Source organism: Protopterus annectens, chromosome 1.part0, assembly GCF_019279795.1.
Source record: "Protopterus annectens isolate FY-2018-M chromosome 1.part0, PAN1.0, whole genome shotgun sequence".
Lineage (NCBI taxonomy): Eukaryota > Metazoa > Chordata > Ceratodontiformes > Protopteridae > Protopterus > Protopterus annectens.
In genome coordinates, this window is record NC_056725.1 from 1,470,069,136 (window position 1) to 1,470,141,224 (window position 72,089).

Here is a 72,089-nt window from a genome sequence, read left to right on the forward strand (position 1 = left end):
GGATTCTAGCGCCCGACAGGCAGCTTACTGTGACCTTCTCCTTACTCAGTCTGGTGAGCGGGACATCAGTGTGTCTGACTATGGAGTCACCAATGACTAGTGTGTCTGGCATTGTGTTTGGCCTTAAAGGCTGTGACTGTTTGACACTCTGACTGTGAGGTCTATGTGTTGCGGGTGTTGTGTTCTGAGGTGGTGGTTGTTTGGGTGTCTGCTTTGGTGGCCTCTGCTGTTTTGGTAGATTTTTGATCAGAGCCTCCGAGTATGTCTTTGTGTGTTTATGTGTATGATTTGAGGTTGTAATGGTACTATGTGAGACTGGGTCTATAGTGTGTGTGGTAACCTTCTCCTCCTGACTGGTCTTGCCAGTCCTATGTTGAGAGAGCTCAGCCTCCAGTTTGGCCGTATAGTTGCATCTCTCGCATGTATTTGTGTTTTGTGGGAGGAGGAAAGGGTTGTCTGTGTACATGAGGCAATTGAAACATTGCCTCAATATTCCCAGGTTCACCAGCTGAGCAGGAGAGGACACTAGCAACTGATCCCTCGACATGCTAGAAGGGTAGACGAAAAACTTTAAAAAAGATTCCGGGGACGTGGGTGACCGAGAAATGGGGGTTGCCTTTTGGGGTACTATCTATGACAAGAGTGCCGTATCAAGGTAATAAGTACTGTAGGAGCAAGTGCTAGGTTTAATAGATAGAGAATAGTCTACTTGGAGTCAAGTAGAGTTGATCTTTTAGTTATAGGATACGCTGATTTGATCAGTAGTATAGTTCGAGGAAGGTAGTTTTAAGGGAAAATTTGAAGAGTGGACTTTAGGTAGCCCGAATAGTTTAAACCTGCTTAACCGGCGCTGCCCTAGTGTGCAACAGTGGCAGCTCAGCTAAATTGCTCTAAATCGCTAGCAGCGTTTAGCTGCGTTTTATACCAGGGGGCTGTAAAAGCTAGAAACTGGCCCAAAACGACCAATAAACTACTAGTTACTGGCTGAAACCTCACAAAACTGGACAGAAGGCAGCTCAATGCTTCCCACTCCCACTGGTAAGCAAGGTAGCTTCCCTTCCCCCAAATAAGGCAAGGAAACAGTACACAGGAACTACAACCAAAGCCCAGGAATCAGCAACTCTGAAACTGGACTAAGCTAGTAAAGCAGGAAAGCAAGGTAGCTTCCCTTCCCCCAAATAAGGCAAGGAAACAGTACACAGGAACTACAACCAAAGCCCAGGAATCAGCAACTCTGAAACTGGACTAAACTAGTAAAGCAGGAAAAACAAGAGATATTTTTTTTCTTTTTTTTCTTTTTTTTCACAAAACAGGCAGAAACAGGTACAGCAAACACTTATAAATGCTATGAATCAGCTACTACAGCTTACACAGAAGAATTTGCTACAAATACAGTCAAATAGTAACAAACAAGGATTCCAAGTGCAATATTAAGTTAAATGCAGTAAAAACAGCTTCAATGTAACAGAAAGGCAGGCGAAATACAGTTGCTAGGTATTCAGATGTGGAAAGCAACAAAAAATATACTTAGTATCAAGAAAAGTCGCTTATTCAGCTCTCTGCAGCCTGGATTACTCTGCTGGCCCACGTGGAGTCTGTGCTGAGTAGGTACAAGCTGAAAGTTTTATACCAGGGGGCTGGAAAAAGCTAGAAACTGGCCCAAAACGACCAATAAACTACTAGTTACTGGCTGAAACCTCACAAAACTGGACAAAGGCAGCTCAATGCTTCCCACTCCCACTGGTAAGCAAGGTAGCTTCCCTTCCCCCAAATAAGGCAAGGAAACAGTACACAGGAACTACAACCAAAGCCCAGGAATCAGCAACTCTGAAACTGGACTAAGCTAGTAAAGCAGGAAAGCAAGGTAGCTTCCTTCCCTCAAATAAGGCAAGGAAACAGTACACAGGAACTACAACCAAAGCCCAGGAATCAGCAACTCTGAAACTGGACTAAACTAGTAAAGCAGGAAAAACAAGAGATATTTTTTCTTTTTTTTTCTTTTTTTCACAAAACAGGCAGAAACAGGTACAGCAAACACTTATAAATGCTATGAATCAGCTACTACAGCTTACACAGAAGAATTTGCTACAAATATAGTCAAATAGTAACAAACAAGGATTCCAAGTGCAATATTAAGTTAAATGCAGTAAAAACAGCTTCAATGTAACAGAAAGGCAGGCGAAATACAGTTGCTAGGTATTCAGATGTGGAAAGCAACAAAAATATACTTAGTATCAAGAAAAGTCGCTTATTCAGCTCTCTGCAGCCTGGATTACTCTGCTGGCCCACGTGGAGTCTGTGCTGAGTAGGTACAAGCTGAAAGTTTTATACCGGGGCTGGAAAAAGCTAGAAACTGGCCCAAAACGACCAATAAACTACTAGTTACTGGCTGAAACCTCACAAAACTGGACAAAAGGCAGCTCAATGCTTCCCACTCCCACTGGTAAGCAAGGTAGCTTCCTTCCCCAAATAAGGCAAGGAAACAGTACACAGGAACTACAACCAAAGCCCAGGAATCAGCAACTCTGAAACTGGACTAAACTAGTAAAGCAGGAAAAACAAGAGATATTTTTTCTTCCTTTTTCTTTTGTTTCACAAAACAGGCAGAAACAGGTACAGCAAACACTTATAAATGCTATGAATCAGCTACTACAGCTTACACAGAAGAATTTGCTACAAATACAGTCAAATAGTAACAAACAAGGATTCCAAGTGCAATATTAAGTTAAATGCAGTAAAAACAGCTTCAATGTAACAGAAAGGCAGGCGAAATACAGCTGCTAGGTATTCAGATGTGGAAAGCAACAAAAATATACTTAGTATCAAGAAAAGTCGCTTATTCAGCTCTCTGCAGCCTGGATTACTCTGCTGGCCCACGTGGAGTCTGTGCTGAGTAGGTACAAGCTGAAAGTTTTATACCAGGGGCTGGAAAAGCTAGAAACTGGCCCAAAACGACCAATAAACTACTAGTTACTGGCTGAAACCTCACAAAACTGGACAAAGGCAGCTCAATGCTTCCCACTCCCACTGGTAAGCAAGGTAGCTTCCCTTCCCCAAATAAGGCAAGGAAACAGTACACAGGAACTACAACCAAAGCCCAGGAATCAGCAACTCTGAAACTGGACTAAACTAGTAAAGCAGGAAAGCAAGGTAGCTTCCCTTCCCCAAATAAGGCAAGGAAACAGTACACAGGAACTACAACCAAAGCCCAGGAATCAGCAACTCTGAAACTGGACTAAACTAGTAAAGCAGGAAAAACAAGAGATATTTTTCTTTTTTTTTCTTTTTTCACAAAACAGGCAGAAACAGGTACAGCAAACACTTATAAATGCTATGAATCAGCTACTACAGCTTACACAGAAGAATTTGCTACAAATACAGTCAAATAGTAACAAACAAGGATTCCAAGTGCAATATTAAGTTAAATGCAGTAAAAACAGCTTCAATGTAACAGAAAGGCAGGCGAAATACAGTTGCTAGGTATTCAGATGTGGAAAGCAACAAAAAATATACTTAGTATCAAGAAAAGTCGCTTATTCAGCTCTCTGCAGCCTGGATTACTCTGCTGGCCCACGTGGAGTCTGTATATATTATACATACACACACACACACACACACACACACGCATATATATATATATATATATATATATATATATATATATATATATATATATACAAATAGGCATTTATTTCAGAATATTGTAAAAATGTACATATGTAAGTAGATATTTCTATATTTATTATATATGACTGAAACTTGATAATTAATACTGCACCTATGCAAATGAAAGTAAATGTTCTTTTAAATGCATAAACAGTCACAGTCTTCATATTTGTAAAAACCCACTAATAGACAAATAAATGTAAGTACATTGCTGCATGTTCTATTATTACTGCATTTGTAGCGCTGAAAGTGTGTAATAGAATGTAACTATTAATGCCTAGATAGCTGCTAATTTCTCATACAGTTTTACATTTATTTAGCACAACTGTCAGAACCTTGATGATAAATAGTACGCTATACAGTGTAAATATTTTCTATTTGTTTAAATACAGCTGTTAAACTTTTTTTTTACGAAAGCTCACACTACTGCTCTGTGAAACTCACACCCATGCAAATGAACATAATTGCATTGTTACACTGATGTATCTCTCAGTAAAGAAATACTAAATGCGATGCTCTTTTGCAGTACCCGAATCTATGGCTGAAAGTGATTCAAGGACTACACCATCTATCCAGTTATCTAATAAACAAAATAAAATAAAATACGCACACACACACACACACACACACACACACACACACACACACACACACACACACACACACACACACACACACACACACATATATATATATATATATAATGTGTGTGTGCGTGTGTGTGTGTGTGTGTGTGTGTGTGTGTGTGTGTGTGTGTGGGGGTGTGTGGGGGGGTGTGCGCGCGCACGCCAATAATTTAGGTAACGACTCTAACATGTAAATACATAAAGCACTTTTACATGTAACTTCCTTTCAGCTGCTACACTATTTTTCTTGAACAATCTGCCCCAAGAGAAATGAATCAGGCTGAGATTAACAAGGTATAGATTGTTTAAAGATGCTCAAAAAGGACAGTATGTTATTTGCAAATATTAATGCTTGCAGACTTTCATAACTGCCCCCATGGCCATGTGCATACTAAAACATATATATTTTTCTTGCCTTGTGCGAATTTACACAAAAATGAATAGGACTGCAGAAAGCAAGAGTCACTGAATAATTATTCCAGTCTGAATTGCCATAATATCCTACAAACAATAAAAAATTGCTGGAGTCTTATGAGATTTAAGCTGATTGTTTATTTATAAAGCAAGATATAGTTCTCAGGCATTGTATGTTGCATAATTATCTGGAAAAGTTGGGAAGGAAGAAATGTACATGATATAGGTTCAGCCGCAGCATGCCAACATCAAACAGATCATGTGTGAACAAGAAGGGGAGAGGCTATGCTTACCTTATTGCACACTGTACAAGCTCTGCCAGATCTTGTATGAAAGGTGGCCATCATTAAAAAGAAGCAGGAGTAATCAGATATTCAGAAAGTACATTGCCATAAGAATACTGCAGATCGTCAGGCATGGATTTACTGAAGGCAGATAACTGAAGAAAACTATAAGTTATAGGTTGCTACTAGTTAATGAAAATGATCATCTGGGGACATGAAAAGATTGAATATAGCTGACAAAAATTAATATGGTGACTGATAGCTCTGTGTGCAACTGCAATAAATTTGAGATTAGAGATACATGAACTATTTAGTCAAAGCAACATTTTAAAAGATCATCTGACTTTAACTAGTGTTTGTGAAATTCATGAAGTACATAGCATGTAATTTGTACATTCAGTTAATGAGATAGTTTTTGGAGTTTAGTATAGACACAGTGTTGTTTATAGTGCAGTCTCTGCTTTTACAGAATGTATTAAACAGTGAAATAGTCAACCTAGAGAAGTATGTCCAAGTAAGTAACTTTCTATCTAACAATAAGCTTGCAAAGCATTTCAATCAGTACATCATTGCTTAAGGCAAATGCAGACAGACAGGCCTTCATCAGACCAGTTCTCATTTTTCATTCTTGCAGTTCTGACCTTCAAAGTTTTGTTACTTTTAGATAATGCTGCATGATAATGTTGGCTTCAGTTTTAATCAAATTCACAAGCAGTGCAGTTTGTTTAGAATGACTCCTTTATTTCATGCAGGACCTGAAACATTTATTATTTGTTTTAAATAAAGGCACCATATAAATGATGAAATAATACATATATAAAGAAATTTAAACTATAGCATATATTAAACACCTGAAAGAAAAAAGTAAAGTTTCTGATTTTTTTTAGACCAAAGTCCATTAAGGACAGGTTCTCTGATACAGAAACTATTATGCATCATAGTTAAACCACTGTTATTTTCTACACTCATGAACACAGTTAAAAGTGTTGCATTAATCTGGTAATTGTTTTACATTTAAATTATATTCTTTATCTTTACATTCTTTGAAATATTGTATATACATTGGTGTTTGCTCAAGTGTTAACAGATTGCCAATCAATAAAACAGCATAGACTCTTAAAATAGATTTGTGGTACCAGGTTTTAGCTGTGCAAATCCATTTTCCATGTTTCCCTACTGATTATAAGACTGAATGATAAAATCTTTTAGTATGAATGCAATTTCATATTCTATTTGCTGCCTGCACCAAGAAAGTAGTTATACAAAAGAATACATTCTAAAATCATATATGAATATACCACAGGAATAGCTGTAGTGGAAAATATGAATGTAACCAGCTGAGCTAATAACTACTGAATATAAAAATGAATACAGCTTTAATCATGATATACCATCTAAATTTTGTAACCATAGGCTGCCAGAATGCTGCATCTTTATCAAATGTTACGAAAATCTCAAAACTGAAAATGCAGCCATCTGTAGCATAAACCATAAAGTCAGAGTTCATTCTGTTAAGGTATTATTTCTGTATGCAGGATACATGCTTATTAATTAAGTACCAGTCAGTATTAGAATAGATTAGTACTTTCCTACATTAAATGCAACTTTCACTATTTACTTAAAAAATGTTAATATGAAGAATGCAGACAGGGATTCAAAAAAGTAAATATTGAACTGTGGGCTACATAGCCAGATATAATAAGAAAAACACACAAGCATTTAGGAATTGTTTAAGAAACTGAATAATGAATCAAGAAAAAGTACTGTACTGTCTACTTTTACCTACCCGTGTATGTTTAACCTGGAAAGAGAGAACATTTACATAAATGTGCTTTACTGTTGCATATATTTCAGTGTTTGATTTAAAAAAAAAAATCACCTAAGCAACTGTCAGTTTATATTGGAAAGACACTGCTGCATTCCGGGTCTTGGACTTAATTGGCTCACTTACATAAACGCTTTCTAAATAAATAAATAAGTCACTGCAATGCTTCTGTAAAAAGGTATGTATGCAAGTATTTGTCTCTAGCTGCCGAAGAGAAAGCTGCTCTAAATATAAGAATGCACTGCCATCTTGTGTGCTTTACATCGACTGCATGAAGTTAAGGCCAAGATTATCAGAAGTGTTTTCCCTTTGATGGTGCCACCTGGCAGAGCACATCAGGCATTCAGCACAATGGCTACAATGAAAGAATGTGTATAACTATTGTCACGCAGTCAGTTATACAGTAGGGGCTCCTACTGACAGACGGAGTTTGAAATATCAGCAATAATAGGAAGCGTGATTTAAAGTAAAATGTGAGACAGAAAAGCTACAGTTTAGATGTCAAACAGGGGTGAAAGAAACTGCAGCAGTCTTTATAAGACAGCTTCAAAATACATCTAAATCTATCCTCAGCTGAAGCGCTCATCATGTTTGCTAATTGGAATTACTGTAATGAGCTGTTTCAATTTCATTTTCCAAACAATGCAACCTGTAATATTCAAAATTATCCTCCTGCTCTTGTTCCTGTCTGTTCTTATTAGATTAAATATTTTAGCATTTTGTAGCACATATAACTAATATTTAGATGAAAACATTTTATTATTAATTGCTGTATTATTCATTTAGTATTTTTGAACCATAAAACGCACTGTGATATACAAACAACTTGTAGTTAAGACAGGCACTAAGTAGTTTATTTCAGTGTACTCATTCATTCTCCAATAACCATTTTATTTTATTTGGATATGGGGATCTGAGTCCTATTCCAGCAAATACCGGGCATAATACAAAGAACCAATCCAAAACTGAATGTCATTCCACCACAAGATGCACAAATACACACACACACACACACACACACACACACACACACACACACACACACACACACACACACACACACACACACACAGATAATACTCAAGTATGCACACATCAGAAACACACACACACATACCAGGTATGTACACACACACACACACACACACACACACACACACACACACACACACACACACACACACACACACACACACACACACACACACACATATCAGATACATACACACTCTCTACACGGACATTTACAGGCAGTTTAGGAGCATAATGGACTAGCTGCACATCTTTTGAGTATGGGAAAAATAGGAGACTCTAGAGAAAATGCAACTCATGTTGACACAGAGGTGATATGCTGACTGCACAGAAAGCATCCCCCACATAGGGAACTGCCCCATCTAAACTAACCTTCAAATCCCTCTACTGCACAACCCCTTTCTCAATGATTAACATGTACACAGTTAATTTCTTCTGATGGAAATGACACCAGTTATTACTGTTACTGAAGTAATAGTTTTCTGTATTTGGTAGTGTTTACAGAGAACATTCCATGCATATGTAACATGACTTCACTTAGATGAGTACAGTTCTTTTTATGTATGAGGATCTCTTTGTTATTAGTTCGCTGTCTTTTACTGCAAAACGTATTTCCAACACTTTAAGACTTCATTAATGTTTACAGAAAACAATCACAATATCTGTTTTAGACATTATATGTTGCCAGATTACTTTGGCAGAACTCTTTTTGCACAAGGTTTTACCATATTCAATGCATATAATGTATTTGCACTCTTTTTGATATTTAGGACATTTCAAACTAAGCAGAAGGTTTAACTCCTGAATTGTATTCCAGAGCTGTATTCTATGCTTTTGGACCCAGGCTATGCACGGAATGCATTTACTACAGCAGAAACCTAGTCTCAAACAGAATACATAGTTTTAGCAGGTTTTTCCATCTACAGCAGGATATATTTTTATCTGCCTCAGAACTCATTCTCAGTGTGACTTACCTAGATACCATTTAAACCAGGGTGTTGCACTCTGTGCACCTGCATCAACTGATATGGACTAAGCTGAAAGTGTGAGACATGACATTTTGTATCAGATTTATGATTATCCATCAAATGTTTTTTGCCCAAAGGACAAACTACCAAAAATAAAATAATCAAAAGCCACTCTCCATAAATGACATTTTAAGCTTTCTTTGCAGATGGGGAAGCCCCCCACCGCCATCACCACCATCATTGCACACCCTGTGTATGGGGTAGAATGCACCCCCTAAGTGGACGAAGACCCCCTACCCCACCTAAAATATATACCATCTCCACAGTTACTCAACAGTGGAAAAAGGACAACACTTTACATTCACTCAAAGTGGATTTCAGTGATAAGTCTATCATGCTGGTATCAACTGGACAAACCACATTTTAAATCTCTTTGTATTCCCTCTCTCTGATATCCTGGAATTGTTAACTAGACTTAGATTCTGGAATTCTGAGTCATTTGGTTTTCATGCTTGCCTCAGAAAAACAAAGTTTATGTTTCTGCATGCCATCTCATGCCTCTGGAGTGTAGCAAATTATGAGGAACCTACCTCATTTGGTGTCTTAAAAAGTTAATGTTCTTCAAAGTTCCACATCAAAAGGTTCTGTCACACATTCACAGTGTTAGGAATTTTTTTAACTGATATCCATGATAAATAGAAATAAATCATATTAATTAATTAAAATATTGTAATTATAAGTAAAGCCATCATATTTTAACTATCTTATGACCTTTCTAGTTGAAGTTGTTAGTAAGCCATTAGTATATGTTCCACATTTTGCCCATGTTTCACATTAAGGGGGCTAGTGTTCCTCATTTGGGAAATGGAAGGTTGAGAGCTAAGACTTCATCACAACTTGCCATGAGAATTATTTAATTAGAAGTGTACCTTTTTATTATTTCAAGAGAAAAAGAGAAATAAATCATGAAAGATCAACGAGTCAAAAAGCTTATTTTTTATGAAAATCTTACAGTGACACAAACCAGCAAATGTCAATGGGCTGCCTTTTGCCTTACAAATCTATATAATCCTCCATTTTTTTTCTATTTTTTAGTTTGTTATGGCTCTTGCTGTCAGTATTGTAGGTATAGATTTTATAGTACTCTCCATGACAGTAACAATAGATTGCCCTGCATTCCCTGCGCGTAACTACAGTTTTTGCAGATTCCAGACAGAGGGCTGCTACTCCATCCAGGATTGCCTTTTGCCTTTCACTGATCCATGTCTTTCTGCACAAAGTCACCCCTGCAGATTTTTAACATCTATGTCCATGATTTGATCAATCATGTGTCCAAGTAAAAACTGAAAGCAGACAAAAAAGAAGTACACCTGACTGGATCAAGATGTCCGTCTGTCCATCACATAAACAAAAATTTCCACTGCTAAAAATTTTGGAGAGTAAGAGTGGTATTTATAGTCATTACATGAATGCTTTAAGGTCATCTGCACAATTCTCGCATAAGCATAGCTCTAGCATGAGTCATACACCCTAACATGCAATGGCTACAAATAAACATAAGTAATGAAGTCATAATGAGATGGTAATAAAAATTATGGAAAACTTCTTATGCTAATAAGTCTGTTTACAATTCACAGTCATATTTTCATACATTTCTGCACTGTCCACAGATACATTTTCCATGCTTATCTACTACCTTTTCCATACTCAGCAACCCCTCTGCCTGCCCTGCTCTCACCTACAATGTTACTCCCTACTCTCCCCCCGGCATGCTGATCAGCATCTTCTCTCAGTTTATTAACCCAAAAGAAATATTGGAAAACTACTTTACAAACACTCTGTCTCACTAAATTGGAACAGACTCCCTCTCCATATTAGATCCAACCTTTCCTTTCCCTGTTTTAAAAAGGAGGTTAAATCCCACCTACTAAACTTGAAATTATGCCGTTGCCTTGACCACACGTCATCTTAGTCTCTCCCGCTGTATAACCTGTTGCATCTCCTAACTTTCTTTCGTTGTTAGTAACCTCTGTTTAAACTCATCTCCTAAACCCTCAGCTCAACTACTATAGCCCCTCCCTTTCTCCACACTACCCCCCCAACTTCCTGTCAATGTCTTTACATTGTCCTCCTTTTGAACGATTATCTTTTTGTTTTTACTCTCATATGTAGTGAATTGTAGTCCACTACTATCAGTGAACCCCTTAATATTCATACTTTTTTCTTTTGTTTTTCTCTTTATAATTATTTTTGTATTTGAAGTGTTGTTTTTAATGCTTTTTATCCTGTATGTTTATCTTTGCTTATATTTGCTTGGGCTCTTTCCCCTTGGGTCTCCACTGAAAATGGGTTGATTACTATCAATGCAATGTAAATAGTTAATAATCTTTTCTTTTTACAATTATTATGTATTGTGATTGCTGCTTAATATTTGTATAGTGCCACTTTATTTTTACTTATGTTTGCTGGGGCTTTTCCCCTCGAGTCTCCACTGAAAATGGGTCTGTTTGCAAACACTAACCCGGCTAACAAATGTTAAATAAATAAATAAATAATTATAAAAGGTGGAATCCCAGCTTTTATATCAATGCAATTGGTGAAGATGCCCTCCCTTAATGCTAGCATTGTTATGTCCTGGTTCCAAGCTCATGTTGTCATTAAGAGATAATTTAATATGCTAAAAGCCTAATTTCAGATGCCTGGATGAGTCTGGGAGTGCCCCTCAGTATGTCCTAGCTACTGCATGCAAGATGTTTATTGCATGTTATATTTTGCACAACCTGATCATGTGCCAGGCTGGTAGTGAAGTGATCTATGTTGTCACTGCAGCTCCCACTTAAAAGTCCTATTATAACTAATGGTGAATAGCCAGCAACCTTAATAAGGGACCTTGTGTAGCAGGTTCATGTATAGCATACGGCTGTGCAGGTAGAGAGGTAGCATCTATCACAGCACTATGTACCATAACATTCAGCTTAGTGTTTCCTTTTTTATAAACAAACACACAAAGTATAATCGATGCATGCAGTGGTATGTGTGGGCTATGTTGTGAGTTACATGGTGTAGTGCCACTGTTCTTCAGACATTCCTTTTCATATTTTAATACAGATATTCATGTTACTGTATATAAAAGTCATGCCTGTGTACTCACTGAAACCTGTTCAGTGATGTTGTAAAGCTCAGATTTTCCTATGCACAGAATAGGGGAAATGGAGTCAACATTTAGTGTACATAATCGTGAAGCCTAATCCATATTTACAATTTAACTGTTTTGAAGAAGAAGAAATTTGGCTTAGGAACTGTAATCAAGAATGCATGTGGTGAATCTGCTGAAAGGATACATTTATTAAAATGTGTTATTTCAGTAGTTGACTGCTTGCATTTCACCAAATTGTAAACATTACAGTCTGTATGCTTGCATTTAACATAAAATCATACCGGAGAGGCCGGGGGGGAGAGTAGGGAGTAACATGGGAGGTGAGAGCAGGGCAGGCAGAGGGGTTGTTGAGTATGGAAAAGGTAGTGGATAAGTATGGATAATGTATCTGTGGACAGTGCAGAAATGTGTGAAAATATGACTGAATTGTAAATAGACGTATTAGCATAAGAAGTTTTCCATAATTTTTATTACCATCTCATTATGACTTCATTTCTTAAGTTTATTTGTAGCCATTGCATGTTAGGGTGTATGACTCATGCTAGAGCTATGCTTATGTGAGAATTGTGCAGATGGCCTTACTGGAATTGAAAATATATCACATTTTTATTATGCAGTGTTTCCTTAGTTTTAACTGTGACATACTAGAAATGATTTACTGGTCTCTTTTAAGATGCTGCATGTCAGATTAATTCAATATGTTATACAAACCAAGATTTGATATCATAAATCAAAATCTTAATTTGTGCAGTGCTAAGGGTGAAGTGGCAACATTGCTAGTGTTGATGAAAGGATACTTTGGAATCTATTTTTTGAGGTGTGTGTTATCCTCTTAAAAGTGTGTATTATTTGTTTTATGTTCTGTGTAATTGTCAGCTTTACCATTAATCAATTGAAATTCCTGATAATGAATCGGCCCTTAATGGTGTTAAATATTGCAACTTGCATGTTATGGTCTCCACCTTTATTTCCAGATTATTTTATTTTATTGTAATCATTCCCAGTCTTGAAATGAAATACATGCACATACAAAGTCTCAATGCTGGATTACATTGCATATGCACAGTCTCAATGTTATAAATTTATGTTATTGATTTTTTTACAAATTGCCTTTGAAGTTAAACATTGACATTAATGTATTAGAAGGCATGGCCATAATTTAAGTATCTGAAATGTCTAGCTTCAGTCACAGTAGTTCAAGGTCAAATGTGTCATAAACCTCCTATAGATAGGGTAGATGAAGATAGGTACATGTGATCTCAAGGAGAGGCTGTCAAGTGATCTGGATGGCGACTTGCTGAGCTGACATAACCTACTTGATGCAGGTGATCCCACAGAAATTGATCAAACAGTGCTGCAGAAATGAGACCTCAAATGAGAGATTCTGCTACATGTAGATAAATACTAACATGGCCTGCGTGAATTCTGTTTGTTGCCCCCTACTATTTCTACTACCTTCTTGAGAAGAACTTGTAGTACAATGTGATATGCCCCCATGTGTCTGGACATTACCTTGTCCTCTTCCCCATCCAGCACTGACTTCTATTTGAGTCTGGTAAGTCCTCAGTAGTGTACAAATGGAGGTGTCCATAAATGCTTGGTGTGCCACCATACTAAGGATCAATGTGATCATGACATTTATCCCTACTCTGTGCCATTTCCATATAGTGCAGAAAATCCTTGCCCACACCCTGCAGTACTCTGACCATTTCTAGCTAAGTCTCTGTGGCAGAGCACTGAGCCTTATCAATGTCATGGCACATTTGGTGCTGGGTGGCCCATGCTTTGTGTTTCTTGAGGCAGCTGTGACTTGTTCCTGCATCTTGCACCCCTTTGTAAAAGTGTCACAGCAGATACTGTTACTTCTGAATTTCTGCCATCATCCTGAAGGTGATCCTGTGAGTTTGCAGACACTGGTGTCATATGGGTTTTCTCCATTTATAGCCTGTTGTATAAAGCCACTGTGTACTGGACTTTATGATCAAGTGTTACCTTCTGCAGAGTTGTTAACATGTTGTGGGATGTGTGATCCTGCCATTAAACTTGGCAACTGTATGCCACATTCTTCAGGCTGTCTCATAAATAAAGCTATATTACCAGCAACAGCAGCAGCCATTCTACTGTTGATATCTCCTAAATTTACTGGTATAATAGGACCACTCATTTCTGTTGCTGGCCCTGTAAACAATTAATTGATTACATTCCTGCTCAGATAGATGAGTGCACTGCTGTATGTTGTGTAATGCGGTGTGTAGGACACTTACCATGTACACCTGTTCAATGTCATTATGTTCAGAAGTGGAAGGCTCACCCTTTACACATTACATGTAATCATTTCACCTGAGCAGTCATTTCTCTATGTAGATATGTTACAGTAGTCAGGATGTATGTTGGTGCTCCAGATGTGGGTAACAGCCAGAATCCACATCACTTCTGATTATGCTGGTGCCATTGTCATCTCCTTTGCACTCACCCACCCCCAAATTGGAAGGGGGCTAGTCCTCATCAGGTGTTAAAGGAATAAGTGTTTGAGGTCCCCCAGTAGTGTCTAGCCTTTGATCTGGCATGTCCCACCATATAAATCGCCCTCTTCTTGCACTGTGCTAATGTGCAGTTCCTTCCACCAACACTATTTATATCCATAACTACTTGGTTCCAGGGCTTTGCCCTCTCAACCTGTTTGGGTCCCCTTTTCCAAACAGGGGTTTGCTATATCTCCTAAAGGCTGCCATGATGATGCGGTTCTCCTGATGACTAAAATGTTTTTTTCTTCATCTGTATCCCTGCATCATTCATTTCCTTAAAATAACATGTAAAAGTAATAGACTGAAGCTCAATCCAGATGAACAACACAGCAATGCAAGCATGCCTGCTTTCATTCAAATCAAAGATCCGAGTACAAAAACATTCATATACATATACTGCAAGTCCAACTTCACCCAGTTAAAGTTGTGTTGTTTTAACCTGTGCAGCATCATTCACAAATACATAATAGTATTGCCATCTCTTGTCATTGTTGATAACAGAACTGACCCCCTTCCCTTACCATTTTTCGGTATTTATCCTGCCATGATTTTTCATTCATAAGTGATAATCACAAATTCCACAGTAAAGCAACATGTATTTTGAAAACACAATACATTGATGAACATGCAATACAACAGATTTCAGTAAATTTAAATTATGTACTAATTAGCATAATTAACAAAAGCAAAAAAAATAGAATATTGCAGTCATTTATCTTTTACATTGGCATCAGTAGTACTTCCTCATACATTTCTAGTACTACTGTCATGAATTTCCTTTTAGAAATGACACGTCATCACTTTTAACATAAATCAACTGCATCTGATATTCACAGCAATGAAAAACAAAATTCTCCTAGTAATAAGTGCTCCATGAATTCAGTATGTACTGCCTCCCAATAATTTATCTCCTTACTGTTATCTTTATTTTATTTGATAAACTGTGCTCTTTCCCTAATCAGTTATCACCAATCTCAAATGATTTCAACTAAATATGTCAGTATTAAACATATTCACATCAGACTCATTTACCTGTTCTGGCTGACTTAACCTTATATCCTGGGATCACAGTAGTACATGAGTGGGTACAGGACATTTGGACCCCGCCGATTCACCCCCCCCCCCAGGCAATTTGCCCCCAACCAGTTTGACGGTTGGACCTGAATAAAAAAAATACTGTAAGTGAAGCCAAAGCACATCAAAGCATAAATAGAAAAGAAAGACTGTTTAAGCATTCTTAAAATTGGTTTAGACAATCTTTTTCTTTTCTATTTATGTGCTTTGTCTACACTTACTTTACAAAAAATGCAATTAGTTAGTTGAATTATATAAAAAAAAAACAATAACTGCAAAATCAAGAAGGAAATAAGCAGTAGCAATAACATCTGGAAGTTCGCAACACTAACCAGTCCGGACTTACCGTATAACGATAAAATTAACATTGTATAAAATTAAATAAAATTAACAATAAAAATACAATGAAAGCATTAAAAAAATAAAGTACCCCACAAATATAACCTAAAATAAAAATGTAAAAACACATATATGCAATAAATCAATGAACAGAAACTCCAGACTAGATAATGCTGCGAACATCCGGATTAGTTCGCAAACCGTTGTTAAACAGAAATATTCTATAAATTCTTGTAGCTGTGACTTCTTTACTGACCAGAAAATGAAAAGTCATCAACAAAACAACACTACACATGTCTGTACTTACTTGAAGGAGAATTAGAAAATGTTCTCTAACACCACACATTTAAATAATAATTGCATATCGGTCTTTGAACAAAAAAAAAAGTGAGGTACAAGATCTATAATTACACATACACTGCCAATCATTTTTCTATTAACATCATATATATATATATATATATATATATATATATATATATATATACGTGTGTGTGTGTGTGTGTGTGTGCAAAATCTTTCTTAAAATATCCAACCCATCATTATATTGATTTTATTTAATTTTAAACAATTTATTCATAATACATAATAGATTGATTAAAATATCAATATAATATGTTATAAAGTAGCACTAATATGCTAAAACACAACACTAGTTATTATATGTTAAAAGTTTGTGTTATATTTATATTAACCAATGCAATAATTAAATTAAATAAAAATATTAAAGTAAAAAATATATATATTTACAATGAAAAATTAACAGTGTTATTATTAAATAATTAAGTAATAACATAACGATAAAGTACTTATTTTATTTATTTATTTAATAAAAAACTTCAGCCAAGTCCCAAAATAGAAATAAAACACAAAACCCAATACGGAAAGAACTGCCAAATACTATGTTGCAGCCAATAAATGTATAAGCCAGAGCAAATACGTATCTTCAATAAACAAACCAACGTATATTCCAAAAGTAGAAGTTTAATAACGTGAGCGCTTTCGCGGTCCTGCCGCTTCTTCAGACGTAAATAAAAAACATTAAGCAATGATGCTTACATATAATAAAATTCAAAAAACATCATTTCCTGAACATGCAAAAACGTCATTTCCATGACACAAAACTACAAAAATACAAAGACTATGAAAACTACAACAACCATGGAGCACTAGGTATAAAGAAAACATATCCAAATTAAAATACTCTGGCCAATGGATATAAGACATTAGATATAAATTCATCTAATGGATCTTCCTTTTGGGGTTGGTTTAAGAGGGACAGATTCATTGAGTCCCCTGCCCCAATGAGCCGCTAACCGAAGAATCCATCGGGTTTCTGCTACTTCGGTGCGGTTAACAATATCACCACCCCTTAAACAACTTGGCTGAACATGTATTACTTGAAATAAAAAGGTATGGTGCTCATAAGAGAGCATATGTTTGGATATTGCACTACAATTGTAACAGAGGCTATACTACTGAAAAGGTAGAGTTTGTTTGCAATACTGTTAAAACCTTAAGGACTAGCCTTGGGAAACCGTATTTCTCTAATTCTACACACTATAATTCAAGCAGAGTATGTGATAACAGACGGTTATCAATGGTCATACCGTTTGCTAATAATAATTCTGTAGTCCATCAAGCAATCATCAATAATTGGAATATTTTGATGATTGACAATGACGTCCAGCAATTAGTTGGCAATTGCCCACGATATACCTATACAAACACCAAGAATTTAAAACAACTACTTTGCTTTCCTTCTCTATGCATGTCTCCTGATTTAGGTAAGAGTTCTGACTTTCATTACACAAATAAATGTGGCCAATGTCCCCAGTGTAGATACATAGATACTTCAAGATTCTTTCGCTCCCCTAATGATGGTAGGCTATGGGAAATTAAGTGTACTTCTGATTGCAATACACACAATATAGTCTATGTTGCCTGCTGTCGACTATGTTTTAGATTTTATGTGGGTAAATCTAACAGGTCTTTGAGGGAGAGGATCCGTGACCACATGTACTGCTTTGCTAAAGGTGACAATTGTAGTGCAATATCCAAACATATGCTCTCTTATGAGCACCATACCTTTTTATTTCAAGTAATACATGTTCAGCCAAGTTGTTTAAGGGGTGGTGATATTGTTAACCGCACCGAAGTAGCAGAAACCCGATGGATTCCTCGGTTAGCGGTTCATTGGGGCAGGGGACTCAATGAATCTGTCCCTCTTAAACCAACCCTAAAAGGAAGATCCATTAGATTAATTTATATCTAATGTCTTATATCCATTGGCCAGAGTATTTTAATTTGGATATGTTTTCTTTATACCTAGTGCTCCATGGTTGTTGTAGTTTTCATAGTCTTTGTATTTTTGTAGTTTTGTGTCATGGAAATGACGTTTTTGAATGTTCAGGAAATTATGTTTTTTGAATTTTATTATATGTAAGCATCATTGCTTAATGTTTTTTATTTACGTCTGAAGAAGCGGCAGGACCGCGAAAGCGCTCACGTTATTAAACTTCTACTTTTGGAATATACGTTGGTTTGTTTATTGAAGATACGTATTTGCTCTGGCTTATACATTTATTGGCTGCAACATAGTATTTGGCAGTTCTTTCCGTATTGGGTTTTGTGTTTTATTTTTATTTATTTAATAATAAATAAATAAATAAATACAAATAAAATAATAACATAATGATAAAGTACTTACTAGAATATATTTGGGGTCCAACAGTCTGGGGGCAAATAGTCCAGGGTCAAACTGTCCACTAAAAAATCACATATAAAATACATATACATTTATACATGAAATTGTATAGAAATGCGTTGGGGTCACACCATCTGGGGGCGAACAGTCCGGGACCGAACTGTCTGGGGTCAAATAGTCCTGCTTCCACATGAGTACATATCTCAGCAGATTCACATAACTAGATCTGAGGCAGCTATGGATGAGCTGTGATGGCCAGTGCTGAGCCAAGCAGGCCTCAGGAGTAATTGAATAATCCAAATATAGCTCAGATTTTCATATACATAGATAGGGAAAAATGACGTCAACGAAATTTACAGTGTATAATCGTGAAGCCTAATCCATGCCCATTTGGCATACAGTGACTCACCTTACCACCTCAAAACCATGAATGGTTTGTATTACAGCAAAGTGGTAACAACTGGAAGAGTTATTTATAAAATAAAGTGAAAGGAAAAAAATATTTACTGATGCAATAATTAGTCAGGCCTGCTTCCAAAAATAAATAATGCATAACCTTAAAGTCAGCTGTACAAATAAATATTAAAACATTATTGCACAGAAGAACAAATATATATAATCAAATTTAAAAAAAAATAATGGTTTAATAACTGATTTTCATTTGCCATAGCAAAAAAATGTAAAAATAGTCCTTTAAAAGGTTTACTATCAAAATTGAAAAATGTAGTTAGGCAAACATGGGAATGACGAATGTGTATTGGCTGATTCCCATTTTGCCAAACTACAATTCTATGAATGTCCTTTAGCGAATGCCACTGTGCATTCACTCATATCAGGTCATTGTTATGAACAGAGATTGTGGTACAGTGCATATCGGGAAATTTACCCTTTTTCTCACTGTAGTGTGATCTCAGAGTTGGAATATATAATTTGCAGGGAGTGTGGGGGTGCAGGGTGGCTTGCACCCCTGCAAAAACATGAATTAAAGTGATGTGCAGTACTGAACTACATATGTTCATACTGCTGGAGAGGAGACAGGTACGCGCCAGCAGGTAAACTTTTAGAAATTTCGAAGCCATTGGTTTGTTCATTTTGAAATTTTCTACATGTTTACCTAATTAATATTCAGGAATTGGGAATTTTTTCTGTATTTGTGTACAAAATGTGTTTTGACATTTGAGATTTTAATAGTAAACCCTTTAAAAAACATATCTAAGAGACAATCAGTTCAATAAAACCAAATTTTCAATAATAGCAATTTCATTCTAAACAATCTTGCATGGTAGTTGGGTTTGGTTATGGTGCTGTCACACCTCAGACGGCAGCACCTGTAAGGGAATGAGGGCAAGCTTCAAGCCAGTTTGATAAGGAGACTAAAATCATAGTCTGTCTCTTTTAAAAGTGGTACCTGGACAAAATCAAAAGAACATTTCCTGGACATGACTTGGAAGAAAGCTGACATCTGGCAAGAGTTTGGTGAGCACCTGTCATCCCTAACAGGGATCATCCACTCTGGGCCCCAATGCCAGCACAGGTACAAAGACCTGGAGAAGTGCAGGCCTGACCAGCTAGCTGAGTGGGTAAACCAGGTGAGGGTGAGAAGGCCAGAGTTCTACAATATGTATTTAAACTTTTTATTTTCAGATCTTACCAAAATAGGGTTTAAAACATGCTAGATAAATACCACATAAATTCTGCTAAATGTAACAACTATTTAAGTGCAAGCATGTATCTATATGTAATCCAGAGGTATGAGAAAGCTAAACATATATGTAATCAGAAATACATCTGCATAGATATTTGGCATGTTTTTGTGCAGACATCCTTTTGTATATAAATACAAATGTATAGTTAAGAGTAAAAAGAAACTTGTTATCTTGGAACTACTATTCTTTTTGCTTGTGGGAGCCTTCATCATGTATGATGTAATAGTGTCAGCTGAGATTACTACATTGACATGAAAACATAATCACAGATACATTAGAGTTTCTGAGAAAGGGTATATAAAAATATCCAACACTTTCTGCTTCAGTATCAAGCAGGTGACAGTACACTCATTCATCTGAATTCAGTAGCAGGCAGGATGACTTGGTCCATCCTCCTCTTTTCATCACATATGTCTGTTATTCTGGGCAGAACATGGAGGGACTTGGAGGAATGAGTAATTAAATAACTTGCCCAGGGTGCACAGTATGCAAATGAAAGCGTATGATATCAGACTTATTAATCCACTCTCGTTGCCATCATTGCTGTTCCATTATGTAATTTCATAAGCTACATAAGTGCCACATTCTTTTTTGCAGCTTACGGTTTTATTTCTGTAGTTGTAACAGCAATCACAAAGCATTAGTGTAACAAAGTTTATAAAAGAAAAGCAATTTTGTGCTCCCATCCTAAAAGTGTTAATAAAGAAAACAAAACAAAAAAACCCCACTAAGATCTGTCCAGATTTCAATCTGTCTCTCTCTCTCTCCCTCTCTCTCTCTCTCTCTCTCTCTCCCTCTTTCTCTCTCTGTTTCTCTTTCATATATCTCATCTATTTTTTTTTTTGGGTGGAATGTTCTGATTTATTTCTCATATTTTGGTCTGTTTCCCCACAGGATTTGTGGTTTTCTAGCAAACCACTGGTGACTGAAGTCACTAACTAACATCAGGCATTTCAATTTCAGACTTCATACCCTTCAAAAATACATGCTAACACAATATGTTTTATTCTGCCAACTTACTGTGTATTAAAAGTAAAAAACACTGCTGCTCCAAACTGGAGTAGGTCTAAAACAACAATAATTTATTTTAATAAAACTAGTGGAAATGTTTTCATTAACAAACCGTGACTTCATCAGACTGTACTCTAACCACAAACTTCACAAATAAATACAATCAAAACCATGATGTCATAAAACTTCACCCAAAAATAAACAATCTAATATATACCTATATGATAAATTAAAACTATTATGATAAATATAAAATGTCATTGTTAAATAAAGAGGCTGTTTATATCTGCATGACATTTTACTTTTTTTGTATGTTTAGGTGAACTTTAATGACAAGTTGTTTATGTTTGGGTGAAATTGTATGCCCGTGTGGAGCAGCACAATTTTTACTTTTATTATCTTTCTGTTTGATAGTTCTGAGCCATGTACCATGTTCATAATTTGGTTTGGTTTGAATTTCTAAGTTTATAAGAGCAATACTTAAAAATGTCCCCCTTATTTTTGGCCTTTGACCCCCATCATTTTTGGCTTTTTCCAGACTTCTTGCACTAAGAGGTTAAGAGGTATGCTCTCTCTCCCTCTCTCTCTCTCTCTTCTTAGCAGCATTTCTGTTTTGAAGAGCATTCTGTTCCATCTCTATAATAATAAAGAAGAGCAGGCTAATGTTGTGAAGCCATTCACTAGATCCAAGTTTGATTCCTGTATCACCACTTATGTACAGAATGACCACAGAAATTATTTACTCAGACAAGAGCTTCCAGGTCACCACAACAGCATGTGCCTTTGTCTAATGTTGATTATGAACCATCATATTCTTATCTATATATTTATTTATTTAGATTTATTATCTGAGATAGAGCAAACAATCCCGCGGATTCACAAATTCTCTGTGTAAGACTTAATAAGTCTTGCTTGGAGGCTGCAGTTGAACAGTATGACATCAGCGTGCCATGAATATTCATGAAGGCACACTGACTCAACCGTAAGTCTTACACGTACCGTGTAGGAAAGCAGGGGGCGTGTCCGACTGCCGAGCAGTCTAAATGTCCACGCCCCTGCAAGGGTTCGAAAAGTAAAATGAAAACAAACAAGAGCGAGTCTGCTCAAATGTCCTTGCACTCAACACCACACTCCCTGACATTGTAAACCCCCATCACAGTTATAAAAAGTAAAACATTAATTTTATTTTTATTAAATTCCTGAAATAGCTGCCCGTATTTGCGCGTGTGTGCGTGGGTGTGCCCATTGCTTAGCTGCAGTTAGCAATTCAGACATGGAAGAGCATAAGAAAAAATGTATATGCAAATCACACCAAACAGCAATAGCATAATGGTAGAGCGTTTGCACAAAGAGGAGGCATTCACAGTTCAAGTCCCACCGCTCCCCTTCTTATTTATGTTTTAAATCAGTATATGAAATAATACCTGACATATATGATTAAAATATTAGTAAAAAGCAGTGAAATGGCTTATTTATCAGTCAAGAAAATATATATTTTTAAAGGATCCTGATATATAATACCCAGCACAATAGAGTTGCCCAGAGTTAAATAGCGCTTTACCCAGCGCGATAGAGTTGCCCAGAGTTAAATAGTGCTTTACCCAGCACAATAGAGTTTCCCATAGTTAAATAGTGCTTTAACCAGCACAGTCTGTTTGCGTGGACGTGCGCGCCGGGCCAGCCAGGGCAGCATAGGAAAACGTGGTGCAACATAGAGCAAAGTTGCTTAAACACAGCCACACCCTCTAGCCTGTCTGGACAGTATTAAAATAAGATGAATGACAAGGTTTGAACCCAGGACTCTGTGCACCATAATCAAAGTACTGAACCACTAAGCCATGACAGCTTAGGAGAAATAGCCACTTTTAACATACATATACTTAGAAATGGTAGATTAACCATTACTAAGCAGGTCTGCAGTCAGCCGCGAATTTTGAAAAACAGCCAATCACAAAATAGTGCTGGAAATGCGGCATATATAAGCTCCATAGGCAGGAATACTCGCCATAACTGATTGTAGGTCACATCTGCAGTTAGAATGGCTGGTGCTGGAGAGGGTACATGCTTCCGAGTGCAACGCTGGGGCATGTTTTTTCTCCTTGTCCACCATCATGAGTCAAGACTCCTGCAGGGCCAGTTCCAAGGGACGGAGTACAAGGCAGAGGCTTGGAACTGGTTAGCTCATGACCTCACCAGTGCCACAGGCATTCCTCTGACTGGTGAGCAGGTCCGTCACCACCATGCAGACCTGAAGAGACGGAAGCAGGACCACCTGAACCAATGGATACAGGAGGCCAGTGGGATGCAAGATGCCCCACAACTGAGTAGGTAGCCATAGAATGCAGTATGTAAGAATTGATAATTGATTCTGTATAATGGATAGGTATGTCTCAATATCCCTTTATTTACTTCATAGCTGCAGGTGACTGTGCTGAGAATCAGCAAGCCTATGCAGATAGGCTGGTAAGGCTGTGCCACCAGGCAGGTTAGTGATTATTCTGCATGTATTGTTATATAAAATAGGGGAGAGAGCATGAAATAAAGTGTTGTAGTCCAATAATACAGCCATAAAATGCCCTGAATAAGTCCTCTGCATGTACTGTCATATAAAAAAGTCAGAGAGCCAGAAAAAAAGAGTGTAGTAACCCATTAAGAAAGGTAAAATATGTCTGGAATAATATCTCTGCAGGTACTGTCATATAAAATAAGTTAGCGAGCCTGAAAAAGAGTGTTCTAACCCATTAATAAAGGTATAATGTGTCTTGAATATGTCTTCCATATGCACTGTTATATCAAATAAAGGAGCGAGCCTGTGGAAAAGTGTGTAATGTAATTAATAAAGGTATAAAACCTGGTGTGTCTGTGTCACTTACTTTGAAATGTTGTTGTACCCTTGCATTGTACAAATAGTACTGTTTTAATAAGTGCTGGCAACCCAGAGTTGTGCAGTCCCATCTAAAGTGGGTGATGGAAGTGCCAGTAGCTGTGAAGAATATATACAGTCATAGAAAACACTGTTGGCCAGCAGATAAGTGAAACGGTGCAAAAATAATAAAACACTCAGAAAATTACTGATTATACATAACTTTTAATAATCAGACCGGTTTCAGCAAAAAAATGCCTTCTTCAGTGATACACAGCAAAAAAGCCAGAGACAATACTTCATGAATATTTATAAGAATGCCCAACCAATGAAAATCCTAAACCTGTCACTGTGAAAAGTAGTAGGTTCCCACACCGAAAATTCAGTTCAAGAGTAGAAAAATGTGATACACATATATCATTGAAAATATTGTAGTGTCGTAAAAAACAATGAATATAAAGATGGTAATATATACAAAACAATTAATGAATATGAATAAATATATATCCAAAAGAAGGAATGGTAATATAATAGTTCACTAAACTAACCATATGCACATGATTGGGACAAAATTCATATAAAAATGATACGCCTGATTAATTACCCAAGTATAGGTTAATCAGTTTGTAACTAAACATGATGAACCATAGAAAATGAACCTCATAAACATGTACGTTCACAATAAAATTGTGGTTAATATTAATAAACATGTAGTTCTGATATAACGACATCGAATAAGGTATCTACTGGAACCTGAAATACATAAGTATAAGAATAAATTGTTGTAACAAATCATGTAACAACAGTAATAAATCATAACAAATAATATAACTGTTTATAAATGATCATTCAAACCTGGTGGAAAGAGTGCTCCCAATGTGGTGATCCAATACTTTTCTTTATGATTTAGGACGCTGTGCCATCCTTGAGGATTGTTTCGATCACCTATGATCCTGTCGATAATCATGAATGTAAATTGAGCCTGTGGATGCTTCAAAGTATGACGAAAAAGGGCATTGTGATCTTTTTTATTCTTGATGTCACTTCTATGTTCATTGATGCGTGTTCTAAGTGGTCTAGATGTTTGACCCACATAGAAGGCAGAGCAATGGCAAGTGGCTAAATATATCACCCAGCTGCTGCTGCAGTTACCAAATATTTTGCAATCATACACTTTACTAGTATTTTGACTAGTGAATTGTTTAAATTTACGAATTTGTTTACAAGACCCACAGTGACCACAGGGAAAAGTTCCCAACAGTTCATCTCCAGACATAGTTAATTGTTTATATATTGCCCCCCCACTTTCCTTATGTTTAAAGTGACTGAACAATGAACCTAATGTTTTTCCTCTTCTATAGCTAAACTGACACCGAGATCCCAAAAGTTGTCTCAGCTGGTCATTGGCCAATAAGATGTTCCAATATTTATTTATAATGCTCCTGATTACATTATGGTTTCTACCATAGGTTGTCACGAACCTTATAGAAGATGGAGTTGGATCCTAGGCTGTGTCTTATATTGTAATAACGTTTCTTTATCCATATTGGTAGACCAATCCCAAGCCTTAACAATGTCTAGTTGTTTATAGCCTCTATTGACAAATCTCTGGAACAGATCCAGACTAGCTTTCTCATATTCCATGTTAGTGGAATTAATGCATTTCATCCGCATGAATTGAGACTTGGGTATGTTGCAGATTTTTTGGGTGTGGGAACCTACTACTTTTCACAGTGACAGGTTTAGGATTTTCATTGGTTGGGCATTCTTATAAATATTCATGAAGTATTGTCTCTGGCTTTTTTGCTGTGAATCACTGAAGAAGGCATTTTTTTGCTGAAACCGGTCTGATTATTAAAAGTTATGTATAATCAGTAATTTTCGGAGTGTTTTATTATTTTTGCACCATTTCACGTATGTGCTGGCCAACAGTGTTTTCTATGGTTCGTTCCAGCCATGCAGTTCCTACGTGCATAGCATAGTGTTTGGTTGCAGTCTTCAGGCTATGCTGTAGGGTCGTGTTCGGTACTTTTGTAAAGGGGAATCTTCCCCAATCTTTTTTTCACCAACGTTTTTGGAAATCCCAGTATCAGCATACATTTGTTGTGCTTTCTACGTTTTTGTGTTGCAGTGCGGTTCATAATTCGGTGGATTATCTTTTTTGGAACGCATGAGGCTGGAATAGCGTCTTGTATATTCATATTTGGGCCTATGGATCACACTTCTCCACTGGGACCTTTGTATTGCTGTTTAGCGCAAATACTGTGACAGGTTGGAGGTACTTACAACAATTCCCGATTTGAATATTGGATGCTTTATGTGATTGAAATTTTTTTTGGGTTCGGATCTTATAAGAACAGTTTGTCTGACTTGCCACAGTGTTTCAGAGGTCGCTGAGTAAATAGAGGGAACTGCTGTGTTTATTGATTATTTTTTATATACCCAGATATTGCAGGCGCTTTCCTTTTTGTTTGCAGCTTCATTGCATTTTATGCTCAAGATTTGTTCTCATTTTAACAGCACATTGGGACTATCGACAGCCTCTCAATGATTGCTGAATAAATACAGAGTTGGGTTGTGCTTCGCGACTTTCGTTTTACTAACTTAGTGATTGTGGGGGCACAATTCGCATTTGCAGTTCAACAGTACCCTATTTTCAGGTATTATCATTACATAAACTGCATTTTGGGGCCATTGACTGTGTTTTCTTGGTGGATTACTATTCGATCGATGGGTCTGCCCCAACAACAACAAGAAGGATATTATTTTGAGTAGTCTTGGCTCGAATGAGGTACTGTATGCTTCAGCTGGCCTAGGGGAACATTGACATTTCAACATCTGATTCCAGCATATGGACTATGGTTCTCTTTTTTCCATTTTTACTTCATATATTATCAGCATGGATTTAGATAAGATACTTTCAGGATTATGTGCCGATCGGGAGGACATCAGTGTTTTTGGTATTGGGTCCTCGCCAGGCAGTAATCTGTCTGAGTCTGGACAACAACTACCCCAAGACAGTGGATTGATTTGTCGCTAAGTCATACAGCAAACTGTCTCAAGAATATTTCCTTTTTATATGGACATTGTAGGTGTTCCTTCTGTGTTTTGAGATTTACATTGTTGTATTTTCAAGTTTTCTTATTTTGTATTTTGGGGTTATTAACAGTCATCCAACAGTCGTTGAGTTAATATAGGGATTTGTTCTGTTTTTCCACTAATCTTTTCCCTATTTAGATCTCGTGGGGGCATTGTTTATGTTTGGAGCTTAACAGCACTCCTTCTGCTGGATTTATTAGTATACAATCTGTATTTTGGGACATGGACTTTTTGATTTATGTATTTGACCTAACAAGAACATGGATATCATTTTTGGGTCGAATGAAGTAGAGCAAGTTTCAGCTGTTCTGGGGGAACACTGACACCTGAATATCTGGTTCTTTAATCAGGATTATAGATTTTCTGTTAGCAACATTCATGTGATTGTTAGACAAACCCACAGTGGTTTGGTAACTTTTGTCTAGTTCTAAATAATTGCTACCCCAAATGTTTCTTTATACATCTGTGCTTTTAGTGTGAAAGGTGAATATTTGCTATTCAACTGATTAGAGTTAATGAACGTTGGACAAATTGCCCCAGTTGTCACAATATTAGGTTTGAAATCTACTGCTAGTGAATATTGAGCCTAGTTTTATTCGAATTATTCACACCTTGGTTTATGATTTGGTACTCCCTCTAGTAGAGATATTCAGATAGTATCAGCCATATTGATATTTGGATGGCTGTTTCATTCTTACATGTTTTCTCACCTCAATATTTTCTTACCTGTATAGTTGGATGCATAATGTTATTTTTAACATACAGCAACTCATCCGGGCTGATCTAGGTGAGATTACATATTTCCAGTTATATCACATTTCTTGAGAGTTTTTGGTACTTATTATTGTGGATTTGCATTTTCCATTTTGTTTACTAATAGATTATTGATCACCACATGTTATTTTATCAGGCCTGTGGGGTACTGTGGCATTGCTGTTAGTATCATCCACTTTTATTTACACATTAGTACATGGGTAATCATCTAGCTGTACAATTTGGTGGTTTCCCAATCATTCAATTCATGTTTAAGATTGAATTTTAGTATCTATGCAGAACTGTGTGGTATCTAAACCCACACCTGCTTATAGTATCCAATTGCTCAGTTTCTTTATTGAGGTTCCAGACTGGTTAGGATTCATAATAGTGCATTATTGGAGCTACTCTAGTTTTTGATTTACATTTTTTCAATAAGCCCTATTACAATAGGGTGTGATGCCCTGATCATCATCCATACAATTTGATATCAGAATTTTGGACCTTCATTGACTATTGTCTCAGGTTTGTCTATACCTTGAGTTATACCATCCATATATTATCAGCATGGATTTAGATAAGATACTTTCAGGATTATGTGCCGATCGGGAGGACATCAGTGTTTTTGGTATTGGTTCCTCGCCAGGCAGTAATCCATCTGAGTCTGGACAACAACTACCCCAAGACAGTGGTTTGGCTTTTCATTCCTTAATGAAGGGACTAAAAAATCTTAGATCTAACATTTGGCACCTCAAATTGTTTTGTGCGTATTTGAGTAAAAATATCGCTCCCAGGGGCCTTAGGGTCCGGTTACAACCTTTAGTGGGAAGACCAGAAGACAGACTCAATCAGGAATGGAAAGAAGCTCTCCAAAAGGCATCCATGTTATTTGTTAATATACTGGCCCAATATTATGGCAGGATGGTAGATACTAATGTCAATGAGGTCAGAATAATGTGTCAGGAATGTAAAAAGTTTGAGTCGCTTCCTACATTCCAACAATCTATTAACAAATTATCCAAGGAATTGACGAACCATGAGACAATAACCAAACAAAGGAAAATTAGAAAATTTAACAGGGATAGCTTAGACTATCAAAGAGGACGTCCATTTGAGGTACAAAGGACTGTTAGATTTGTGGATGCTGATCAGGGGCCCACACCAGCTAGGATGAGGAAACGACCAAGGTCGATTTTAAAAACTAGAGATAGACCCAATACCAGCACATCAGGGGAAGATTCCTCATTTACTGATAATGACAGTACCGGACACAGGGAATCACCTAATCATAAAAGACCCAACATTACTGTCCCTTTAGAAATGGTACCAGGCGTCGAGGTGGACGCAAGCACAAACATAGTCACAAAACACAACTCCCTAGAGAGATTAATACAGAATTTCATAACGTAACAAGTTTTGAATATCAAAATGTTTTAAATCTGTCTGATGTTACATTGTCTGATGAACAGGAACAACTATTGAATAAAGGACTTGGATATGTACCTGGGTTTTTTTCAGATGAATATCACATTGTTAATGACATTACCAGTTTCTGTCGTAATCTCAACCTTAAATTGTTTTTTCATGACAGAGAGCCTCAAAGATCTACTGAATTCAGATTTCTCAAATCTGATTTTCAGCCGCCCATGAACAAACATGTTTCCATTTTTATGCAATCTGTACTTAGAGATTTACATTTTGAACACAAGGAATATTCCATACTTGGTCATAATCTATCACCTCCAGAAATAACAGCCCTACAACAATTACGTCATAATCACAACATTGTAATTTTACCAGCTGATAAGGGTGGGGCAGTGGTGGTTTTGATCATGAGTCACTATCTTTGTGAGGTCAGATCACAACTTTCCGATACTAAATGCTATATGCATATGGACATGGACCCAACTCCTGTTTTCAAAAAGGAAATTGATTCCTTTCTGCATTTAGCTGAGGAGGAAGGCATCATTAGCAAGACCAGTGTTATGCATCTTACTGTTCAGGACCCACAAAAATAAATGTTATATCTTCTCCCCAAGATTCACAAATCACTTTCCAATCCACCAGGTAGACCTGTTGTTTCAGGCATTGGTTCCTTGACTGAACCACTATCCATGTTTCTTACTCAACATCTCAAACCTCTATTGAGTTTGGTCAGGGCCAGATTACAAGATACAACACAATTTCTACAGATCATACAGGACACTCAGTTTGGAACCTACATGGCTTATGTGTTCATTAGATGTCAAGGCCTTATATACAAGTATTCCACATTGGGCGGGATTACAGGCACAACAATATTGGTTAGACCATTCTGCTCTATACTCTCCAGGATTTAATACATTACTCATTTGTATGACCGAACATGTATTAAACAAAAACATCTTTTATTTTCAAGGGGAATGTTATTGGCAGCTCCAAGGTACGGCTATGGGAGCTTCCTTTGCTCCTATCTATGCCGATCTTTTCATGGCCTTTTTTGAAGAATGCATGATTTATGAACCATTACACAACATATACTTGGTGGAAATTGATATTTGGCATAGATATTTAGATGATTGTTGGATGGTGTGGCGGGCGGATGCTACATATTTGCAGGAATTTGTTGAATATCTCAATGGCAATGTTTGGGGAATTGAATTTACGGTCACATATGATCTACGATCCATCAACTTCTTGGATGTTACTGTCACTAGGAACATTGATCATACTTTGAACACTAGGACCTTCCGCAAATATCCCCAATACAATACTTTACTGCATGCCTCCAGTATGCATCCATGCCACTCCATCCGCAACATACCCAAGTCTCAATTCATGCGGATGAAACGCATTAATTCCACTAACATGGAATATGAGAAAGCTAGTCTGGATCTGTTCCAGAGATTTGTCAATAGAGGCTATAAACAACTAGACATTGTTAAGGCTTGGGATTGGTCTACCAATATGGATAGAGAAATGTTATTACAATATAAGATACAGCCTAGGGATCCAACTCCATCTTCTATAAGGTTCGTGACAACCTATGATAGAAACCATAATGCAATCAAGAGCATTATAAATAAACATTGGAACATCTTATTGGCCAATGACCAGCTGAGACAACTTTTGGGATCTCAGTGTCAGTTTAGCTATAGAAGAGGAAAAACATTAGATTCATTGGAAAGTGGGGGGGGCAATATATAAACAATTAACTATGTCTGGAGATGAACTGTTGGGAACTTTTCCCTGTGGTCACTGTGGGTCTTGTAAATAAATTCGTAAATTTAAACAATTCACTAGTCAAAATACTAGTAAAGTGTATGATTGCAAAATATTTGGTAACTGCAGCAGCAGCTGGGTGATATATTTAGCCACTTGCCATTGCTCTGCCTTCTATGTGGGTCAAACATCTAGACCACTTAGAACACGCATCAATGAACATAGAAGTGACATCAAGAATAAAAAATATCACAATGCCCTTTTTCATCATACTTTGAAGCATCCACAGGCTCAATTTACATTCATGATTATCGACAGGATCATAGGTGATCGAAACAATCCTCAAGGATGGCACAGCATCCTAAATCATAAAGAAAAGTATTGGATCACCACATTGGGAGCACTCTTTCCACCAGGTTTGAATGATCATTTATAAACAGTTATATTATTTGTTATGATTTATTACTGTTGTTACATGATTTGTTACAACAATTTATTCTTATACTTATGTATTTCAGGTTCCAGTAGATACCTTATTCGATGTCGTTATATCAGAACTACATGTTTATTAATATTAACCACAATTTTATTGTGAACGTACATATTTATGAGGTTCATTTTCTATGGTTCATCATGTTTAGTTACAAACTGATTAACCTATACTTGGGTAATTAATCAGGTGTATCATTTTTATATGAATTTTGTCCCAATCATGTGCATATGGTTAGTTTAGTGAACTATTATATTACCATTCCTTCTTTTGGATATATATTTATTCATATTCATTAATTGTTTTGTATATATTACCATCTTTATATTCATTGTTTTTTATGACACTACAATATTTTCAATGATATATGTGTATCACATTTTTCTACTCTTGAACTCAGTTTTGGGTGTGGGAACCTAATACTTTTCACAGTGGCAGGTTTAAGATTTTCATTGTTTGGGCATTCTTATAAATATTCATGAAGTATTGTCTCTGGCATTTTTGCTGTGTATCACTGAAGAAGGCATTTTTTTGCTGAAACCGGTCTGATTATTAAAAGTTATGTATAATCAGTAATTTTCTGAGTGTTTTATTATTTTTGCACCGTTTCACGTATCTGCTGGCCAACTGTGTTTTCTATGGTTCGTTCCGGCCGTGCAGTTCCCACGTGCATAGCATAGTGTTTGGTTGAATATATACAGTCCTCAACAGTCAGTTACTGGCTGGCATGCATAAGTAAATCTGACACATGAGTAGCTTGTTAATTTGTTCCCCAGAAATGTGAGTATGCTACAAGAAATGCAGCGTTCTGTACAAATTGAACTGAAAATGTCATATGAACACATCCAGATATGTAGATAAAGAAATATAAATAAAATCAAGAAATATGTAGCAGTAGCATCTGCATCATGGACAGTTAGTATGTCAGATATAGGTCAGGTATATATTGAACTAGCCAAACCCATTACACAATGTAATGCATGTTGGCAAGTGTAATAATACATGTAAGGGATATACACTTGCAGTCACTAGGAATGTAGTGTAGACTAAAAGTACTTATAAGATGTTAATTAAGGTTTCCTTCTACACCCTACTGTATGTGCATAAACCATGCAATTCCACACCTCAATGGGTATGTGTAATCTCAAATATTTGTTGGGACATATGTCCTATTGTTCTATAAATATTTGCATTCACTTTGATGCATGTGCCTTGTTCAAACACCACAATCATGGTGGCCTTTTGCTACCAATCACCCCTGCATGCTGTTGGAATATCCACTGTCATTCCATATATGCATGTGTTATGCTTACTGTTCAACTGTTGGAACCTTGGTGTGTTGGGTTAATGGGAATATTACTGCATGCTGTTACAACTAAGCTGGGATGCTGTTGTTTATGTTGTAATTAAACACACATAATCACAGAACGTATGGGAAGGCCAGTCCCAGAGGACCCACCTGTCCCTCCTCAGCTGGCAAGTGCACCTGGCACCAGCAGGTCCGGTGCCCAGCCCTGGCTCCCCTCCTCCGTTGGTCCTGTGCCACCTTCGAGTGGAAGTGCTGCAGGGGATGGGGCTCATCCCCCCATGCAAGCGTGGGTGAAGAAGGGACACCTGTCACCCTTCAAAGGGTCCAGGCTGTGGTGTGTAGGGAAATCCAGCGTTCAGTCGCTGATTCCCTATGCCAGCTTGAGGCGAGAGTGGCGCATCTCACGGGTGAGCCTGCCCATCCTATGCAGCCCCCAGCACAGCCACCCTCGGGGCTGTGAAGGTGCAGTGGTGACTACCCATGGGTGGGGATCTCAGTTCCACTGTTACCATCTGTGGGCTCATGGGCTTGGGATTTCCAAACACCCATCCCCGTCATTTGTGTTCACCCACCCCATGTGTCATAAACCACCCCTGTATGCGTCTTGTTTGTCTTGTCTGTTCTCCTCCCCAAATATACATACTTCCTCTACCTCACATTCCACTCTCACCTGAAAAAAAAGGGCAATCTGTACCCACAAAAAAATTACGCCCCATACATAGCTGCCCATTTTGCACACATGTCCGCTGGACATGTAAACTGATAATTATAATTGGCAGTACAACATGCTTTGTTATCCTCACCCCTCTCCCAGGGGTGGAAGGTTTCAAATATCACTCCAAATTTATTGCATATGCACAGCTGTTGCTGGTAAAGAAATGAGCAGCTATGGACCTTCCCTACACCCATCCTGCACATCCCGAGCTTGTTTCCCTACTGTTTTTCCCTCTTTGTGCCCCCTTTTTCACCACTTTCCTATCTCCCCATTTTCTTTTCTTTCAAAGAAATTAGTGCGGGGGTTAGTGGGAGTAAACACTTTTAAGCAGTAGTAAGCAGGTTTAAGCAAGTGTGCGCATATGTGCGCTTAGCTAAGCATCACTAAGCATCATGCAAACCCGCGCAAACCCGCTTACAACTGCTTAAAAGTGCCTTAGTCACTCTATGACAGGGCCCTTGTTCTGCTCAGCATCAAAACAAAAAAACTTTGCCAGTCTCAAACCCCAGACCATTGACACAATAGACTGCATGAATTACCACTAAGCCACATCAGATATACAAATAACTTGGTGCTGAAATAAATATATCATGCATTACAATGAGGGAATGTAAATGGAAATTAGGAATGGCATAACACAAATCCTGTTCTGTTGGCCTTTACCAGCAGTTGTTGTGGAATTGCATGACATGACTGTGAAAAGAGAACCAGCCATTCTAGCAAGAAATAATGTTACAGTAGCACCTTACAAACACCACACAGTATCAGACCAGGATAAACACTGGCAAAGTTGAATAGGGCAGAGGCCAGACTCCCAAACTGTGACTGCTTTACAGGGATGTCCCTGATTTGTAAACAAATGTTAGCTGTGCCCCTCTGAATTACTCTGAAAAGTACTAACATTAGGCAGAAAAGTGGGGAATCACACTTAATGAATAATGTCAATAGGTGAGAGTAGACACTGCTTACATGTCAGAAAAGGTGTAGTAATATATATGCTCTGATTCCCAAGAAAGTCCCAACTGCAATATGTCTGTAATATATTGCAGGTGTATCTCACTTATATGTACCTTTCACTGAGGTCATTCAAATATATACCTGAGAGTATCTAAGGCCTGGCAGAGGCAGAAACACACAGGCATATCAGCATTTCTGCTGTTACACACTCTGCAAATAGCTTTGGAAGGAGTTCCACAAGCATGCCCTTATGTAGGAGTACAACACAGAAATATCACAGGATGTAGCCATGTACTGCTAGCAACCAACTGTGACAATGCCATTATGCCAGTGCTGAAAAGACTGGTGTGGTGCACAGACAAAGAATAATAGTCTAACCTCTAGCTACCATCTGGATATGTCCACAGGTGGGAGCTACGCAGACAGACTACTTGCCTTGATAAACTAACAGGTACAGAGCAACCCTGTATGTTCAGCAAGATAAACCTCACACAATAATAAAAAATGCTCGTTGCAGTTCTGCACCCCTACCCAAAGGTACGACATACCTGTGTATTCAGGCAAAACAAGGGTGTAGGTAGGCATACTCAGTACTGAAAGATGTCCAGTTGTGTTGAGCAGCCTATGCTAATGTCAACACAAACAACCCAAAAACTGTTCAGAAATGAGTAACTTAATAATTACAGTATGGCAGTACACAAACAGTGCATGTGCCACAGGAATACATTTCAATAGCCACATTTGTATGGCAGTCAATTGTCTAATTCAGAAAGAAAGTACATACTCCCATGTATCCTGTGTTAGCATTTGGAGAGGTGAGTACATGTCTACACTGAGAAGTGTGTACTGGAAGCAGCAACATTCAGGTTTGAGTACAACATGCATATCACTGGCTACAACCCTAGCTTCAGATAAGAGACATATACCAACCTTCTGACTGACGCAACGGTGTCCAGAGCAAACAAGCATGGGCCCCACCTTGGAAAGCTGAAAGGGCTATGCCTACCTAACCTAGCATTTTATAGCAGTGGGCTGCAATCACAGTGAGTACTGCAATCACCACACAGCAGGCTGCATGCAATTACTGAATGGTGGGCAGCAATTGGTGCAGAGGCTGCCACATGCACATGTGCAGATACCTAGAAAAGCAGGCTATGCCTGCTGTCCACACATGCAATAATATCATTGCAGGAACAGGGAGATAGAGATCGAGAGCATGAGAGAAACAGAGACACAGACAGAGACACAGAGAAAAGAGACAGAAACAGAGGCAGACAGAGAAATCCCAAAACAAACAACCAAAAAAAAAAAAAAAAAAACAACAAAACAGTAACAACAGACGGAGCAGGGAAAACAAAGTTAAGGTATGTAACTCATATGTATGTGCCGGCATGTAGTACATGTTCCTGAAGAGTACTCTACACACTACAAATCAACCATATGTGGCAGCAGTACGTATCTATCTGTATCTGCACATGTGCATAGGGCAAGGGACATACTGCAACTGTTAGTGAAGGGTGGACAAATATATGTCGTTGAAGGTTGTTATGTGCATATATCTATGTAGGTCGTAGTGTGAGGCATAGAAAACAGCATGCAGTGCTGACATATGTCATGTGGTGGTTAAACGCTGTGACAATGATTTGTCCGATCTGCTGTGTTACAGCCAGTGAGGCCTGCTAAAGCTACATGGGCTGAGGACACCAAAATGCTTTCTGCACAATACTGTGCAATATAATCACATAACTGTACATCCCACAACTGTCGCATAAGTGATATCCCCACCATGAAAGGTGGACTGTACATGTGCCTATATGTACATCTATATGTACAGCAACGGATGTGTACATGTTTGTGTATGGATATATATATATATATATATATATATATATATATATATATATATATATATATACACACACATATATATATATATATAGAGAGAGAGAGAGAGAGACATGGCATCATATGTACTGCAACAGGTGTGTGGTGACCAAGGCATGGACTGTAGACAAGTGCCAATACTGCAGTGCCATTCGTCCTTTCCAAAACACTGTACCCATTAACTGCCACATAGGTAGAAATCTACCTAACACTGAAGGTGTGATAAGGGAACATGGGACACAGGTGGACAGTAGCCTCCCCTTTGATAAAGACAGTGCCACACTAGACTTGTAATCTGTCTATGTGGTATGTGTCATGACAACAGGTGTGTCATCTAGGGAAATATAGGTCAGTGTTCCTCTCTACTCATCACAATGCCGCGTGTGGTATGTACCGCACATGACAACTACACAAAGTGGAAAGGCCACAGACATACCTCACAATGGGTAATACTGGCCTCAAACAGATGCCCTATGCAGACTGACTCACAAAACCACAGCTAGACTGTATTGCATACCGCTCACACAGAGGTGACCTCTGCCGGACATACAGAGGTATGTCAGACCCATAGCTGTGTGACAACCACCATGGCAACATATCACAATCCCTCGGGCTACATACTCTAGGGCCCTAAACCTCACCAGCTCACTAAACAGCACATGCTGGAGGGATAGGTTCCTATTTCAGAGATATGACATACTCTGGAATAAACCACCTAGCAATAGCAAACTAGGCTCCTCATTAGCAGTTGTCATAAATACCCCTGATGATTGTTTGGGAGATTGGTAATACACCCCAGGGATCCCCTCTGTGGTTCTGGTTGACAGGGGAAAGTGAAATCAAAGTACATGTGTAGCAAAGGCCAGGGTAGCATATGGCTAGGCAGCTGTAGGCCCTAGGGCCAATAGCATCTCACCTACCTATGACACTATGCACTCACACATGTACTCAATGCAATACCTGCTATGTGAGGTTGAATAAGTGTAAAGCTGAATGTGTGCAAGGTCTGTAAAGGTGTGATAGCGTAGTGTGTAGTTGTATCTGACATGGTAGTGTCTATCCTAGCTGTGAGGCCAGCAAAAGATGTATATGTTATTGTTAGGCAGACATAGTAGTATGGCATATGATGTGACGTAGTTCCTTGTTGACGACTGTAGTGTCCCATTGTAGGCTAAAGCAATACATGTATGCTTAGTGAGTGGTACTGCTGGTAAATCCAACTCCCATATGAACTGTAGTACTACCTGAAGCTGTAGGCCTAAACAGTGCAGTATGGTGTGTGTTCACATTGCTTGGAAACACTGTCTATGTGGTTCCTGTAGTCTGCACAGAGAATATAACTCAAGCATAAGGGTTTGTAAGTAGTGGCACACAGAACTGTATGGTACACAGGTAAAGCTCATCTGTGTTGTCATACAGTGGTGTGTTGCATGTTTGTCTGATGTGTGTGTAATTATGCCTGTACCATGGCCGCAATCATATGTGTGTTACAGGGTATACGTGTGTATCTAGCAACATATATACTCTGTTACAGCAGTATGCCACCTATATTAACAACTGTGCACATATGTTAGGCAGGGCTATAGCATCAATGACTAGGGTGGCTTACTGGTACTACTGTAACTGTACTTTACATTCATTGCAATGGATGACATCTTTGTTCGTGCATTAGCATGATATATACCCCTGTGGTGAGGTTGTGCATTGTGTCACAAACAGTGTGCCGGGTCCTGTTGTATAGTTGCTTGGTATAGAGAGTGTGCCAGGCACTGTTAGTCAGTTGTGGCCTGAGAACCAATATGTGGTATTGAACGTGTGTATCCTCTGACAGACAAATGGATGGTATATATGGCAGTGAAGTGATATCTGTGGTTAAGGATGTAAAGTGTGCCACAGGACTCGCTCACACATATTGTTCATTTCTCTTTCAGCCTGATGGCCCACCAATGTAATCCTTCTTACACAGCAGAGGGGGAAGAGGTGATCCAGCAAAGCCTGGTGCAGCACTACACACTGTTGTTTTCCAGAAGCAGCCAGCACCAGCATGAGCGGACTGCACTATAGCAAGATCTTGTTCGTTGGGTAAATGACATAGGCATGCATAATCAGACATATGAGCAGGTACGCCATCACTGCAGTGATTTAATTAGACATGTCCGGTGGCATGCATCTGATATCCAGAGACAACAGCTTGCCATAGGTGGTGGGGTGGCCATTCATCCCCCCCTCACCAGAGTGGAGGAGCTGCTCCTAAGCATGGTGGCTCCTGGACAACAACAGCAACACCCACAGACATGTGTCATCATGGAGGCCAGAGCCACCCAGCATGTTCACATGGAGCGTGCAGGTAGCATGCCCTGTCTGTAGACTACAGTTATCTGTATTGTTAGATTATGTCTACGTGAGATGTGTACTGTGTGTTTAGCAGTTGTGCTGCCTAGTGTTGTGCAATACTGATACTTGGAATATTATCTGTACACCTGTGACTGTCGACTGTTGTTCTACTGTAGTTTAGCAAACCCACAGTAGCAATGCCACAGTTGTGGCCACTGACGAACTCTCTCATATTCTCGTAGGTCCCTCTGGTGTGACAGCAGGGCAGACAATCCATGCTGGTGAGTGTGGTATAACTGCAATGTTGGTAATGAAATGTGCATGGCATAGGTGAGATGTAGGCCATGTACAATTGATGCAGGAACAGGCTAACATGGTGCTGATGCACAGGATGACATTATAGCAGTGTAGCAATATTAGCAAGTTGTCAACAGGAAAGTGTAATGATATCCTTGTAGGTATATCTGAGCAGGCATGATGCATCAAAGCTCTGATTGTCAATGTAGCATTGTTTACACCAGTGTTAGGTCTGAGTATGTATTGTCCGGCCATGTGCCACTTGGCTGAAGTGTATAGTGTTGCCAGCATGTGTTTGTGAGTGGACAGTACATGTGTGATGTGTGCAGTACAGATTAGCAGGTGTACATCTGTGAACATGGTAGGTGCACACTGTCTGCATGTACGTGTATAGTGGACACATGGGACGTGTGACATACCCTGTTTTACACATTGTTAACATCTCATAGTATCTCTCAATGGCCAGTATGCATTCTACTACAGATATATGTTCATAGGTTCATAGGTTGATACTAGGCTATCTGCCCTAGGGCATTTATAAGCCTAGCCAGAGTGTGTTTGGCTTTTGCCACCCTTTTAGATTAGTTGACTATGCCTCTGTATAATAGTTCACAGAAGGTAGCACTTTTAAGGTTAGTTTACTGTACCTCTGTCAAGCAGGGACACAGAAGAGATCCCAGGGGTAAACCTACGATCTCCCATCCACTCATCAAGATTTCTCTTGAAGAGGGTCAGTGAGGGGCTCTGCCTAACATGGATTGGGATTTTGTTCCACAGTGAGGGGAGCCTCTGGGATATGAATCTGTCCCTCCAGCGTGTCCTATTTATTTCTGTGCTGAGGTTCAAGTCCCTGGAGCGTGTAGCTCTAAGGGATTTGGATTTCCTGAGGTGAAGCATGTCCATTAATTTTGGGTTGGACATGGCTTTATACGTCAGACACAGATCGCCTCTGAGTAGGCGGTATGCAACTGAGTAGAGCTGGAGTTTCTTTAGCCGAACTGCATAGGGCATCTGTTTGAGCCCCTTGATCCTCTTGGTGAGATACTTTTGGGGTCTTTCCAGTTGCTGAAGGTGTTGGGTAAGGTACATCCAAAACGGGGCATTGTACTCAATTATGGGCCTGATACGTGATGAGTAGAGGGGCACAATGACCTCTCTTGATCTAGATGTGAACCCTTTCATGATAAGATGGGCTATATAGAAGGTCTTTCTAACCACTTTGGCACCGTGATTGTCAAAGGAGAGATTGCTATCTACTTGGGTCCCCAAGTCCCTAATTACTTCTTCCGTACTTAATGGATTACCACCTATGTGGTAATTTGTGGGCACTTTGTTTTTCCCAAAGGGGATGACTATGCACTTTTTGGCATTTAGCTTTAGGCCATGGCTCTGGCACCAGTTATCCGTCTCTGTGAGACTCTTTTGGAGGATGCTTGTGTCAACCAGAGAGTCAATTACAGCACCCAGTTTGCAGTCATCTGCAAACTTGGCCAGCCATAGTCCACCCGTGTTAGCCTGTACCTCGGAGAAATATATACCAAACAAGAGAGGTCCCAGGACTGAGCCTTGTGGGATACCACTTGTAACTGGTTTAGAGTCTGACATGGCACCTGCTATTCTGACCATGTGGGTTCTATCCCTGAGCCAGTTTGCAACCCACCTTGTGACATAGGGGGTGATATTTAAGCTGGTGAGCTTATTTATGATGCCCAAGTGGGGTATTGTGTCGAAGGCTTTTGTGAGGTCCAGGTAGGCTGTGTGGACTACCTTCCTTTCAGCTATGGCTTTGGTAACTGTTTCAAAGAAGTTGACCAGGTTCAAGAGGCAAGATCTTCCCTTAACGAAGCCAAATTGGGTAGGATCCAGTGTCTGGAGGTTCCCAATGTCTTTGTTTATGATTTCCATGATGATACGCTCCATAGCTTTGCAGACCAGGCTGGTCAGGCTTATAGGGCGATAGTTTCTGGGGTCTGTTTTGGCACCACCTTTGCGGAGTGGGACCACTGTTGCTGTACGCCATTCCTTGGGTACATATCCTGTAGTAAGGCTGAGATTGAACAGTGACTTTATATGAGGATTTAGTTCTTCTTGGAGCTCGTGTAAGACACAGCCCGGGACACTGTCTGGTCCCATTGATGCTGTGTTTTTTGCTTTGGAGAGGGCAGCTCTCATCTGTGCATCTGTGATCTCAGGAAGGCTACACTCTGTTGGGATAGACATCTGCTCTTTTGGGAGGGATAGGGGAGAGAAGTTTTCACTGAACCTTTCTGTCAGGATGTTGGCAATGTCTGTGGGTTCAGTGTATTTTTTGTCATTTTGCACTAACTCAGAGCATATCTGGGAGTTGCCTCCCAGGTTTCTGACATAACTAAAGAAGGCCTTGTGATTATCTTTAGTGTCTTGTGCAATTTTCTTTTGAAGCTGGCCTTAGATGATTTTATGAGGGGATCGTAATTTCTTGCTAGTACTGATCAGTGATGCCTTCTCTTTTTGGGATTTTGCTCTGTCATGTAGTAGCTTTCTCCTTCTGTTGTATAGCTTATTTATGTCTGGGGTCCACCAGACATGTCTCCTGCCTTTGGAGGAGTGAGTCTTGGTTTTATTTGGGATAGCATGCTCCATGCATTCCTGTAGGTGTCCATAGAATGCTTTTGTAAAGGTTTCTGCATTTTGGGCTATATTTTCCACTGGCCTGGGGGCTTTGAAGGATTCCACCTCAGTTTTGAGAAGTGTGATGTTTGCTTTTGAGAAGTTCTTCACTGTGGTTTCCTTGGATAGGGGTGGGGACGGAATATGGATGTCCAGTGAGATTTGTTTATGGTCTGATCTTACCAATGAGGGGTATACCTCTGGTGTGGAACATTGAGACTCCATGTTGGTGATGACCAGATCCAATATGTTTTCCCCTCTTGTGGGAGTGGTGACCAGTTGTTCCATAGCATTTGAGTTTATAAATTCTAGGAACCACTGGGCGAGGGTGTTTGGGCTTGAGTAGTTTTCCCAATCGATGTTTAAGTAGTTGAAGTCACCCAATATAATAGTGTTTGGAGAGACCTTCATATTCTCCACTGTTCTCAGGAAAGCCCAGTGAAGTTCCTGTGTTTGGGAGGGTGGTCTGTAGCAGGTTACAAACTGAAAGGCAGTTTTTCCCACTGTTAGTTGCACATGGATGGTCTCTGATGCTTCGTGTAGTGCCACTAACCTGGAGGTGTGGGCATCTTTGATAAATATGGATACTCCCCCTCCTTTTGTGGTTTGGTCCGAGTTTTGGGGCTGGAAAGCATGGTATGAAGTATAACCTGTTAGTGCTGGGGTGCTCTCGGGAGCCTTGAAACAGGTTTCTGTTACTGCACAGATATTGATATTCTCCATACTGAGGAGAGTCTCGAGTGCGTGCATCTTGATATGTACTAACATGGGTACACATGTGTGTATGACATGGGTTGACACTATGCTGTGGGTGATACTGTTAATATCTGTCAATGTTTTGCATTCTGGTAGTATACACAACCTCAACAGCATGACAATAACCAATCATTAGATGATGTCCTGACAACTGACACACAGTTGTAGGGAACTCAGTAACAGTGGGATCCTTCCGGTACTATACTATAACAGTAACCAGTGGTATTGACCGCCACCCATTCCTGGGACCACACCTGTTTGGCATATAGGCCTCTTAGGTACATGCAAACACACTAGGAATATGTCCATCCACATCCGTAAATGCATGCATTGGCCTACAATGCATTCTTTGGATGGGACACATATCCTACACAAGGGTATCATATAGACAGATACCTGCTGTCCGACACATACTGTATTGCACTAAGCTGACTATGGCATAGTCATCCACATTTACTATACATACTATCCCGACAGTACCACATAGGTTGTAGCCCCCAACATGTATGCCTGCAGCCACGTGTTATGTCATATGTCCCTTGGTATCCACATATCCACAGGTATTGTGGAGTCCCTTGGTGTATCACATAAGACATTAGGGGCCTGAATGCATATCCACAAGGCTGTTGTACACCTATGATGACTGTCCATTATTGCCAGTCGTTGTTGCGTATGAACATGTCTGACATATAACCCAGGCATGTACCCTCACTCACACTACTCTATAGTAACTGTCATGGGTGTGCGTGGCACAGATGACCTTGGCCACAGATCACTACACTGGCCAGCCTTGTCACATACATAGCTATGTGACCTACGATTTGAGAAGCAGCGGCACAATCTGTCAAAGGAAACAAATGTATTCATGTAGTATGTAGGCTTCACACTTATGTACTAATTGAGGTCACATGTACATATATTTATTTCCACACAAATAACTGATGTGTGCAATGCACATACTGTTTCAATCCTGATATGTCATACCATAGTAAAAGCAAAACCCACACCGCATTGACCAACAGTGTCAAACACACACTCAGCACTTGCAGGTTTTAAACCCCTACCTGACTATGTTATGATGCTAGAGGGATACGCTTTAACACAGCGCGCTATATGGTTGATTGGGTGATTTGTTTTCTCCTGCTATATTTGTAGGATGCTGACATCATCAGACTTTCCAAAGAGGAATGTACCTCTTTTAATGTGTTTTCCCAGTCTCCAAAAAGGGCACTCGTCTCAAAGGAAATCACACAACCCCAAACACACACTGTCAGCAGGATTTTAAACCCCTACCTAATTATGTTATGATACTAGAGAGATACGCATTAACACTGCGCAGGATTTAAACCTCTACCTAACTATGCTATGATACTAGAGAAATACACATTAACACGGCGCGCTATATACTTCACTGGGTATTTTGTTTTCCCCTGCTATATTTGTAGGATGCTGACATCATCAGACTTTCCAAAGAGGAATGTACCTCTTAATGTGTTTTCCCAGTCTCCAGAAAGGGCTGTCCTCTCAAAAGAAATCACACGCATACACACACTGTCAGCAATTGCAGGATTCAAACCCCTACCTAGGTTGTGATATTTGAGAGATACACATTAACACGGCACACTATATGCTTTAGTGGGTGAGTTGTTTTCTCCTGCTATATTTGTAGGATGCTGACATCAGACTTTCCAAAGAGGAATGTACCTCTTTTAATGTGTTTTCCGAGTCTCCAAAAAGGGCACTCATCTCAAAGGAAATCACACACACCCAAACACACACTGTCAGCAGGATTTTAAACCCCTACCTAATTATGTTATGATACTAGAGAGATACGCATTAACACTGCGCAGGATTTAAACCTCTACCTAACTATGCTATGATACTAGAGAAATGCACATTAACACAGCGCGCTACATACTTTACTGGGTGTTTTGTTTTCCCCTGCTATATTTGTAGGATGCTGACATCATCAGACTTTCCAAAGAGGAATGTACCTCTTAATGTGTTTTTCCAGTCTCCAGAAAGGGCTCTCCTCTCAAAAGAAATCACACGCATACACACACTGTCAGCAATTGCAGGATTCAAACCCCTACCTAGGTTGTGATATTTGAGAGATACACATTAACACGGCATGCTATATGCTTTAGTGGGTGAGTTGTTTTCTCCTGCTATATTTGTAGGATGCTGACATCATCAGACTTTCCAAAGAGCAATGTATCTCTTGTAATGTGTTTTCCCAGTCTCCAAAAAGGGCACTCTTCTCAAAGAAAACTACACACATAGTCTGCAATTGTAGGATTCAAACCCCTGCTTAACTATGTTATGATACTAGACAGATACGCATTAACACGGTGTGCTATATGCTTTCCTGGGTGATTTCTTTTCTCCTGCTATATTTGTAGGATGCTGACATCATCAGACTTTCCAAAGAGGAATGCACCTTTTGTAATGTGTTTTCCCAGTCTCCAAAAACGGCTCTTCTCTCAAAGGATATCACACACATACACACAGTCAGTGATTGCAGGATTCAAACCCCTACCTAACTATGTTATGATACTTGAGAGATACGCATTAACACGATGCACTATATATGCCTTAAAGGGTGGTTTGCTTTCTCCTGCTATATTTGTAGGATGCTGACATCATCAGACTGGACATGGTAATGTGTGTACACTTTGTTTTATGCAATCCCAGGAATGAGGCATGTGAGTCGGCAGGTGTCAACAGCTTGAACAGGACCACATAATTCTTAGCTTGTGTGATCTATCTGTGGACAAATTGACATTCCTTCATATGTCAACACATATTTATGCACAGATTGTTGGTTTGGTAGATACGACATGTATCTGGGATGTTGATAAAGGGCTATTCAAAGTCTATGTGATACATGTGCAGCTCCGTTCAATGATGTATGTCCTGGGTGGCTGCCTTGCAAACAGTCTAGCATGTTTGGAAACCATGATCTGCACATGAACATACCACAGTGGTACGGTTGTGTGTTTGTTAGCTTCCAATAGCTCTGTTTATGACTTCAACCATGATGGACTCCATGGCCTTGCAGATCAGACTTCATAGGCTTATTGGACTATACTTCCCATGGTGTGTTGTGCACCAACACTTGTGGGGAGAGCCATATGTTGCTGTAACACATTCAACGGTTCCAGATCCTGTGGAGAGGGTGAGGCTCAACAGACTGTTCAGGTGCAGGGTCTGTTTGTTCTATAGTTCATTCATGACACATATAGGGAAACAATGTAATCCAATTGCTGCCATGCTTTCGGCTTTGTGGGGAGCTGTTCACCCATTCTACATGTGATATCTCCAGGTGTGATGATAGGGACTTTCGTCAGTGGGAGGTAGGTATGTATATATGGGCCTGTCTGACAGGATGTCGGCATTGTCAGTCAGGTACAGTTGGCCCTGACTCAGGACATATATGAGTGTACATTGCTATTTATGACATAGCTGAAGGAGGTGTCATGATTCTGTCTGGACTCCTTCGCAGCTACTCTTTACAAAACACCCACAAACCTGAGCACTAATCCTGGTTATACTCTTTTACACACTTAACACCCTACTGATCCTTTGTGATCAGTCTACAGAGTATGTCATCATAATATCCTGGCATGTCCAGGGGTCGGTTTCGTGTGTACTCTCCAGTCCAGCTGGTGAATATTGCGATTTTGACACAATGTCACAACTGCCTCATGTACACAGACAACCCTCTCCTCCTCCCAACAAACTTAGATATATGTGAGAGATGCACCTATATAGACATACAGGAGGCTGAGCTCTCTCGACCCATGACTGGCACAGTCTATCAGGTGGTGAAGGTAACCACACACACCACATATCAGTCTCACATAAACCTATAGTGACAGCAATCAAACCACATTATCACACATAAACATACTCGGAGACTCTAAATAAACTCTGCCTAAGCAGCAGAGACCTCCAATGCAGACACACAAACAACTGCTACCCCACTACAATACCCACATATCACATAGTTCACAGTGTCAGTGTGCCACACAGTCACTGCCCTTCAGGCTAAGCAACACACCTAATACACTTGTAATAGGTGACACTTATTGTCAGACACACTGACGTCCCACTCACCAGGCCGAACAAGGGGATGGTCACTTTGAGCTGTCTGTCAGGTGCCAGGATCCAACACATAACACATGCACTCAGGTCATGCCAAAGCAAGTACAGAAATGGCTCCATCATTATCCATGCTGGTGCATAAAACCTCAGATGTTCCTTCCTGGACCACATGACATGATACATAGAGGAACTCTCTGATCATGTAGGCCAGGCCAGTATGACCCTGACCTTGTGTAGCATCTTACACTCACCAAGTATGATGTCACAGTATACAGAGAAACTTATCACGTTTAACAGTTGGCTAACATATTGGTGTCATTCAAAAGGGAACCAGTGTCTGTCAGCCTGGGGTGACATGCTTCACTATGGACAGCATGCACCTGTCACCCTTGGACTTTCGAATACTGGTTAAGGCTCTTGCTACCACCATAGTGCAAGTGGGGCTCAAAAGACAAGCCCACCTTCATAGATATTACAGAGTAAATGAAACTAAAGGTAATACTGCTCAACACCAGATGTGTTACCCTCAAATTGCGCCCACTCAGGACTCTCCTCAGTACGGAGAATAGTGATATCTGTGCACTAACAGATGCCTGGTTCAGGCTCACAAATGCACACCAGCACTACCAGGTTATATTTCATACCATGCTTTCTGACCACAAGACTCAGAACAGACAACACAAATAGGGTATCCATATACATCACAGATACACACACCTCCGGGTTATTAGCACTGCACGAAGCATCGCAGACCATACATATGCAACTAACATCGTGCAAAACTGCCTTTCAGTTTGTTGCCTGCTACAGACCACCCTCCCAAACTCAGGAACCACACTCAGCTTTCCTGGGAACACTGGAGAATATGAAGGTCTCCCCAAACACCATTATATTGGGTGACTTCAAATACCCAAACATTGACTGGGGATACTACTCAAGCCCCAACACCCTCACCCAACAGTTGCTGCTATTTGTAAACTCATATGTTATGGTACAACCAGTCAAAACACCCACAAAAGGGGAAAACATATTGGACCTGATCATCACCAACATGGGGACTCTATGTTCCACACCAGCGATATACCCCTCATTGGTAAGGTCAAAACATACATTTATCTCACTGGACATCCATATCCCATCCCCACACCCATCCTGGGTAATCTTGGTGAACTTCTCATAAGCAAACGTCTCACTTCTCCAAAGCAAGGTGGAATCCTTCAGAGACCCTGGGACAGTGGTAAATATGGCTCAGACTGCTGAATCCTTTACATACACATTCTATGGACACCTAGTGGACGGCATGGATTGTGCTATCCCAAATAACAACAAGACTCACTCCTCCAATGGCAGGGGACCTGTCTGGTAGACCCCGGCCATTAATAAGCTATACAATGACAGGAGGAAGCTACTACATGATAGAGCACAATCGCAGACAGGGAAGGCATCTGTGATCTGTACTAGCAGACAGCTACGATCACTCGTGAATTTATTTAAGGCCCGCTTCTAATGGACAATTGCACCAGACACATAGGACAATCACAAGGCCTTCTTCAGTTATGTCAGGAACCTGGGTGGACACTCACTGATATGCTGTGAGCTACTGCATACTGACTAAACATACCATGAACCCACTGACATTGCCAACATCCTGGCAAACAGGTTCAGTGCAGATGTCTCCCTCCCATCCCCCCTAAGGAGCATCTATCCATCCCAACAGAATGTAACCTCCTTGATATCACAAATAAACAGGTGAGTGCTGCCCTCCCCAAAGCAGACAACACAGCATCAATGGGACCAGGCGGTGTCCTGGCCTGTGTCTTACACGAGCTTCATGACAGATGTAACCCTCACATTATGTCACTGTTCAATATCAGGGTTACTACAGGATATGTACCCAAGGAATGGTGTACAGTGACAGTGGTCCTGCTCCACAGAGTTGGTGGCACAATGGACCACAGACAATATTGCCCTATAAGCCTAACTAGCCTGTTCTGCAAAGCTATGGAGTGTATTGTCATGGGACTCATACACATAGACATTGGGAACCTACAGACACTGTGTTCTACACATTTCAGCGTTGTTGTGGGCAGATCTTGCCTCTTGAACCTGTTTGTATTCTTTAAACAGTTACCAGGTCCATCGACATAGGGACGGTTGTCCACACAGCCTACCTGAACCTTGCAAAACCCCTCAACACAATACCCCACTCGGCCATTATGCATAGGCTCACCAGCGTTGATACTGACACATATCACACACGGTGGATTGTTACCTAGATCAGGGATAGCACCCACATGGTCAGTATTGCAGGTGCCATGTCTGACTATACACCAGTTACACATGGCATCCCACAAGGCTCAGTCCTGGGACCTCTCTTGTTCAGTATGTATTTGTCTGATGTACAGGCTAACACAGGAAGAATATGGCTGACCATGTTCGCAGAAGACTGCAAACTGGGTGCCATAATCTACTCTCCAGCTGGCACATGCATACTCAAACAGGGTCTCACAGAGATGGATGACTGGTGCCTGAGCCATGGCCTACAGCTAAATGCCATTAGTTGCATAGGCATCCCCTTTGGGAATAACAGCATGGCTACACATTACCACATAGGTAGTAATCCATTACATACAGTAGGAGTTGTTAGGGGTTTGGGGACATGATTTGTTTGTACTGTTACCTTTGACAATCACATTGCCAAAGTGGTTAGACAGACCTTCTATATAGCCCACCTTATCCCATATGGTTTCACATCTAGATTAAGTGAGGTCATTGTGCCCCTATACTCATCACGACCATGCTTGGTTACAATGCCACATTTGGGATGTACCTTACCCAACACCTGCAGCAACTGTAATGGCCACAAATGTTCCTCAACAAGCAGATCTAGGGACTCACACGGATGCCCTGCACAGTTCGGATACAGTAACTCCAGCTCTACTCAGTCGCTTACCGCCTACTCGGATGTGATGTGTGCCTGTTGTTTAGGGAAATACCCAACCCAGAATTGATGGACATGCTCCACCTCAGGATAATGACGCCCTTGGAGCTACACACTCCAGGGACATATACCTCAGCACAGATGCTAATAGGACATGCTGGAGGGACAGATTCTTATCCCAGAGGCTCCACTCACTCCGGATTGTAATCCTGGTTTCACATAGGCAGAGTCACCCACTGACCACCTACAGGAGACATCTTGACAACTGGATGGGTGATCGTATGTTTACCCGTGGGATATCTTCTGGGTCCCTGCTAGACAGAGGCACACTAGACTAAACGTAAATGGGCTATCTTGTGTGACCTACTATTCACAGGCACAGTATAGTAATAAGACAGGGTTGCAAAAGCCAAACACACTCTGGCTAGGCTTGTACATGCCCTAGGGCAGATAGCCTAGTATCGACCTCTGAACCTATGATAATGTTCAGGATGCACAATGTTTATTGCTGGTACTGTTTGCAGGTTTTTATCGTCTTTGCTTTCCCAGTTTCTATGAACAACTTAGGTATCCGCAGAACATATTTGATTATGACAGGGTTCCACTATATTATATATGTGTCTGCTGTCATATAACTGTGTGCACAGGGCAGATTGCTGGATAGTAAGAGTTTCCTGGGTTAACACATGCAACTGCCAGATATGTTTGGCCCACTGCTGTACTCAGACATGGCCTAAGTGTGTCAGCATGCCCAGTTCAGGCTTTCCGTGTTTTGTTGCCTGACATTTGTCTCATTTATTCAAGTGTGTGAGCATGCCCAGTGTGACCTTTCAGTATATTGCTGTCTGAGGTCCACTACATTTGTTGATGTGTGTGAACATGACCAATATTAACATTTATACTGTGTGTGTTGAAAGTCAGGTTCTATTCTTACTGCAGGACTTTGTGTCATAACCCGACAGGGATTATGCTGTGCCTGCAGGGTTTCCATGAGATACTTTGCATAGCCTTATCAACATTTCTTCATACAGGCTGACCACTGCAATACTGTCATGGTTTAGTGGTTCAGTACTATGACTATAGTGCACAGTATTCTGGGTTCAAGGCCCATCACTGCTTTATATTTTCATACTGAGCAGACCAGATTGCTTAAGGGCCAGTAGAGCAAATATGAGCATGTTGGCATTTGTTCTGCTATGCCCTACTTAGACCAAGCTTGTCCGACATTGCTCAATATTAACCAACATTGTTGGACGTTGCCCAATATTACTCAACATTGACCACAGTTGTGCTAGTTGGTCTGTGCGATTTTGTTTACATATACTACATGGTGGTAAATGCTGTTTAGCACTGCTTTATATTGCTTAACACATGGCAATCATGCCTCAGGTGGTGCTGCAGGGCTGCCTATGTTGGATGCACATACTACACTCCCTATACATGTTTGAAAGCAGGTAGTGTCAACTTAGGCATCCCTTTTACTATATGTGCGAGTCAGAGAGAGGTATCATTTCCAGAGTTCCTACTGAGCCAGTGTATGTGCTATGCGTTGCCTCTTTGCCAAGGCCAAAGCATACTGGGCATGCCTCCTGCTGCCTACTGGGGCAGGCTCAGGTTGTTCCTCCTCCGAGTCACGCTCTGCCTGTGATGGCCTTGGCAATGGTGGGGGGCTGTTTGGCCCGGGCCTATGCTGGTCCTGCTGCAGCTGTTTTCACAGGATCATATTATGTAGCATAGCACATACCATGACAATTTGGGTACATGTAGTTGGTGAGTACTGCAAGGCTCCACCAGATATGTCCAGGCACCGGAACTGTGGCTTGAGCAGCCCAAACACATGCTCAATTACATATCGTGTTTGTGCGTGTGCCTCATTATGGTGTTCCTATTCAGGTGTGTGTGCATTTCTGATGGGTGTCATCAGCCATGGCTCCAGTGCATAGCCAGCATCCCCCACTAGGTGACCATGTAGGATGTTCCCGTTGGCAAATGTCTGGTACAACTGCATCAGATGCCAGATATGGGAATCATGGTAGCTTCCAGGGCAGCCAGCACACACATTCAGTATTATGCCCTGGACATCACACACAACCTGGCAGTTGATGGAGGGGAAGCCCTTGCAGTTGAAGTAGACTCTACCCTGCTCACCAGCTGGTGCTTTGATGCGTATGTGCATGCAGTCTATTTCACCCACCTACCTCAGGGTATTCCGCTATTTGCTGGAAGAGATGCATATTGCTGGCCAATACCCCACGGGAATTGGGGAAATATACATGATCCCCGACATGTGCTGACATGGCATCCAGGAACTGGTGCAGTACCCTGGATGCTGATGCCTGTGATATCCCCATCATATCACCAGTTGGTCTCTGGAAGGTACCTGTTGCTAATATTCTTAGGTCAACACATACCTTGGTTTCCACTGGGATGGGTTCCCCTCTGTTGGTTCTGTGTGTGAGGCATGGCCTGCACAGCTCAACAATTTGCTGCAAGAGGTCTCTGTCCACTCTATAGAGCTCCACTATCTCCAGCTCATGTAGCCCATGGTAGGTTACCCTGGGCCTGTACACTCTTCTCCGTCTCCTCACTGTGGGTTGTCCAGCAGCATTCGCATTGTCACCACCCTCAGCATGTTGCATATGTCACCTTATAACAGCAATGGCAGCCCCTAACATTTCTTTGTCTCATTAAAGCTTTTTCAGTTTTCACTTCTGTTAGCTTACTGCAGTGTTGCAGTGTCTCTTGAGAGAAACATAATGGACAGTTTGCAGTATTTTAAGTGCTGGGCTGGGCTAGTGTACTGCCTGTGTAATTGCCTGCTTCTAATTGTTTTCACTTGCTAGCTCTGCTAGTACTCCCTGGTAGCTTCCTACTATTTGTTGTGCTTCCTTTTTCCTTTCTGTTTCCTCGGGGGGAAGTGCAAACACGCTCACAGCAGCTCACACGCGTGCACACATGCTTACACGGACTAAAACTTGGTAATTCTTGTTAAAACGTGCGCACACCAGCGCAAACTCGCTTACAACTCTTTAAACAGTCTTATACATGCTTACTCCGGCTTAAACGCATGCACTCACACTTACACACATGCACACTGTCTTACTCAGGTTTACAGGTGCGCACACACGCTCAGCAAGAAACTTTGGTGTTATCCACGGCATACACCTTCAATTTCTTGCCTTTACCTAGCCTACCTGTTGACATACCTCTTTCAATGATGTGTAAATGACAGCTGACACATGCCACTCTGCTCCAGTGAGCTTCCATTCTTTCATACATACCCCCTCATGATGTCACCTATCTTCTACTCTGTTACTCCCCTTATCCTACTCCTACACTCCACTGACTGTGCTCATTTGCTATGTAAACTTGCGATTCACTATCCTAAACCTCATTTGCATTGGATTGCCTACTAATGCTTGGTTACATCTCTTAGACTGAGCTTCACCCCTTAGCAACCTTTACTCTGTGGCCATGTTGTCTTCAGCTTGCCATTCACTTGCATTGTCAATTCCTATTAGCATTAAAATCCACATTTGTGGATCTTCATTACTGATTTTCTGATAAGCTTAAACCCCAGTGATTGGGATGAAAAAAAAAGTTATTTTTTTTATTTTCCATCACTTAACATTGCCAATGGCTGTATTTTTGGCCATTGGCATGCTTACTCATGTAAATACATCCTTTTTTTTGGAGCTGTCACAGCTCCGTTTTGCTATTTGCAGAACCATACTCAGTTGTCAACTGAGTGCATTTCTGCAAATAACACTACTCCTACTCAGACAAGTTTGGGTTTCCTGGATCGCAAATTTACCTCATTTTCATAGCTTTCGCCTGCAATTGATGTAATTTGCATATCCAAGCCCTGTCCGTGTAGGACTCGTTTAAGGCGCTCTGTTGCATGCCCCTGCCAGCTGCTCCTGGATCGCTCGGCGGACATGTTGGCTGCATGGAGTCTTACTCTACTCTTAGACTCCGTGCAAGCCTTTGTGAATCCGGCCCAATATCAGTTTCAGTCCATGTATAGAAACATAAATGCAGAGACATTCACAAAACCAGCAATACATAAAGCGTAGGTGTACAAATACTGCACATTAGAAAAGCTAAAGATGATAAACAACAGATACAAATGCTGTATTTTAAACAGGAATTGAATTAACAATTGCCTGGTGGTAGAGCTGGAGAGCAAATTCATCAGTTATAAAGAGAATAAGGAATGATCTGCAGAGGGCCTGTTTAGTGCAGTGGTTGAAGTTGTGTTACAATATGGGTTTTCTACCAAACAGGGGTAGAAGTGGTTAGAGACAAAGATGATGAGCTAGAGTTCTCCCTTATGAAGGTTGTCCAAATTATACAACTAAAAGATATTGACAAATGCCTGAATATATTGCTGTGAAGAATTATGAGTATTCTTATTAATTGATTTGGGGTTGGGGGATAAGAAAAGGGGAGGGAGATTGCTGAATATGGCATCAAGTGATAGAACGTGAGATGAGTATAACTGCTACAGAGAAAGTTTTTGGAACTTGCAGTATGAATTGGCTTCATGGTGTCTACAGCGGGTTAAACTATGTCTTTATTGATTATGCAGTGATATTCTGTTTCTGACAGGTGGTGTTTGAGATTTTTTTGAATGGCTGCACATCAGATGAGTCTTTTGTAGAGGGCGACATGGGTTGCCAGAGTTTGGTGCCTAGAATGGGGAAGCTGTAGTTGGTGCATTTTCTGCATGATGAGGTGGTGTATGGAGAGGGATCATGTTCATATCTATCTGAGACTATATGTTCTTTTTCTGGTTCTGAATTTACCTGCCAGGTATGAGAAGGGGTTTTGGTTAAGCATCTTGAAAAGTAGGGAACATAAAAGAAACTGAATCTCTTTGATGGATTGGCAGTCAGTTAGCTTTTTATGAATGAAAGAGTGGTTTTCAGTTACTCAAGCTACTAAGATAAAATTATTTATTTTACTAGATGTTGTCTGTAGACATATAAGGTTTTTCTTTAAGGTTGAGGCAATTATAGAGACAGCATATTAAAAAGGAGCAAGGAGCATGCTTTTCCCTATAGCTTTTAATCCGGCAGGGGGTAAAAAGGTACAAGATTTTCCATGCCCAGAAGAGAGTGATTGTAATTTTGTTTTATGTTTTGTGTCTCTGCATTCCATAGGTTAGGCTTTGCTCTAACTTAGAATCCCAGATATTTGAATGTAGTGGATGCTTTGGGGGGTTGGGGGGGTTATGATCAAGAAAGGCTTAGTTTGGTGGAGCTTTAAGTTTTTGAAGAGTCCTGGCGAGCAAGACTTTGGTTTTATTTAGATTTAGGAGTAGTTTTCTGGAACTTAGGCTGCTGTCAAGCATAGTAAGTCTTGTTGTACATAAATCGTAATGTTATAAATATTTATAAACATGGTATGTATCCCATAAATGTGATCTGTGCTCTGTGGCACATAGGTGGTGGGGTTAGAATGTAGTTCAGATTCATAAAAGTAAATCATTCTACTGTCTTTTCACACACTGTAAAAGCAGCCCCCTTCAGAAAAGTGCATAATACACCTGTCATACTGCATATAGTCCCCTGAACAGTTACACACAGTACAGCAATGGCACCAGCTATAACCACTGAAATATCTAGCGGTCTTATCAGGTATAGTTATCAAGGCTGTGGGCTTTGAACTATATAGGAATTACACCAAACAGTAAAATAAATTGCCCTGCTAATAAACTTGCATTTTTTATGTATGAATTGCATCAGAGTAAGACAATGACCCTGTAATTAAACTTGTATTTATTTATTTATGAATGTATGAATATATATGTATGTAATTATTTACTTATTTATTTGAAAAGGCAAATTACCTAAGCTGTGTAAAATGTGCCCAAAGCAATGCAAGCTGTGAAAAAAACAAGAACACATGCCCAGGGATTCATTAATGTCATTAACACCGAATGTCTTAAGGTTTGGACCCTTTCTGATAGAAGAGTAACTACGCATGTTCTGGTATGCAGGTTGCCTCCTTTGAGATGAACTGCTTGAGCTGGTCACAGATTTGACTTTTTATAATTTATAGAGATGCCCAATAACAGATAGAGCTGAAGTAAGTAATATCTGGCCTTGATAAAGACTCCTTCTTGCATAAGCAAGAAGCATCATTCTGCATACCATATAGTCCCCTGATCAGTTACACTTAGTACTGCAATAGCATCAGCTATAACCACTAATTCAATTGGTCGAACTTGCGTGACAAGCAGAATTGTTAATCAAATGTACAGGAAGCTAAGGCACAGAACACAATGAGTAGCCTCAGGTGAAGCCCACAACACAGATCTGTGGCCACACTGCAGTAGGGAAGTGCTCGACCTATATATGTGCACAATGTAAACAACAGAGTGTACACTAAAAAGTACAGATTCAGAAGTGAGTGCACATGCATGGCACAACAGATAGGTAATTATGAATATATAAGCATGGGGAAGCCTAGCAACAACTGGGCAGTGCATGTTTTTACTGTTTTTCATTGCATTGAATGAATGCATGGACATGTTGAACATTTACTGGCATGGTCATTCACATTAGCAAACAGTCATTAAATAATAAGGAGGAAAAGTCAGAAGGAAAAAGATATTTGTTTATGGAAAATACGTGGATTTAATAAAAGTTTTGAACTCCAAAGAGACATGTGTCAAACGCCTAATGCATGAATACTGTAAAAAATACATAAATAAGTAGACAAATGCAAAAAGCTATAGAAAGCGTGTACATAATTTTCCTACAACTGCTGAACGTTGAAACAATAACAGTTATGGCAGTAACATGCATGCTATGAAGGGTAGGATGTCAGACACAGAACACATCAAGATGATTATAGGTGGCAAATCTCAAGGATATGCTACAGAAACACAAATGTGATCTGTGGAACTGCAAGTGACTTATTATGGTGTGGAAAACATAACAGGTATGATGTATATCCATGGGAGATATGGGACTTGTCATGATGAATCCCGTTTGCTCAGATGGCCCTCTTCCCAGAAAACAGCTACATGGATGAAGTTCATTAATAAATTTTATGTCTGTGAATGAATATGGACATGATTAAATGTACAAACAAGAACAGCTTTGAAAGTATGACATCCAATGAAAAGTAATCACACCAACGTGTGCATTAATTCATTACTGCGTAGCAAAAATTGCTTTCTACATTACTTCAGTGTATATCAGATGGCACTGGAAAGCATGTCTGCCTTTCTAACACTAGCATTGCATGAGTATTAGCTCCTGCTGCCACAGAACAATAATTATCACACTAATGAGAAAACATTGTGACAAAATGTTTGGAAAACAACTACTAAATTGAACACATTGCAACCCAAAACAGTAATAGTTGGATCACGACACTCAACGTACCTCACAGATAGTTGACACTGAACTGTGAAAACTGCAAAAGTTGACAAAAAATCTTTTTTTCACAGGCCTAAAACACTATTGGTGTCCTCTGAGCATCCTCTTTGACATCCATTGTATCACTCCCAGCATAGCCATGTGGCCAAATGCAAATTCTCAGGTAATTTTTGCCATAGAATGAGAAATGATAATTACTACTACTCAACATTCATTCTGCATGCTGCTTTGTGCTAACAGTCATGCAATGGAAAAGGCAAAATATACCCTGTTAAGCTGGGCATGCTCACAAGGAAGTACAATAAATAGGGTATCAAGATTACCCACCCATCCAAACCCAATAAAATATCAGTCATTTCATCTGTTGAGTAAGCCAGTCCAGCATGTCAAGAATGTCCTCTTTTTATTGTCTTCAGTGTTGCACACTCATAGAAGGTAGACAGTGCTTGATGTGAGCAAATGCTCATGAAACTCATACTCTGTAGACCTGTGAATTAACTACTGAAGCTGCAGAATAACTCATAACACAACTGTGAGAAGAAACATATTTTAAGGGATAACCTGAAGAGTGTATTTGAATTCATATTGGTTGCCTTAACACTGAATGTATCACCTATGGAAGCATTACAACTAAGTAGCAGTGTACACATCAACATCCAAACTCATTACATCCGAGTGACGTCTCCAGGTGCATCTGCAGTTACCTCCTACTGCACCTCTAGGTGTCAAATATTGCTTGTTCATATTTGCATTAATAATTCCAAAACTATGCTACATACAAGGTATCAGAATGTTTTATCTTCAAGCATACATGATGGCAAACACAATTGTATTGATATTTGACCTATGTCAATGATTATTTGTTAGAATTGTAAGGTGATAACTTCATTTTTTAAAGTCTGAAGCCATGTCCACTGGGAGTTAAAGGTACACACTCAAAAGAGCTGTACTGGAGAGAATGAGTTAAGTAAGCCATTCTTGACTGTTACCACTTGATTCTAAAGACAAAATACAAGTTATGGAATATGGGATTTGAACATCTGATATTTAAGTCAATATTTTCTAGTCCTGTGCATTAACTGACAATGCCACACAATAAGTTATATCAAAATTGTCAGAAATCTTGCAGTTGAAGGGATAACATTAGCAGTATGTTGTAGTATATTTGGCTTCCCTCAAAAAAGAATACAATTGGTGGTCATAACCATCTCAGTGTGTAAATATTAGCATTAAGTAGAATTGTACACATAACATCTGTGGAGTATGTCCATTCTGTCTGTTATCTTTTAGTAATATACATCATACCATGTACAGTCTGTTAGATTCAAACCTGTGTTTATGTAATGTTACAGTTTTGAGGCTGTGCAATAACTGCTGATATCACATAAAAAGTTCTAGCACAGTGCTTAGGAAGTAAATATTAAAAGGGATATCTTGAGTAGGGTGCTTGAATGTATATGGGCTCCTTTAAAAGGGAAAGCAGCACTTGAAGGATTAAAACTCTTCACCTACAGTAATATTACTCCTAAGTAGAATACTAAGTATCACATCACTTGAGCAATACATTCCTCTCTGTTACTATTTACTGATACATTTGAACACTTGCCTAAGTCCACATTCTCTACAACTCTGTGTTGACTTCTGATGCCACACAAGAAATCATTTCACAGTTGTCAGAAAGCACACAGTTGAAGGGATACCTTGTGTAGTGCGTTGGAATGTATATGGGTTCCCTAAAACAGAGTAAAAAACTTGAGGTTTCTTTCTCACAGTGCACACGTTTTCTGTAAGTCGATGTATACACATCAGATCTGTTGGACAAGTCAGTCCTGTCTAATCACTATTGCTTTACACACTTACACTCACAATAGTTATACACTGTCAGATTCAAACATATTCCCTTTCTAAGTCTACATTCTCTAAAACTGTGCCTTAACTGCTGACGCAACACAATAACTCATAACACACTTATTAGAAAGCACAAACTTGAAGGGATATCATGATCAATGTGTTAGAATGTAAATGGCTTCTCTAAAAGGGGGGTGTATGGATCAAAATCCTTTAGCCAAGAATGTGTGTCCGCAGGTTGAATTATCCATATCACATGTGTTAAATAAGCCAGTTCTGCCAGTAATTACACATTGCCAGTTTCAAACACCTGTTTATTGGAATCCACAATCTCTAGAAATGTGCATTAACCACTGATGCCACACTAAAACTCATAGCACAGGTGTCAGAAAGCACACACTTAAAGGGATAGCATGAACAGTGTATTGGAATGCATTTGGCTTCCCTGAAAAGGGGATGGATAAAAATCCTGGAGCCATGTAAATGCCCCACTAGGATGAATTATCCATATCACATATGTTGAGTAGGTCAGCTCTACCTATTACTGTTGCCTTACACATTCTTAGTAGTTATACCTTTTCAGATTTGAACACCTTCCCATCAAAGTCCACATTCTCCAGAAATGTGCATTAACCACTGATGCCACACAAAAACTTAAACCACAGTTGCAGAAAGTGCATACTTCAAGGAATAACATGAGCAATGTGTTGCAATGCATATGGCTTCCCTAAAAGGGAGTATAAGAGTTGTGGGATTCCACTTCCTGTCCAAATGTTAACGCTAAGTGGAATTGTACACATCACATATGTGGGATAAGCCAATCCTGACATTTGATAATTGTACAATAAAAAAACAATACAATGATTGTACTGGCAGCTCACAGATAGGAAGGAGCCTGGAATTGTTGAAATAAAAAAAGTGTTTATTAATCAAACGTGAATTAAGCACATTCATCCTCACAACTTAGTGCTTCATCAGAATTCACCATACTAAATTAACTACATGCTTAAATAGTAGAACCCATTCCATAATTAACACAACTTCCGAAGTTTTAAAGAAGCATTAACACTTAAAAACTTAAACCATTAAAGATTGGTCTGAATAAAAAGCATACCAAAACCAATAACATCAAAAATATCTTGAAAGTTTGTTAAAACAACAATAATACAACCATGTGAAATATAAAAACTGTTCTTATTAAAAAAAGTATGATCTTATATTTAAAAATGGTTGGAGAGAGATTTTATCATTTATACCAGGGTAATTCTGTGCATTTAATTTAAACTGCCAAATGGCTTCCCTTTCCTGCAGTTTGTTTCTCAAGTCCACACCTCTCAGGTTCCTTTTGACCTGTTCTAAAATAGCAAACCAAAAGTTTTTAAATTGTAATAAATTTAAAGAATGCCAAAATAAAGCATTATTGTCATTTTCTCTGCTAATTTGATATAAATGTCTATAGATTCTTCTACTAAAGCACCTTTCAGTTATGCCTGCATAAAATGCTGGAGAACTCACATACACAGCAAGGTAAACAACATTTCTTGTTTGACAGCTCCCTCTAACAAACCATGCATGGGATTTTAAATCATTTTTTAATGTTAAACTATTGACCTCTAATATGTAGGCACATTGTGTACATGCCTCAAATTTACATGTTCTCCTTGTGTTTGCAATGGGATTTCTTTGGCTACCTGCCCCCTCAAATTTAGCCTTAAGATTGGGACTTGTTTTGAAGACAAATACTGGTTCATTGCCAACTATTTGCTGAAGCTGAGGAATACCCCTAATAATGTTCCAATTCTTCTGAATCATGTTTTTAATAACCTGTGAGTGTGGACCATATTGGACCACTATGGCCCTCTCAAAGTTACCATCTTTCTGTTCTTTCCTTAAATTAAGTGAGCCTCCACATAATAATGGTTTATGCTTTAACCCCCATTGTGTGTGCACATAGCTACAAGTATCCTGAACTAGGTTCAAGGGGTAACCATGATTCAAGAACATCTCCCCTGTAAGTGTTAATTCACCAGTTACATCCTCAAAGTGAGATGTCATTCTGGTGGCTCTTATACATTTTTCTAACTGTAAGTGTGGCAGCTAGAAAAATCCAAATAAGAATTACTGAAAGTCGGCTTGCTGTAAATTCTGGACCTAAAACCATTAGAATTGTGTTCAATAAAAGTGTCCAAATAATTCAAACCCTTTTTATTGAAATTATATGTAAATTTTAAAAAGGTTGAAGATTGATTCAGATAATTAACAAAATTCACAATACCATTCTTGGGGCCTTTCCACAAAATGAATACATCATCCAAAAATGTATCCAGAATTCTAATAAAGGTAACGGAGCAAACAAGGCAGTCCAAAATTCTTAAAAACAGCAAATAATTTATTGATATATCCAGTAAGCGCTTTCGCTTAAAAGCTTCATCAGACTGTTACAATAAAATATTCAGAGACGTCTTATATATAAATTCAAAAACTTCAGAACCAATGGCAATGCAGTATATATAAAAAAAAATTGCTTAAAGGTGCAGCTCAAAATTCCAGTATATAAAGCAGTAAAACATAAATAAGAACTATTTAAAACTTTATACTACCAATGTGAATGCATAGAATGTAATGATAATATATGCAAGGTAATAATACATTTTTATAACAGTAGTTATTTCATTATTCTCCTTTTCTTAAGTGACGGCTTAATACTAGCCCTTTCATTCAATCCATGTCCCCTATCTGCCCTAAGTATGATAATCCAATTATTCTCTTTGTATTCTGTCTCATTCCTAATGTCCCCTTCTCTTATATTAGGATGGATTAATTCTATGTCCCTGAACAAAAAACAATGTTCTGGGCCGAAACTAGAAACATGTTTGGCTAAGGCATTATGAATGGACTTTTTTCTGATGTGATAAATATGCTCACGAATTCTGTCTCTAAAGACCCTATTCGTTTTTCCAACATAAAAGGATTGGCAGGTTTGACACACTGCCAAATATACAAGATTAGAACTTCTACATATTGCTTCAATATTAAAAACAAAATTCCTCCCCAAATCAGGATGATAGAAGGTGTGCGAAGTATCAATATAGGAGCAAAAATTACATTTGGCACACGGTTGCATTTGGCCTACCAGATCACATAATGTGCTATTAAATTTTCTATAACATAATAACCTCTTAAGATTTTTTCTATTTTTATAAGTAAAAACTGGTCGGTCACCTACAATTTCTTTAATGTCATCATCCACTAGAAGTACAGACCAAAATTTACTAAAAATACCTATAAGCCATTATTATCCATGGTATAAAACAAGGGAATTTTTAATGTGGTAGATTTACTTTTTGATGGACAAGAAGCAATAGCATTCTGGGGTCCAAAATATGGTGCTGCTATATTTCCACACAAAGTGGAAATTTCAGCCAAATTTTTCTTAACTTCATTAGAGGTATACCATCTAGACAGAAGTCTGTGACTTAAATTATCTAATTCATCAGAAAAATAATTATCCAAAACATTTAATCATGATGCCCTAACACCTTGGCCTTTAACTAAATTTCTAAAAATAAATTCAGGGTGCATACTAGATCTCAAAAGTAAAGAATTTCTATAGCATGATTTGTGATGTACCCCAGTATTGATCAAGCCATTATCAAGTTTCTCAATGTATAAATCCAGATATTCAATCCTAGTATATGACCAGTTAGTAGTAAATTTAAGACATTCAAGCAGATTATTAAGTTTATCAAAGAACCTTAAAAGTTCACTGACACTACCTTTCCATAAAACAAATAGATCGTCGACAAAACAACGGTAAAATACAATATGATTATTATAGGCATCCATCTTACTAAGCATTGTTTCTTCCCAGTATGCTAGGAACATGTTCGCATAGCTGTTTGCGCATGGGGTTCCCATAGCAACCCCATGTTCCTGTATATATAATTCATCGTTAAAAGTAAAAACATTATTTTCAAGTATTAGTTCAAGAAAGTAAGTTAATAAGTCAATTTGAGTAAGGGAAAATTCATTATGTCCTATTAAATAATCATGAACATATTGTATTCCCAAATCATTAGGTATTATTGTAAAAAGTGACTGTACATCAATTGTCACAAAAAGGACACTTTCTAAATCTGAAACATTCCCTATACATTCATATAAGTCAATCAAGAACTGTTTAGAGTCTCTCAAAACAAAAGTATTTGAATCAATTACAGGTCTGAGATGTTTCTCTACAAATACTGACAAGGGCTCCGTAGCCCACCCCCCATCCACTACTATTGGTCTCATGGGTGGGTCTATAGAGTCCTTATGTATCTTAGGGAGTCCTTGTATCTTAGGAATTAAAGGAGTGGAAATAAATAAATATTAAAGAATTTCCTTGGTCATTAAACCACCTTCATAAACATCCTTCAATGCATGATGTAGAGATCTAATAATTGAATGTACATGTTCCACTGTAATTTTAACATAAAAACTAGCATTATTTAATAGATTAAGCATGGACTTCAAATAATGCGATGAGTCCATTATTACAATTAAGCCCCCTTTGTCAGCGGGTTTTATAATAATTGATTTGTTATCCTGTAACTGTTTTAATGCTAAATGTTCCTTATAACTTAAATTAAACTTCTTATGAACATCACAATGCTTAGTAATACTTGCATTATCATAATATTTAAACAATTCATCTTCTGTTAATTTTAAATAAACATCCACTAAAGGATGATGGATGGGTATAAAGGTACTCTTTCGTTTTAAAGGAAAGATAGAAGGGGTATACATATCTTCATTATCAAAATTATTGTCACCAAATAAGGATTGAAGCATGATATTTCTGCAAAATATCTTTAAATCCATAATAGTGTCAGTCACTTTACTTTTACTGGTGGGGATAAAGTTAAGACCTTTTAATAACACATTTTCTTCATCACAAGTAACCTAATTTAAAATTGTTTGTGTCCCTTAATATTTTTATTCGATTTTAAATAAAAATGTCAGTATTGGTCCCATAATTTTTTGGGTTCAATAGTGGGTAACCTTGTCGTTTGATATTTGTTAATATCAAACCATTTTTATATGGTTTCTGATGACCACCACTGTTGCTTGGCCTTTCTTTTGAACTGCTATATTGGGATTGTTTCATTGTTGAATGATGCTATAGGATTATAATTAATCTCTACACATATTTTTTCACCATTTTCATTCCATATTATTTCTAGTTATTGTACACTTGGCCTGATACCATAATATTTAACACATTTTGTACATTATTTAGGATTTTTATTTATTTTCCATACATTTCCATATCATGGTCCTTTAAATACATTTAAGATTACCCCAGTAAGATTTTGGATCTTGTCTTCTCAGCCTGATGTCCAATATTATTCCAAATATTATTTTTCAATAAGGAGCCATATGATGCTTCAGACCTAAGGCTTATTGGTTTAGACTGGACTGGCAATAGACCCAACCAAGATGAATAGTTCCTTTTGGGAATATTTTCGCATTTACTCATGTGAGTTCTAACATTATATTGCTCTGCTGCTTATTGATCCTATACTGAACCGGCTCAGGTCTATTGAACTTTGGTATTGTTCATTTTGGGAAGTGGTCCTTATTAATATATTTAAACATAGAATTGCATCATTTATTAAATGGGCTGTCTTCTGACAGAGATGATCTTTCTGTTTTTGGAATTGGTCCTCTTGGTGAAAAGTTGGATGACCTTGGCGATACAGGCCTTGATGATAATTGTGAAAACATTTTTTCAAATCTTAACAAACATATGAGATCTTTGAGAAATAATGTTTGGCATTACAAACTTTTTCGTGCATATTTACTGAAAGGTATTACTCCATGAGGATTACGAGTACGTACCCAACCATTGGTCAATTCTCCTGATGATCTCCTATTGAAACAATGGAATGAAATTCAACAAGAGACAACCTTGAAATTTGTTGAAGTACTGGCCAATTTTCACAATAGAATCATTGAACAAGAAATTAAATCCATTTCTTCCCTCAGTGATAAGGCCAAGCAATTTGAGGGTCAGACCATATATACAAATAGCATTAAGAACATAAGCAAGAAACTCATGACATTGGAATCCCAGCTTAAGGATAGGAAAAGGAAAAAGTTCCAAAGGGATTTAGATGATTATACCAGAGAGGATCCCTTTAATTTTACAAATAAAAACAAACATGTATGATTTTCTCATTCGAATCGTACGTATCCCAAGAGGAAATGGACCAAATCTATCCTTAAGAAAGGTACACCAAACTATACTGACACTTCAGCTGATGACTATTCATCCTCAGGTCTTGATATTGACTCAGGGGGTGCCACAGGCTCACCAGCATCCAAGAGAAGAAATTCTGCCACCCCACAAGGTTTACACGTAAGAGGAGGGGGGGCAGGAAACATAAAAGATGTGGACAACATGGAAACTTTATTAGAGATGTTTGTGACCAAACAACCAATGTAAACATTACTAATATTTCATCACATGTCCTCTCCTCCTCTGAAATTGACATTCTTAATAAAGGATTATTATTCATCCCTGGCTTTTTTGTTTCTGAAGAAAGTTTTGTTCAATATATTGTTTCATTTTGTAGAAATCTTAACCTTAAACTATTTTTTCATGAACAAGAATCAAAGATCTCTGATGAATTCAAATACCATAGGTCTTCTTTCATGCCACCTATGAATCATCATGTTTCCATGTTTCAACAAGCCATGATCAAAGATCTACATTTTCAGTTTAGATCAATTCCACCATTACCCAATAATGTATCTAAAATTTGCATGGAAAATATCAATACATTAGCAAACAATCACAATCTAGTCATAATTGGTGCTGACAAAGGTGGCTCTATAGTGATTCAGGACACATCACAATATGATCATAAAGCACTGAACCAATTATCCAATGCATGTTATTACTCGGAACTCACCATTGACACAACACCAGTATTCAAGGAACAGATTGATTCTTTCCTTAGTTTAGCTGTTGCAGAAGGTATCATCGCTCAAAACACACAGCATCAACTTACCATTGCCAATCCTTGTCCACAATACATTTACTTCTTACCTAAAATACACAAGGACCTTCAACACCCACCAGGCAGACCCATTGTTTCAGGTAGAAATTCATTAACAGAACCATTACCTCTGTTTCTTACTAAATTTCTTAAGCCCTTTTTACGATGTGTCCACTCTAGGATTCAAGATACCACAGAATTTTTACAGATCATCCCTGATACACAGCTTGAGCCCGATTGGTTACTTTGCACATTGGATGTAAAATCATTATACACCAACATACCACATTGGGCTGGCTTAGAGGCGTTGGAATACTGGCTTAATAAAACTGGAATATATAAGCCAGGTTTCAACACTCTTTTGTTGTGTTTAACAGAACACGTATTGACAAAAAATTGTGTTTTTTTACAAAGACAAATGCTATTAACAAACCAAGGGGACAGCTATGGGTGCATCTTTTGCACCCCTATATGCTGATTTATTCATGGCATACTTTGAAGAACAGGTTATTTATGACAATTCTCATAATATTTACATTGTAGAAATGGACATTTGGCGCAGATATTTGGATGACTGTTGGTTGGTATGGAGAGCGAATAAAGAATACCTTTTGGAATTTGTTTCTTATTTGAACAAAAATAAATGGGGGATTGAATTTTCTGTCAGCTATGATAGAGATAAAATTATCTTCTTAGATGTATTGGTTTGCCATGCACCTGATCATATGCTGACCACAGAAATTCATCGCAAATTCCCCCAGAATAATTCACTTCTCCATGCAACCAGCTTTCATCCCACTCATATCTGCAAAAACATTCCTAAATCACAGTTTATGTGTATTAAACGCATTTGTTCTGATCAGCACACGTATAGACACTTCAGAGATGACTTAGTACATCGATTTCGAGATCGTGGGTACAAAACGGGTCAATTATTACATTTCAAACACACAGTTGACCAAATGGAATGTACTGAATTGCTACGCTACAAAACTAAACACAAATCACCCTCAGTAGTACCTAGATTCATCACCACATACGGTCGGAATACCAATACATTGATGCAAATTGTTCAACACAATTGGAACATATTAACATGTGAACCTAGACTTCAGGACATTCTTGGAGACAGATGTTCATTTTCCTTTCGTAAAGGCAAAAACTTATCTGCCTTTTTTAATCACTTTAAACATCTTGAAAAGAAAGGCACTAAAAGTATCCAGACCACATTATCAGGGGATCCACTAATTGGTTGCTTCCCTTGTGGACACTGTACCTATTGCAACATCATACTTAAAACCACCAGTTTCAGCAGTCAAAACACCTCTCATGTATTCAATATAACATTTTTTGCTAACTGTTCCTCAGATTGGGTCATTTATTTGGCCAAATGCATGTGCCCTGCATTCTATATAGGCCAAACCTCCAGACCCCTGAAGCTTTGAATCTCTGAACATTTTAGTGATATCAGACATAAGAGAGATACCAATGCTTTATACAAACATTCTTTGGTACATCCAAATGCTACTTTTAGTTTTACCATCATTGACAAAATTAGAAGATCCAGGCATAACAAATCAGGTTGGCATAATTTATTAAATTCAATGGAGAAAAAATGGATTATTAAACTTGGTGGGCTCTTTAAGCCAGGTCTGAATGAGCATATGTAATTAAGCACATGACTCATTTGAGTATTTAAATACAGGTCCTTTATTGTTGTTTTTCAAACACTGAGGAAGGCTTTGTTAGATATTTGCCGAATCCGGCCTGTTTTTCAAGTACCTCAAACAATAAATTCATTTTTAAGGTGCCTTGTATGCTGGTCCTGCTTTCTTACTGTTGCTATGGGAACCCCATGTGCAAACAGCTATGCGAACATGTTCCTAACATACTGGGAAGAAACAATGCTTAGTAAGATGGATGCCTATAATAATCATATTTTATTTTAGCGTTGTTTTGTTGACGATCTATTTGTTTTATGGAAAGGTAGTGTCAGTGAACTTTTAAGGTTCTTTGATAAACTTAATAATCTGCTTGAATGTCTTAAATTTACTATTAACTGGTCATATACTAGGATTGAATATCTGGATTTATACATTGAGAAACTTGATAATGGCTTGATCAATACTGGGGTACATCGCAAATCATGCTATAGAAATTCTTTACTTTTGAGATCTAGTATGCACCCTGAATTTATTTTTAGAAATTTAATTAAAGGCCAAGGTGTTAGGGCATCACGATTAAATGTTTTGGATAATTATTTTTCTGATAAATTAGATAATTTAAGTCACAGACTTCTGTCTAGAGGGTATACCTCTAATGAAGTTAAGAAAAATTTGGCTGAAATGTCCACTTTGCCTGGAAATATAGCAGCACCATATTTTGGACCCCAGAATGCTATTGCTTCTTGTATACCAATAAGTAAATCTACCACATTAAAAATTCCCTTGTTTTATACCATGGATAATAAAGAGCTTATAGGTATTTTTAGTAAATTTTGGTCTGTACTTCTAGTGGATGATGACATTAAAGAAATTGTAAGTGACCGACCAGTTTTTACTTATTAAATAGAAAAAATCTTAAGAGGTTATTATGTTATAAACAATTTAATAGCACATTATGTGATCTGGTAGGCCAAATGCGACCGTGTGCCAAATGTAATTTTTGCTCCTATATTGATACTTCACACACCTTCTATCATCCTGATTTGGGGAGGAATTTTGTTTTTAATATTGAAGCAGCATGTAGAAGTTCTAATCTTGTATATTTGGCAGTGTGTCAAACATGCCAATCCTTTTATGTTGGAAAAACGAATAGGGTCTTTAGAGACAGAATTTGTGAGCATATTTATCACATCAGAAAAAAGTCCATTCATAATGCCCTAGCCAAACATGTTTCTAGTTTCGACCCAGAACATTGTTTTTTGTTCAGGGACATAGGATTAATCCATCCTAATATAAGAGAAGGGGACATTAGGAATGAGACAGAATACAAAGAGAATAATTGGATTATCATACTTAGGGCAGATAGGGGACATGGATTGAATGAAAGGGCTAGTATTAAGCCGTCACTTAAGAAAAGGAGAATAATGAAATAACTACTGTTATAAAAATGTATTATTACCTTGCATATATTATCATTACATTCTATGCATTCACATTGGTCGTATAAAGTTTTAAATAGTTCTTATTTATGTTTTACTGCTTTATATACTGGAATTTTGAGCTGCACCTTTAAGCAATGGCTTTTTATATATACTGCATTGCCATTGGTTCTGAAGTTTTTGAATTTATATATAAGACATCTCTGAATATTTTATTGTAACAGTCTGATGAAGCTTTTAAGCAAAAGCGCTTACTGGATATATCAATAAATTATTTGCTGTTTTTAAGAATTTTGGACTGCCTTGTTTGCTCTGTTACCTTTATTAGAATTCTGGATACATTTTATTATTTTTTGTGGTACGGAGCATTTATCCTGTGGGTGTGTTGCATTGTTGCTCTTCTACGTCATCCTAAAACCTTACATATAATTTGATGTTGTTAAAAAATTTACTTTCAAACACAAATTTCAACTCCCAGTCAGCTAAAACTAAATTGGCGTAAATGGGGACACAAGACACCCCCATTGCAACACATTTAAATTCCTTAAAGTATTCACCTTCATGTTTTGTTTTTCTTTCGGCTTTTCCCGGTTAGGGGTCACCACAGTGGAACTCCGGCCTGCTAATGATTGGCAGTAGATTTTTAATGTGCCGAGGTGCCAGCCCAATGCCCAACCTTCAATGAAGGCACGCCCATTCACGCATGTCTTTCGAATGCCACTCGACCGCAGGGAGGACATACAGACTCCACACAGAAGGCGCTCCAGCTGAGAATCAAATGGGAGAACCTTTTGCTGTGGGGCGACAATGCTACTGCTGTACCACCGCAGCTTCTCAAAGTATTCACCTTCACAATAAATAAATGACAAAGTCAATCTTTTTGTTAAACATATGTCTTTGGTGCTTGATTTTAATTTTATTTATTATAAAGTATTCACCTTCATAATAAATAAAATTAAAATCAAGCACCAAAGACATATGTTAAACTAAAAGGTTGACTTTGTCATTTGTGAAGGATGTGTATTTAAATAAACTGTTACTGAAATGTTCTAGACCTTCAGATTAGGGTATTGAAGAAAAAAGATATACCACATCAGTGGTTATAAAAATCAAATCTTCTGTCCAAAGTTCTTTTTTAAGCCTTCCTAGAAAATCCCAAGACTCTATTATAATGTGTTCTATTTGACTATAAATTGGTTTTAGACATCTATCTATATGAACCCCAATGGGGTAGTTTTTTTGAACTCCTACCTGAGACTATAGGTAACTGCGGTGGTGGTGCTGCAGTATCGCCTCACAGTAAGACATTGTCCTGTTTGATTCTCAGCTAGAGCGTCTTCTGTGTGGAGACATGCGTGAATGGACGTACCTTCGTTGAAGGTTGTGCGTCAGGACCGGCAACTCGGCACGTAAAAATCTACTGCCAATCATTAGCGGACCGGAATTCTGCTGTGGCAACCCCAAACCGGGAAAAGCCGAAAGACACAACAACAACTTGAGACTATAGGTCTAAATGGAGGTGTCAATAAATCTTTATGTATTCTGGGAATATCGAATGAGGTGGCAATCATGGGATTATTGACTCTTAATGCTTTATAAGTATCAAGGGTGATTCTCTGTTCTAAAAGGTATTCTTCCAAAAATTAATCTATTCTTTGATAACTTATATCGATCTCATTAAGTGAAGAAACAGAGTAAACTTCCTTATCATTAAGGTAATCAAATATGGCCTTAGAATAATACAACGAATTAAACAAAACTATGCCCCCTCCCCCTTATCAAATTTCATAACCCTTATAGTACTATCTTTTCTAAGTTGCTCCTATGTACATCTTTCACCCTCAATTAAATGTGGGTGAACATTTTTTTTTCTTTTTGGAACCAACCTCGATATGTACAAATCATCCGAAATGGCTTTCTCAAAAACACTAAAGGTGGGGTGCAATGGGGAATTAAACGCACTTTCTTTTTAACACCTGCTTCCAAAGTGGTTTCTTTCACACATTCAAATTTCCCACTAAAAAGGCAGCCAAGTTTAACTTCCTAACAAACAGCTTTGTTTCAACTAAAGTGTCCACCAAATCAAACTTCTTTGATGGGACAAATTTTAAACCTTGCAGGAAAAAGAGAAAAATGGTCAATTGTAGTACTTCTATCTGTGTAGTTATAAATGTGAAATCCTTTACACAGATGGAGTATCCCACTGTGGATAGTTATCTGGGAGCCCATCTTGTCCAACACTTCCCCCCTGTTCTTGATGGGGTCCTGGTATCACCCTTGCCCTGAATTGTGAACATTCTTGGTCCCTCTGTTTGTCCTTTTCATTTGCCCCTTTGAAAAAAAATATTGTTCTTATTATTATAATTTTTATTTTTAATATTATTTTGTTCTCATTTTTAATCATCTCAGGCTGGGGTTGCATCCCCACTCTCAAACCCTGGGTATCACTATTTCCACCATTGTTACTGGGGTCCATTCTTAAACTAACCTTAATAGGGTATGCTTTTTTTCTCTCTGCATATTGTCTCAAATCTCTATTTATTTTGTTTGTTTCTTAATGAAGGAAGGTCTTAAAACATTTCTTATTGACTAAATTCAAATGTTTATTATAAAACAATTCCCATTAACCAAAAATTAAATAATTTATAATATCATCATTCAATTTCTCTACTTCCCTTATTAAATTACAAATAGACATCATTAAATTTAATAATTTTGTCCATTGATTTAAATCCATGATCATTAAACATGTTAACAAATTCCTGATACATTGAGTTCGTATAATCCAGCCCAAAGGGAATTTAAAAAAACACGAAGCCCTTCAGGTACTATTTTAAGCTCCAAACACCTTGCTAAATAATTATTGTCCAACTGTAGGGCTTTAATCCTAAAAACTTTTTCTCCAGTTTATATATAAGGCCCTTAAGGGAACTCCCCCTGCTGTCACTTGAATTTCCAGTAGCATTAGTCCAATCAGTCTCACTAAAATTAAAAGGTTTATTAATAAAC